Raw genomic sequence first — 72,089 nt, 5'->3', positions numbered from 1 at the left:
ACTGAAGAGGTGTCTAGCAGGGCGAAAGAGTTCGCCTTCTACCCCAGTTTTGCTAGCTCGTACCAAGCGGTTCCTGGATATCTAGATATGTCTGTGGTGCCCGGGATCAGCCACCCCGAACCCAGGCACGACGCGTTGATTCCTATGGAGGGCTACCAGCACTGGGCTCTGTCAAATGGCTGGGATGGGCAGGTGTACTGTTCCAAGGAGCAAACACAGTCCACTCATCTTTGGAAATCCCCATTTCCAGGTATGAAATGTGATATGCTTTGACATTTAAATGTCTAGATAATGTGTAGAATTGCAGCATTGTCCTTTGTTTTTATTTAGCGTTGAATTGTTATCCATTATTGAAGTAACCTATTCCCTCCGTCGAAATTTACGTCGATGTTATTGGATTTTGATTGCGGGGTTTCTATATGAAATGCAATGATTTCCTCATCGTAATGTAGCCGCATCATTTATCACGTGCCACACACCAAAGTCCATAACCTATATGTCAATGATCAAGTGTAGAGTGGTATACAAACGACAATGTATATAAATGTATAGCATCCCTTTAGTACATTATTGAGAGACAGCAGAATATTTGTAGAACATCTCACAGCGTAATGAAACTGACAGTCAGACATGGTAGGCTATTTTCATCCACTGGGTCCTTTACGGGGGAGTGTCTGTGTGGTTGTTTGGTTGGCTATGTCACTGATCGCTAAAATATGCCCAAAATCCTTCAATTCACGTCCTTCAATTCAACTCAGCACCGTGGATTGTGCTTTGGTTGAAACCATTTCTGGAAAAATGAATCGTAAGAGAGAGACACTCTACTCAATGTGATTGTATGTATCTGATAAATAAACAACATGCATGACATATTGTGCAGACTAGAAACTCTTCAGAAACAAAACAATTCGTTTCAGCTTTGTTGGTTTCCAAGTCACAATATGACTGCAATAGTGCTTAACCCGGGTAGTGATTCACACAGTGGCAGAATAGACAGGGGCATGAACACATACCCTTTCTCCTTGTATGATCCAATTTGCGAGCTAGGCTATAGGTTACTGTTTGGATTGTGCCAATAAATCTCTGCAGAGTCTGCAATGTTGCACGAGGGCGGGTTTGCATAGGCAGAATTCATTTTCCATTCGCCAACGACGTGTGCGCCTAATATCTGTCTCAAATACTGTGTTGCGTAACTATTGACAATCCAATGGCTTTTTGAAGAACAACGTTTCCTTTGTATTTGTCACATAGCCTATAGTCTGATATTTGATAAATGATACAGGGCCCATAACCGCCCAGTATGCTGTTTACATGGTGTTTACTAGACTGCTTCGTTTACAGCAAGGCTTTAACCTCTTGGTGAAATGTGTGTGTGCATTTCGGATACAGATGCGTTTAATTGTTGCCCTAGCTAGCTCTGTCCTCACGCCATTTTGCCTCATTTTCCAGGAGTTTCCTTTAAAACACACACGCGGATCACGAGCTCGTGAATTACACACACACACACACACACACACACACACACACACACACACACACACACACACACACACACACACACACACACACACACACACAGTTAATGTGTAGCCTATGGGCCTGGTGTATCTGTCAGTGCGTGGCTGTGTGTAGAACCGTAAGGTTAAACTTTGAGACTTTACATTTCCTCCGAAAATATTGAACATTTCCTCTGAAAACGCTTAAATACCAAACATTTTTGGGACAATGATGCCCACATTTCAATTGACTTGAGAAAACATGAGAACATGTGTGAGTGCAGAATTTCAACCATATTATTTTCCAAATAGCACTGGGTTTACCATGGAAAATTTTGACATAACATGGCGGACGTGTCGTGCACCGAATCATTTCTTTCCTCACGTTTCGTTTCACAACACACATTTTGACCAGGAAATGAACATGTTCTAGTTTTGTTAACAAATATTTTGATATCAAGACATACAGCGGGAATGAAGGGATGCGTACCTGTTATTTGCGTATTTCTAATTCCTTCTAGCTCACTTAGCACCATGACTCACTTAGCACCATGACTTAGCACCACGAAAATGATCTCATATGTAAAAATGTTAGTAGACCTATGGGGTATATTTCATCTTACTACCATGAACCAGGCTTCCCACCACCAAACCTAGTCTCGTCTTTAAAGCAAAGCCATACCTGTCCTTTCATGTCACTCAGACAGGCGGAACTGTTGGGATGTCAGGCAGCTTTTTGAGCAGCCAGACAGACCTAGTCGTAGCTTTAGGTAACTCAAATCCCAATTCCCAACATAAATCAAACGTTTAGCTATTTCCACTTTAATAGGCCTACTCAAAAGTTCGATCGTGTCAACGTGTTCTTGATAACTAGTCTACGCCTATATCAGGTTAATTGACCCGGTAGAGGTAAGTGCATTTGTAGAAGATGAGAACATTGCAGAAATATTAAAGAAATGCAATACTATTATCCAGAAGTGCTCATTTTATCATCACAGTACAATACCAAAAATATTCAGAGATCCATTGCAGGGCATATCATTTGTGTAATTACGCAGTGATATGTCTACTGTTGAAAAACCTATTGTTGATGTTTTTATATTTATATAAATTATATGAACAATAATAGATATTTGGGGTAGGATGGATGTTTCGGAGATTTGGTCCCTTATATAATCCTGATTTTATTGAACTAATTTACAACATTGTGTACATCAGCAAGGCCACGCATATGTTATTATCATAAAAACTCTGATACAAGGAAGTATAAACTCTGATACAAGGAAGTATAAACGATGCATGGACCCACAAGGACCATCTCTGTGTCTTTCATGTCTTTATCACGGATAAAGATGATCATATTTTGAAGAAATGCAACATTTCACAAATGTTTGCCTGTCACTCAAAAAAACATTCTCTCATACCTCATACACCTCAGGTGCCCGGATAAATATAACAACATGCTTATTATATTATTGTATGTGAACTTTAGCGATGAAAGTGTATAAGTAAACATGTAAATACCAATACAAGAGTAGACAGCCAATTGTGCATCCAAAAATCTCGTGCGTAATGTTTCAATTTAAATACGCACAATAGGCCCAGGTAATGTAATGCATTTAATGTCTATAAGGCCTTGTTGACATATTCGCATCTTCATAACAAACGTATTATTACATGAAATACATTTGAATTGATCAGAGGCAAAATTAGTGCTGGGAAATATCTTTGCGTAATACATCTCTCCTTTTTTTTCTCTCCAGACGTAGTCCCTTTGCAGCCTGAGATCAGTAGCTACCGTCGTGGACGTAAGAAACGGGTTCCCTACACCAAGCTCCAATTGAAGGAGCTGGAGAAAGAGTACGCTGCCAGCAAGTTCATCACCAAAGACAAAAGAAGACGCATCTCCGCCGGGACCAACCTCTCAGAGCGCCAAGTCACCATTTGGTTCCAGAACCGACGCGTGAAAGAGAAGAAATTTGTCTGTAAATCCAAGACTAGTAATCACACGCCTACTACTTGATAGATTTCCGGGCCTTTGTACACTACAGCTGATATCCATCCCACCGTCTTTCAATCCATAATTTACCTCTTAGAGACAACCAAGCCTGACGAATACTTCGGCAGTGTATTTTATTTAAGTACCAACAGTCCACACATCTATGCCATCACCAACCGCTCTTTTTTCGATATAGAGAAAGAAATGCTATAAAAACTGTGAAAATATTGAGAAATCAGTTAAACATTGTTTTATATGAATGTACATATATAAATATATAATATTTAAAACGATATCTGTATTTCAAAAAGACACAAGGATTGCGTGTTTTTTTTTTCCAAACCAATTGACATTTCCAGGACTTTTCGTCCAACAGACAGCCAAATCAAAACAGACATATTAGATATGTTCATCGCGCCATCAACAGAAAGAGAATTGCAATATGGACATAAACTGGTCAGGGAGAACGACAACGAATGAACTCGAAAGTCTACAGAAAAAAAACTACATGAGATGTATTCTCCTCAGCCAAGAACTCAAGAGGTGTTTTTGCAGGGGCTACGGATGATAAAATGGTTTTGTTCAAAACCGCCCCTGTCCCCGATTTCAGAAGCTATATACGTTTTCTTTCTGTAGGATATGTTTTGTTAATTAATAAGGTAAAAGCAAGGCTGCTATTGTTGTACATGTAGAGTGCAATGCCTTTATTATTTAATTCATATTCTCTCGTATCACAGGGTTGTCAATTGGAACGTCTCAAACCCATTGTGTGTTCCTTTATCAGTGAAGGATAATGTCTCTGTCATGCAACTGGAATGATTGTAAGCAATTAAAGTCAGTGAGTATTACACATAAATGCACAATCGATTTCTTTTGTTCTCTGTTTATAGTAGGCCTATGTATAGTAACAAAACAAAGCTTTTGAATCTGTTCACCCGCCTTCTAAGCAGGCAGACTGTCTTGTAACTTTCTTTCGTGCAGTATGTGAACTGTATTGTGGTGTTTAAAACGTACTGGTAAGGTGTTTCCTAAATAAATGATGATGAATAACATGATGTTGCTGAAATATGACGAATTAAATGACGTGTTTCTTTCCTGTCTCCTCTAAGTCACTTAGTGGAACTCTTTTTCAAATGTCATCTCACATCCGCATGAGCTTGTGGGCTTGTCACGTCGCCGTTGGTTTTGAGGGACGTTTGATATATGGCCTAGAGCAGGGATGGGCAACTTGCAGCTGCAGGAATTTGTTATACAATTGCAAAAAAAAAAAAAAAAAAACATCTCCACCCCATCGAAAAATGTGTAGAGTTGCATAGGACTTGATTTACAACTGCAACATTTTCTCTACGCTCCTTTTTTTGTGTGTGTAACTTGCACAAATAGATTGACTGCTCAAATCAGTAGTCTGGATGTGTGGGTATAGATGTGGGTGTGCAGACCTGCGAACCACTGCAGCCCCTCATGATGAGTTGATATTTTTTTGTGGCCTCCTTCCCAATAAAAGTTGCCCAACCCTGGCCTAAAGGAGTACTATATGCTTTTTGGATAGGCATGTTTTTGACATGTATGCTTGTATGTCTACGATATCCATAGGACAAAAAAATGACTGATATTGGATGGTTTGCCGAAGATCGGTTGCATGGATAGGCCTATATTATATGCCCACTTAACACAGGCCTGTATATTGGACCTATACTGCACTGTTTAAGAGAATGAACCTTTCGACAAAAGTTTAAAGTGGATGCTTGCAATATGAGATCACCATGTCTAACTCGTCTCGAGATATTAGAAATTACGTATTAGATGTGCCAGGACACAGCAACAGGATACCCATACGAAAATACATCCCCCCTGCCAATAATATGTTGTTATGTAATTCATGTGCCTTGTTTGTAAAAATCTCCCATGATGTTGCCACCAAACTAAAATAACCTACAGTATTCGCTTGCCTCATGTTCGATATTGAGCAGCAAACGATTACGATATCAGTATAGGTAATCACGGGGAGTAGTGAACTATGTAATTCGACTAGTAATTATATTACATTTTGCTGTAGCTTGGTGGTAGTTGGACTAAATTAAAATCTTGGTAGTGTTTTCATTAGTTAATTACATACTATAGCCATGTAGTGGTGTAGCTAACGTCTGGTACACACTACATTTTTTGCTAAAATTACACGATATGGGTCAAGTAGCCAAGATGTCCGTGCTTTTTCGACATCAGACCTGCTCAATTCTCACTTGAAACATAATGTCTTGTTTAATAGGCTAATTTACACATTACGTTAACCTCCAGAGCGATCTGTCTTGCAATTTGTAATCTATGACATTTCAGATTTAGATATGGTAATTATTTTAGCCAAGGTAGTTTGTAAATTTAGTTTATCTTCAGTGTAGTTTATCTTCTTCCAGTGTGAAATAATTAGTAGCTTGATGAACTACATTTTCATAATAGCTTCCCCAACACTGTGTATTGGCTATAATTGTGACTTTAGTTTCATGCTAACAGGCCTACATTTAGATAATAGCTAAGATGCTGGCTGCATAATTAGATGTTCATCCATGTTTCTCCATCAGCATTTGTCCAAGTTGTTCCAAACGTGTTTAAAGGTTATGTTTAGACATTAAAAAATAAAAAATATGTATATATGCCATTTAGCAGACGCTTTTATCCAAAGCGACTTACAGTCATGTGTGCATACATTCTACGTATGGGTGGTCCCGGGGATCGAACCCACGAAAGGTTAATGTTAGGCATTAACTCCGAAAGGTTGAGGTAAGGGTTAAGGATTGAGAGATAGGATTAAAACAAAAATCTCAAAAAACGACTTTCTTTAGTTGGATTTGAACATGCAAGGCACACCCAGAGGCATACCCGTAACCTACCAGAAGGTAACAGCGCTCACTGTTTCCCCTAGTGACCGGTTTCCACGTCATCTCCCGACGTTGTCAGACATGGATGGAGGTCGAAAACTGACTTGTAATCACTGGTGACCTGGCTGGACTATAGGCCTCCAAAATACATTTCGTATCCGTAGGTAATACCATATGTGATGTACTGTATGTTTTGTTGTATCTATCCGATCATGTCTCAGGGAATGTGGAGAAAGTATTTAAAGATGCACTTGTATTGATGTTAATTAGAGATCTGTGCGGGAAGCTGGCTCACACGTCAAGCTTTATAATTCGGCCCGAAGTCTTTCATCTATCCTCGTTTGTGTATCGTCAAATAAAGTCCTTACATTCTGTAAATGTATTGGAGTAGTTGTATTATACTCGTCGCCATCATTGTTATTATTTGATAAGACCAGTATAAATATTCTTAGATATTGTTTATTGTTATCAGGCCTTTTCCAGGGCCATCAGACTTGTTACATAGCCATCACTAGCCGGCTTCCACCCAGTACCCTGCCATGAACTTAGTCACTGTCACGAGCCGGCTACCACCCGGTTACTCATCTCTGCACCTTAGTGGCTGCTGCCCTATGCACATCGATTTGGAACTCTGGTCACTTTAATAATGGACACTGGTCAATTTAATCATGTTTACATACTGTTTTACAGATTTCAAATGTATATACTGTATTCTAGTCAAGGCCATCCTATTCAGCTATTGCTGTCGATGTAGTATAATATCCACGTATTCTTCAGATATACTACATATTCTATCCACATACTGTCCATAATGTCTATACATCCCATCTTCCTAATAGTTCTATATTTCTTAATTTCATTATTCGTCTTTTACATTTGTGCATATTGTTAGATATTACTGAACTGTTGGAGCTAGGAACACAAGCATTTCGCTACCACCGCAATATAATCTGCTAAATATGTGTATGCGACCAATAACATTTGAATTGATTTGTTGAAGGACACACACATACGCACACACGCATAGAATGAGCGAGCGACAGAGAGACAGACAGAGAGAGCGAGAGAGAGAATCTAATTCAAAACACTCGTCCTATTTCTCTGTTATTTGAAACATAACGCGTATGCACCGGACTACCGTGGCCAGAAGCATCATTGATCAACCTGATAATGCTTCGAAACTTTATGAAACAAATACAAAACATATAGACTCACTTTTTTTTTACTTTTTGGAATGTGGCTCCTCTGGTATTGTAATATACCTGGCCTGGACCTGGCGGTATTCTGACGTCTTTACCCTTGACCGTGACTATGCAGCCAGTCACTTTGACCTTGACATGAGATCAGCACGTAAATACTGAACAGGGGGCTGGGGGCTCGTCGCGAGGAAGGCCCGCAGTTTGTTTGCAGACAAACAAGGTGTTATTTTCCCTGTCTAGACAGCTAGACTTAATGACGTGCCATAAATACGTAAAATAAAGGGGGAAAGCACGGATATCCTACTGATCCATCTCTGACTGCTGATCAACTCTGAGTGAGCCCTGTCGTTAACATGTGGGTTTCTGTGTCTTCTTTTCAGTTTTACAGAGCATGCCTTTCTCTCAAAGTGGGTTCGTCTCTCCCCTATCTCGCACTATCAGCCCCCGCTACTCAAAACCAATGGTTTCGTTCACTCAACATGAGGTGTGTGCGTTCTTTTTTTTTTTTGACCACGAAGGACAGGTAGAACGTTGACGTCTCCGAACATCGACACCACCTATCTGACTGCAGCGAGCAGTTCGAGCAGCCATGTTGTGTCCTGAGCTCGAGGCACGGTTCACCTCACACGCAGCTTCTGTCTGAGAGGAAATTATATGCCGAAATTGAGACGTCGCCCCACAGTATAATGATTAAAGGTAATGGCCATTTTGCTTAATATATTTATGCATATTTGGTCAAATGACAGCATATTTTAACTGATGTCTGTTCTTTTTGTGTGCTAGAAAGTTCAACTTTGTTTGGTTCAGCTGCTATGGGCCCTTAACAAATATATGGTTTTGAGTTCATGTGTAATAACAATGTCAATTTTGAACAACTTTGGAAATGTAACGCTTAGTAGGCTTATAAAAACAGAATCTATTTTCGTTTTTGGTAATGACGGGTTTGCATTGTTATGTTCGGAAAATCCAGCTGTATTTGACAAGAAGGGCTTTGAACATGAAAATGAATTGGCTCACTCTGGAAATGTATTTTGTAAGATAAATTATGATAATACACGAATAGAGTTGATTGTGGGATCATTTAGCAATTGGTCACCTCAAATATAACATTTACAAAAGATAGTTGCAACCTCATGTTTTCACTCTGCACCCATTATTTGATTACGTGAGATGTCGTCACGTTTGGACGAGCAAATCACAGGGCTTTATTTAAGGATGTAATCAACGTGAGGCCTTTCTATCCTCTCCCTCATCGTGTAGCTGCACTAACTACACTATAAGTAAATGGACAATTGGAATCATGACAAATCCAGAACAATTATTCAGATGTTCACATGATTGAAACCAAGATATTATATTAGCCCATTTAATTATGTTACTCCACGCTCAAGCTGCAATATCTGAATAGAACGTTGATAATTCTGAAATTGGAATCATATTTATGATGTTACAAGCTTAGATATTGCGTGTCGGGTTAGACAATTTACTGAAAATGTAGCTATTGAAATCATGCAAGAGTTTGTCGACGTTCTTGAATCATTCACGCTCAGGCTTAAATTCTTTGATTTATATTTTTTTCACCGGATATTGTGAATCATTTGTGGCATTCTATCTAATTTATATATCTAATTTAATCCAATCAAATCGAAAACACAAGACAACCTTTCTCCTAATGAAATGTAATTATTTGTCCATTGAAAATAGCACACACTTCCTTTAGAACATAACAATTAGCTCAAAAATTCTACTTTGATATTTACGTATTAAATTAAATCATTGACTTATGTTTAGGCCTAGTCTGATTAAATATTAAATAAGGCTAGAGTGGTTAGCTCTGTCGTTGTTTTCAGGCCCAGGCCCAACCAAATAGAAGGCTCTGGCCCCAACCACCATGTTGCTGAGCAGCGTTCTGGAGGGCAAAGGCAGATCATTGAGAAGGGGGCTGATAACCTCTGGTGGTGACAAGATGAAAATATCCGGAAGTAGAAACGGGACCTAGATTTATTTCTGCATTCATCCAGTCAGTCACATACATCTAACGATGCTGCATATTGCATCTTGCAATTATAATTATTATTAGGCTATTAACACTTAATCCAATTACCATCAATATATAATAATATTACATTCATGCAGCTTTATTATCACCAAAATGCTGGTATTTTTATAATTGTTGGTGTATTTTTGTTGTTATATCTATTTTATAATGGTTGTATGTTATTATTGTTGTTGGTGATGTTTTAATTGTGTTGTTGCTATCATATATAAATATATCATACATCTATAAATATATACGCATATTGTTGGTTCGTTGTGGCGATGGTAGGCCTATTTGTGTTGCCTATTAGTAGTAGTTACTCAATGAGATGTGAATTTGCTCAGCAGAAATGCATTTTTCTGCTTATGAGTCCAAATAGCTTTTTGGTACATTTCTTAAATCCCAACATAACGAAGATGCCCCATAGGGTTTTTGAGAGTTTTAGCGACTTTTCCTACTTACATTTTCCACTCACAGCTATAAGAGAATATTTTATAAATGATTCAAATGAATGGTTTATGTTGTGTTAGTTGTGATATTGCGTTATTGGGTTATTTTTATTTTTATATAAATTATGAAATTATGTCGATGGCAGATTTTTTTTAACCTATTTTGTTACTAATCGCTGTTCCAACGGATTGGGAATAATATATTAGTACAATATGGCTATGCGTAAAATGCCTCAGTATGTCAAATGATTTAAAATATATAGATTGTGATCGATTTACCACTCAATTTATTGATCAATTCTCTCAGCTGTTTTTGAAGTAATTTGATCATTGCTTGGCGGAACCACACACACGCACATACACACATACAAGCCTATCTGTGTCTTGAACAATACCCGTAATTACGTATAGGATCACATTGGCCGAATTGTTCAATAACTTTATAATTTCTTCCATTTTAATTCAAAGGCATCACAAATATGATATGTCGCCATGATCTTTAGAAAAAAATGATGTACGCCAGCTTTGACTGTCGTTGACGGTCAAGTTCAACGCGTGTGCGTTAACCATTCGGCTGGTGTTTAAATTCCGACTATTGTAACGCAAGCCGCTTTATTATACCTGTAGCCTACATACATTTTAACATATGTATTGATATATAATCGTAATTATGAATCAAGTTTAATAGAACAACATTTTATAACAGAAGCCTATTTTCAACAGTAGCCCAAGGATTTTTGACAATTGGATCATGCATGTGAGTTCACAATTTTAGACCGAATTAAATACACTCAAAAATCTTGCAGTTCTTCCCGCGTTGTGCAAAGGGAGGTCTTGTTGGAGGGAATTTACACACACACACAAAAAAGATTCACTGCCAGGCCATAACCGTGGCAACCTGTCTGCAGAAAAGCTAAGAAAAAAAAGAACTTTGTTTACCCTATTGCCCTGTCTGGACAGGCCGAGAGATTCCAAGATAGCAATTCCAAACCCGGAGACTCCAGACAGTGCACTAGACAGTGACCTTGAACTGACAAGCACTATTTCCTAGCCTCCGTATTTCTTTTGTAAAATAACATATCAAAAATACTTCTTTTCTCAGAACGACAGTTGAGAATTGCTCACATTTGAATCCAGAAATCGTTTGGTAGGCAAGTCTGAATATGATATCAGCTTGTTGGAGAGCTGGTGTGGATCGAAGGCGTTGTGGTATTGGAGGATCTGGTTTGCTGTCTGCCGCACTATAATGACGCTGCGGCCTCTATTCTCTCTCTGAGGTAAAGTGGAACCATTATATAATGCAGATTGTTTTTAAAATATATATAGATATTTAAAGCTATACTTTGCAATTGGTCGTGGACTTATCATGACCTTGTTGCTTACTTGTTCTCGTCTTGTAATTTAGGTTTTTGTATTGGGAAACTTTTCTTAAAAGAGATTAATTCCTATTTATTAGTAATGAAGTTGTGAACTTAACCGACACCAAGTGATGTTCAATAATGCTCAGACAGACGTGTGTTTCTCATAACATATAACCTTTATGTGCACGCGATGTTGTACTGCGTTGTGAGGCTTACTAACTGTTACAGGGGTCCGCGATGATTGGAGATGCAATTCCGAAATTGCGCGAGATGCGATTAAACCTCCAATAATTCCAGGGAGCGTCTCCAACTCGACATGTTTTTTTTCTCGTTCTATTTAGGATCCGAGGCTCACTGGCCTCAGATTCTCTATGAAATCTGTCAATGCTGACGCTGGATCAAATAACGTCTGAGTTGCATCAAGTAACGGCTGAATGGCAAATTGTGCTGCGGCATTGTAGTATGTCATGCTAATTCGACTAGTATTCTCAGATAACACTCCCTTGGCAGGTTTGTAGCGCTTGTCTATGCAGGAAGACTCAACATGCAAGTACAAAATGCCACACACGTAACATTTAAATCTATTAAATGTTATATAACTGCAATGATGTTATCAATAGGCATTTTTGGGGGTATTATTTAGCCCTGCCGATGTTGTTATATAGTTAGGCTATGTTATAACGCATAGGCTAATATAAACATAATTTAATGTTCAACTTGATTTAGACAAAGAATGATATATTCACGCTATAGCAGACCATTAGTATCACTATTAGTATTATATGGGCTTACAAATAGGATGGCAACGAGTTATATTTGCTTTACCATACCCTTAATACACAGTTATATATGATGTAATGTCATTATAATGTGAAACCGTGCATGCTATTCAATTAACAATCATGAAATAATGTGAGTGGTTAACATGTTTTAAGATCAATAAATGGACATTTTGCGCACGCACTTGAGTTGCACTAAAATACTTAGAGGAATATGCATTTATTAATACATTTACGTATTTATTAAGTATTTATGCTTAGGAAGTCAGTCATAATATGATACTTTGTCGCCAGTGGTATAGACATCTGGGAACCTATAAGCAAATCGTCTAAACCTATAAGTATACACATATGCGCACTAAAGTCATTATATATTCAATTTAAAAGGGATACTAATATATGCTTACGAACTTGCAGATCTATAAATTCATTGGTTGGTCTTGCCCTGGTGCAAAATAGATAGGTGAAGCGTGACGTAACTTTGGAAGAATTTAAATGAGTGTCCGTATAACTAAGATTAGATGGATTTAAGTTGTCTAAGTAGTATTTCCAGATCCCTCCAATGCAATTGATGAAATGATCTATAGACCAGAGGGAGGAGAAGAAAGAACGAATACGGTATCATATCAACCATAGGCAGATTATAAAGACCGTATATGTTGAACAAGTTGACAGTCTTTACACCACACCTGAATTTATGCACTGTTGGCTGCATGCCATATTCATAGGAGGCGTTTTAAAAATAAGGGATTCGATTGTTTGCTGAGTTGGAGCATTCATTTTTTTCTGCAGTATTATATAAGAAAGTACCCCCCCCCCCTCCTCCAGGCTGTTAATCATATTAACCTTTTACTGCAGTGGGCAAAATCAGGGTCATGGAGTGTTTTTTGATCGTTTGAAAAATATCTACATTGAAACAAAAGTATACACCTCACATACATGGTTATGGGCTTACAAAAAATACACCTGTAATGTCAGATGTAGAGTTGAAATGAATTCAATTTTGTGTTAGCATCCTGAAATATGAAGACTGAAATATAAGAAAACTGTTTAACATTAGAAACATCGGATTTTCAGCATAAAAAAACTGATTAATTATGAAATTATGAAAAATAGTAATAACTTTCCATCCATGAGACCACAAGGTTAAAGGCTATGTTGTGCAACCTGGATTTGGGGGTAGAAATAACATAGTAAATGTACATCCGGGATACAATTAGTATGATATCTTATGTTTTGTATGGTATCTATTCATTTGTGGATGTCCATCATCCATTTTGTATGATATGTTATGAATTGCAATTTGTTCAACATGTTAATAATTTTCAAAACGTATGATATGTTACGAATTTCAATTTGTGTGGCTAACAAAATCTAGGTGGCTAGGGTTAGGGGATAAGGTTAAGGTTAGGGTTAGGAGTTAGGTTAGACATTTGCATTATACACCCACCCTCCACTCTGACCAACCACCCTACTTTTGTTTTTGTGAAGTAACCTTCTGTCTTATGTAACCATATCAAACGTAAAATATCATACTAATTTGAGTGTCCCGGATTTACATCTACTATGTTACGTCCAGTCTATGAGACCAGGCTGTGTTGTGATGCATAGTAGATACCTACATAGCATCTTCAAAATCACAAATCAACTAATTAATGGAATATGGTACATACTCTCCGCTGATTGAATCACTTAAGTGCCCTCTGCTACCTTGTAAAGTTAATATAAAAGAACAGTGAGAGGCATAACAATCCCCATCGAGTCTGCCTGCGAACGTTTATAGGGGGTATCTGTTAAAGTTGTTCATGTGAGAATATTATGTGAAATATATGCTCTTAAAGTAACCTTATTGAATATCGTCTGATTTTAACAGAGCCAATGGTTTCAACCCGCTGACCCCGATACTGTAAATATGAGTAGAGCGCAGCAATGAACATCAGTCTTTTCTTAAAACAAGCTTGTAAAAGAGGGACATCACAGCTTTATATGACATTGAATTCAACCGTAATTTGCTTGAAAATAAGATGTCCTATGCACCCTCTCCTTCTTGGAAAATAGTTTTAATAAGAAATAATATTTGAAAAGTTTTGCCAGCTAATAAAGATATTAAACGAGACTAGGGACAGTTTCACATGTTTGTACAGTATAGAGAAGTAGGTTTGGACTCTACTGGCTTCCAGAGAATAAAAAATAGATTCTACATATTTAATAAAATATTTATAGCACTTTTTAAAAAAGCATATAAACCCCCATAATACAGAAGTTAATGTTTTGTTTTGTCTGAGATGGACCAAGTGGGTGGTACCCTGGTGTAGAATAAATTAGCCTCAGACCACGTGACTTGGGGTTGACCAATCATTTGCACCCCCAGGTTTAACTACGTTAAATGTCAGATTGCAATAAACTAGAAGCTGTTGGTCGGGCCCGCGGAAATGGGCGAGCATAATCTTCTTAATCCCGGGTTTGTGGGACCTTTGGTAAACATCCACACTGGAGACACTTTTTACTTTCCGAATTTCAGAGCCTCGGGGGGACAACTGGCGGGGCTACCGTCTCTCCCCTACCCGAGAAGGGACAATGTTTGCTCCCTCCCGTGGAACCCATCGGAGCCGTGCAATGGATACTCTCAATCCTACTTTAGCAGCCCCGTATCTATTAACCCTTCTTTCAACCGGTCGTGTGAAATTACTCGACCGGAGGAGGGTAAATGTTATTATAGCAACGGCAGCGCAAGCAACAGAGAGAGCTGTTCCGGTGGTGGGGGGAGCAGCCTAAAACGAGAGGATAGGGCGAGGGACACATCATCATCCATAACATCTGATCACGGTATGCACACTGGCATGGGCAGCAACAACAGTGGTGCCTTTTCCAAGTATGATTATGGGACCGAGCAACTCACTCAAGACCCGCAGTCCTGCCTATCTCTGGAATCCGATTCCAACTCCTCGCTTCTAAACGAGGGCAGCAAACCGTCCTCCAGCGACCCTCAGACCCTGGTGTCACCAGGAAACCACACGGTCCACTCGGGCAACATGACTGCAGGCGGAGGTGGGTCCCATTTTCATTCATCCAGACACTGTTATATGATATTAGAAATCCCAAAGATGTGTGTTTATTATCAAATGACTCGTACTAGTTCAGCATAGCCAGGGATTTGTTGTAGACTAGGTATTCGTAATCATGATGCTCATCACATTGTTTTGATTTTTGCCTGCAGGCGACTTGACTTGCATGTTGGACAAACGCTGCTAGCTAGGGGTTAGGGGTTGCCATACAATGTTCCATCATTCTTCAAGTGTTTGTGTACTGTTACTGTGTACTGTTACTGAACCAACCAGAAGGCTATATATAGACTGCAGACCATTTTAGTCCACGGTCTTAGGTCTTTACTGTCCTGTCTCAAGAGTCAGAGACAAAAAAATCTGAATAACCTAATCGATGTGAATGTATCAGTTCGGTCTATTTGGATCATATACCTTGTTAGAACATGTATATTACGCACACACATGAGTGCAGTGATTTAAAGAGGTAATGCGCTGTGGATGACTGCATCGAATAGAGAGGGGTTTCGTTTTAATGACTCGTAAACTGAATTAATATCTGTCGCTGTGTACAATAAGGAGTCGTTTAATATGCCTGGAAACTGGTAAATAAGTAGGGGTATTTGCAAGGCAAGATTTAGGCCTAATTATCACGTTAATGTAGCTTTAACTGCGTCAGTAAAACTTCATGTGACACAAACTACTGTAAATTAGTGGTCCCTTTGACTTTATGTATAAACACGACAAGAAGGACACAGAGAATTCCAGCTGCTGCTTCTGGACAAACATGCCCCGTGTCATTGAATGAGATTCAGACATAGACTGCAAACCAAGACAAGTCAAGTGTAACACAGCAGGTTGTGTGTATGTGCTCAGCACATGAAGTCACATTTTAAGGAGAGTATAGACTCCCCTTGGAGGTGACCGTGAGCTTAATTTGTAGACCTAAAACTGTTGTGACTTATCCATTTGTTGTATGCCTCCTCCAGGTGCCCCGTGGTATCCGATGCACAGCCGGACCCGAAAGAAACGCAAGCCCTACTCCAAGCTCCAACTGGCCGAATTGGAGGGCGAGTTCATGCTGAATGAATTCATCACCAGACAGCGGCGGAGGGAGCTCTCTGACCGCCTTAACCTCAGCGACCAACAGGTTAAAATCTGGTTCCAGAACCGGCGTATGAAGAAGAAGAGACTGATGATGAGGGAGCAAGCTTTGTCCTTCTTTTAGAATTAGCAGAGATGCAGCAGTATACGGAGAATCGATTGATGGGCAGTATTTCTCCTGTCTGCAAGTGCTATAAATGCATGCAAGCACCTAGCCTACTCTCACTCCATCTCTATCACACAGGAGGTACACAAAGATCAGGAAGGTATTTGAGGTGTAGGCCCCAAACAAAAGGACCAAGTGAATCTGCTGCCATAACTTAGAATCTCTGCAGAGTTGTGCCAGATAGTACTTCCTGTATAGTGTTGTGGTAAACCACTTATACAGACGTTTATAAACTTGTGAGATGATAGTCTTGCGTCCCCCGCCGGATAGGCCTAAAGGATGGAATTAGTGCTTGGTGTCCTAGACTCTGGTAAATTCCCAAGCCCTTAAAAATGAATAATTGATTCTGATAAATTAATTATAACCGCGTAATATTCCTTATTAGTCATATGGCCAGTGAATGTGAATTTGAAAACTAAATGAACAAAATGAAAAGCAATGTAGCCTAATAAGCAAATGAGGCCAGAGTGAGAGATTAACCCGTAATCAAGCCAATTCTCCATTGTAGACCTAACTGAATCATCTTTAGGCGCATTCATTGTCACTGACAGTGTAGATTGGTTAAGATGGAGGACATTTCCAGTTGTTTAATATCTCCAAAGTTCACTTCTAAGTGATACGAAACACAATACCCTTATCTACTTTTCGTAGTCTCCGCCACGTGTTTGTGCACGTTCACTGTCACGGGCACGGAGTAAGACTCCAAAACGCACATCGGAGGATCTTAGAGATATCTAAAACTCTAAATCCATGCCAGCCTCTTTATGAATGCAGCGCATTGAACTATTATTTGCCATGAATTCGTTCAAGTGCTGACACCTTTTTCAAGATAGTTTCACTTTTTTAATCGCCTCTCTCGTCATCTCCCCCTCTGAACCAACCGCCTCTCATAACATTGGTGTTCGCTCTTAGAATAAAATGATCCAAAATGGTTATTTGGCTGTCCCCCATAGCATAGGGGACTGGAAAAGTCTCAACGGATCCGTGGGACGTCCCAACTCTGACGTCACCCCATTGAAGTTGACATTTATAACGGTTAAGGTAGGGTTTAAGGTTAGAGTTAGGGTTTAGGTAAGAGTTATTATTGAGGTAAGGGTTAACCTTTTACTGCAGTGGGCTAAATCGGGGTCACACACAGTGTTTCGTGGTAGTCTTAAACAAATCTACTTTGAAACAAAAGTATACACCACACACATGGTTATGTTTTGTTCTTAGAATGTAACCTTTATTTAAATAGGCAAGTCAGTTAAGAACAAATCCTAAGAACAAATTCTTAACTGTGATACAGCCAGGATTCGAACCAGGGTGTCTGTAGTAACGCCTCAAGCACTGATATGCAGTGCTGATATGCTGCGCCACTCGGGAGCCCTATGGGCTTACAAAAAAAGACGACACGTGTACCATGTCAGATAGAGTATTACATTTTGGGTTTCCTAATATAACACTTTATATAAATCACAGAAGACTGAAATATAAACGTAAAAACACCGGATGTTGGGCGTTTTTTTAATGAATAATGCTAATTAATTTTGAACTTATTAAAAATAATAAGAACATTCCACCCATGAGGCTACTAGGTCATTTGACTGCAGGAAAGCTTATGGTTAGTGTTTAGGGTAGGATTCCAGGTAGAACCATTTTTTGTTCCGCGTCGAACCCTTTTGGGCTCCATGTAGAACCATCTGTGGAATGGAACCCAGATGGAATTGAAAGTGTTGTACTTGGAACCAAAATTGTTTTTTTCAAATGGTTCTCCTATGGGGACAGGCGAATAACCCTTTTACCTTCTAGACGATACCTTTTTTGCTAATAGTGTTGGATAAGAACAGATGAAGTTGCTGTTTAAGCGAGGTTTTGTGCAGGCTGCTATCAAAGAAAGGTAGTCCTCATAGCTGTGCTGAAAATGATTATTAAATTAGTGTTCCACAAGTTGATGGATTTCCTTATGGCAATATCAAACTGTGGTGCATGTGTTCTTCCTATAAATGGAAATCCCATATACACTCAATAAGCGTTTTGTACCTGATAACGCTTACTGATAGAAAAGTGCACATTTGATATAGGCATAATTGAAAGTAGATATAAACTTGAGTGAAAAATAAGCATTGTGGAAAGAATGATCGTATTATAAACATACATGAGCTACACCATCTAAAATCAGTGTTCTCCTTTAACATCTGGACAGCACACTGTATTACATTGAATGTATATGGATTAAAACCTATAAATGGCACTGAAAGATACTTGCAGCATGTTAGTGATTATGTGAAATATAACAAATGGTTAATAGATAAACGATTTATCTGGCCCTAGGAACTTTCAAAGTAGAAACGGCTGAAAGATTTAAAGAAATGTCGTTGCATTTTAAGGCAAGTAAGTATGAAACCTTTATGATGAAAGTATTTATGCTTATTATTACTCTATTATTATTATTATTATTATTATTATAGTATTGGTCGGAGTCGCTGACTATTATTTGTACTGTGCTTGCTATTCGCTATGTTCTATGTCTCTTACCTCATAACGTGTATCAAATTGTAAAAGTATGGAAATAATGTGATATGTTGCTATTTACATCCTATTTGAGGATAACTTATCTCAATGTAATACTGTCTTCTGTTAACGTTCCCGTTATTTCGTCCTGTAGAACTCAATCTCGCATTCCATTATTTGCGTTTGTAACGGGGATATGAAATGACGTGGTTATATGAAGTGATATGATATGGTACTATTTACATGCTATTTCAGGATACCCTCTCCTTGGTGTAATAGTGTTTTATGTTATAGTTCTCTTGTACAATATCGCATTCCCTTATTTGTGCTTGTGAGGGCTGCTTAAAACATTTTATTGTATAAAAGTAATAATGACATGAATGTATCTATGTATGAGTAAGGTTTCTAATAAACAGAATCTTTAAAAAATATATATAATTGGTCTTACCATCATCATTATGCTGTGATTTTAAATACTGTATTATGATGTAATGGTACAACAATTGAGTCACATTTGAGCATTATTGCGTTGAATACACGAAATATGTCTACGATATACCTTTACTTTATTTCCCTTTTTCTTCTAGAAGAAACATTCTGAAGACCAGTAAGTTGAATATAGCTCACTCATCTAAATAGTAGCTAATAAACAAACCTTGCAGTACAAAATCCAGGTTGTCAATGTAGCTGAAACGCTAAACAGTACATACAGTTATAATATCCTGAAACGAATACTTGGCTGAGTATTTTTGATTGTAGTTAACCTACATGCTGTGTCCACAAACGTACGATTACTGTGGTCCGCAAAATCATTATTTAGGTCAAATTGATGGGGTATGAACAAGTGGCCTAAATAGCCCTCTTATTTGGGATTTTAAAACAATACGAGCACTCGCTATATGGGAAAAACACCAAAAAATAAAATATGGAGTTCGCATTGTAAATATCAACCAAATAACTCTCAAACATAATTATCTTTGCAAATAAAAACCTATTGGGAATTAAGGTCTTGTCACATTAAATTGTCGGCTTGTGTTTTTTCTGGGCTGAGATCAGTTGTTGGCATTTCAGTGAACTGTAGCAGACCGGCTCCAGCGACCGACTCGTGGCACCAGCCAAGCGGTCTGAGTTAGTCCCTGTATGATCAAAACACATCCATCATACGCTGCTGCCACTTATGCCTTTTTCCAATAGCTTACTAGCCTGTGTTGAACTAAGTATTTCACCAATAACCTGTGCGTAAACATGCATTCGTTGAGAATTTGGAAGACCGCACATTTTAATCATCATCACAATGAGATGTTCCTAGACGTCGCCATATTCGCTATCCCTTTCAGCTTCATTTCTTTCTTCTGTCGTATTCTTCTTGTGATTTTCCCCTTTCAACAAACCAATGTGTGTATGTATAGTTTCTACGGTCGAGATATTGAGAGGTGCGTTAAGTCATCAATGGAGAGATGCATTGCACCATAATGCCTTTACCCCACGCTCCAGCACCAGCCTCTGAACTTGTTTATAGATAAAGTGAATAAAGAGAAAGAGAGAGAGAGAGAGAGAGAGAGAGAGAGAGAGAGAGAGAGAGAGAGAGAGAGAGAGAGAGAGAGAGAGAGAGAGAGAGAGAGAGAGAGAGAGAGAGAGAGAGAGAGAGAGAGAGAGAGAGAGAGAGAGAGAGAGAGCATATATTGGGCACTACTGTCGCAACGAGCAATCATCTGAATAATTGTTCAGATGATACAAGTTGTCGAATATTTAATACAAAAGAATGTAAGTGTAAATGTATTCAACCTAAGACATTATGGAGTAGGCATGGTGGAAATATGTTAATTTTTATGCACAAGGCAAAGCAATATAGTGCTCCTGATTTGTGGTTGCACATGCAGTCTATAATAGTCTAAACATTTTAAATGTCTAATCGATTCGGGATACATTTTGTGTTTGTACTCACTGGAGTTCAATATCAAAGCGCCTTTGCGCAGAGATCAGGCAGAAAATATTCTTGCAGTTTCAATGTTGAACACTTCTTTGATGTGTTACAAAATACAATATTTTGTATTACTAATAATATTAGTAGTGTTACTGGACGAATATTAGCCTAGTACTGCGTAATATTTTTAATATATGTAATATGTATGTAATATATACATTTTGTCCGGATTTGTGTAGTATATGCCATCATTTCAAAACAATTGTTAGTTATTTGTATCTTAGCAAATAGAGTAGAGTAAATAGCCTTTTATTTTCTCTCCTTGTTATTTTCCGTCGTCCAAAACACATATTCGACGTTGGGTTAGGTTATAGGCCCTCTAGTACATTGCGTAATGGCTATTTCTAGTGTTATAAACGTGCTTTTACGCATATGCCTACACATGCAATGAAAGCCAAGAAAGGTTTATTGTGCCGAGCCAAGTAAGCCTTGCGATGAAAAAGAGGCACTCTTGAGGATTATAGAGCCTTCAAAATATTATTTCACCGAAGGACCCATTTCTAAAAGCACATTTAGTAGATCTTCGTGTGGGCCTACTATAGATATGTTGGCTGCATGCTCAGCGATCTTAACAATGGCCTTGTTTAATGCTCCTGGGCGCTTTTGACTTTGAGACTGTCTAAATCTGTTTATGGTGGCTTGACTCCCTTCCCGGCCCGTCTCAAAGGTCAGTGAGCTGCACCCGTGCATGCCCTTCACAGAGAACTTCACCACAGATAGCCATGTGGTCTAGTAGGCCCCCGGCCCGGCCACCTTTCTCTCTGTCTCTCTCATACCGTTTATGGCACCGAGCTTGTTAGGGAGATGGAAATGAGTGAGAAATGGGCAATAGTATTTCCATGCACCCAACTGTGTGTGTGTGTGTGTGTGTGTGTGTGTGTGTGTGTGTGTGTGTGTGTGTGTGTGTGCGTGTGCGTGTGCGTGTGCGTGTGTGTGTGTGTGTGTGTGTGTGTGTGTGTGTGTGTGTGTGTGTGTGTGTGTGTGTGTGTGTGTGTGTGTGTGTGTGTGTGTGTGTGTGTGTGTGTGTGTGTGTGTGTGTGTGTGTGTGTGTGCGTGCGTGTTCATGCGCGGTATGAGTGTACTAAAACAAGGTCTACTTATATTATCCATAATAATATGTTACATTGTTGATTGGTGAAAAGAGACGGCTCCGTCAGTGTGTATAACGACCACAGTAGCATGAACATCTTTATGCTTATTCTAATTCTAGCCTAATAGTAATGAGCTAATAATAAAAGCCTAATACTTATACTGCCAATGCAAATATACCACCACTGGGCCTACTAATAATCATACTAATAATAGTAAGATCATTTATAGAAGTAATTGTCACAAAATAAAAAACATTTGAGGACGAATCCGATGACGGCGCAGAAAAAGCTGTCCATTTAGACCCACATAAATGCTTTGCGTTTCAGCATGCGTACCAGTAGGCCCCCTATTAACGTTTCTTGAAAATACTTTTTCTTGTCTAAATCCTTTAGTCTAGACAAACCAAACGCTGTGATTACTAAACCAAAAACAGCGTATTTTGCAGCTAATTTTAAAATGTGTAACTGGATTACTTTTCAGCTTCTGTGGCATGGCATATACCACTCACTGTTCTGTGGCATGGCATATACCAGTCACTGTTCTGTGGCATGGCATATACCAGTCACTGTTCTGTGGCATGGCATATACCACTCACTGTTCTGTGGCATGGCATATACCACTCACTGTTCTGTGGCATGGCATATACCACTCACTGTTCTGTGGCATGGCATATACCACTCACTGTTCTGTGGCATGGCATATACCACTCACTGTTCTGTGGCATGGCATATACCACTCACTGTTCTGTGGCATGGCATATACCACTCACTGTTCTGTGGCATGGCATATACCACTCACTGTTCTGTGGCATGGCATGCATGGCATGTGTTACCTCGTTCAAACGAAAACAGGATTTCGATCGGCCAAAGCTCCACAGTGTGTAGGCCTATTCGTTATTTGTCTAAAAATACGCACGCACAACCTTATTAGAGGCCTATGCACAGTTGTGGGGAGGGTTCTATAGCTTCTCCTCAGCCCCAATCCCCTCACTGATACGTGTGGGCGGGAGCAGTGCACACATTGAAGGTCAAGTTAGTATGCACCTTATATGGATCCCTAGTGCACTAACAGACTGACTGACGGACTTACTGGGTGCAATAGAAAACTGAATTGTCTCAGACTGGGAAGACAACAAAAACAACCGTCTCGCTAGTTTCCGTCTTGTCTTTTGTTGTACTTGCCACTGGTAAAATGCATTGAACACCATGGATAATTTGCCTACTTTGAGCTCTTCTGAACTCTTCTCAGTTAAACCCTGTTAGCCTTGTAGATAGTTATGCAGCAGAAATTGGCACAGATTTATTCCGTGCTTAATATGTGACTCTGGTATATACAGACGATACGTTGTTTTGTATGTGAGACGATAAGGTCATGAAATAGGATTAGATTATACTGCCTCAGTGGAAAATACAGTATAGGGCTACTTTACAAAATAATCCTATGCCTTTCATTTGGGCAATATGCACCAAGCACCAAGCATCTGTTGCCTGGATGTTATTTAAGTGTTGTTTAAGTCAACATGCCTAGGAATGCACTTTAGTGCTGCAAGCCTAGATCATATCTGCGCTGTGCGTTGTTCAGTGCTCAGTGTTTAGAGTTCAATGCGCCGTTGCCTTTTGTTTCTAAAGGCGGGACACGGATACCCGTGCACAGACCTAGTTAGCTCACTGATCAACACAGCCGCCACCTCATTCTTTTGCTAAATTAAATCATTTGGCATGCCAATGTTACATTTGATATATGCGTCGTGCAACATAAAGATAAACACGTATATTGAAATCGTCGAGCTTTGCCATTGTGTCTGAACTCTTGCTGCATGGGAAATGACGTTGATGAAAGTAGTTTTGACTTGAAAGGTTAGGTGGAAAAACTCGGAAAGGGAAAGCCATATGGCAAATGGGATCCATCGTTATTAACAAATACATCATAAAAGGGGTTTGCTATGCTAACAATAAAGTCAAAAATAAAGTAGGCATAGAATACCTAAGGCAAATGTAATTATAGCAAGAATTTAAATTGAAAAACAGGCCTATACTGGCTACATGAAATTGTTTCATTTGAATAGGTTTTGGTATCGATTAGACCTGCAGATATGAACCTCTTTGGTAGTTGTTGTTTCTTTGTTGTAGTGTATTCCATTTCAGACATACATCTAAGGTAATCTAGACATGTTTGTTTGGTGAACATTGATGTTCTTGTGCAAGAAACACTATATATATATATATATATATATATATATATATATATATATATATATATATATATATATATATATATATATATATACAAAAGTAAGAAGAGCTCATTGACTTTCAACGTGCCACGGCCATAGGATGCCACCTTTCCAACAAGTCAGTTCGTCAAGTCAGTTCCTCATATTTCAGCCCTGCTAGAGCTGCCCCGGTCAACTGTAAGTGATGTTATTGTGAAGTGGAAACTGCCAAGCCGTGAAGTGGTAGGTCACACAAGCTCACAGAATGGGACCACCAAGTGTTAAAGTGCGTAGCGCGTAACATCGTATGTCCGCGGTTGCAACACTCACTACAGAGATCCAAACTGCCTCTGGAAGCAACGTCAGCAAAATAACTGTTCGTTGGGAGCTTCATGAAATGGGTTTCCATGGCTGAACAGCCGCACACAAGCCTAAGATCACCATGCGCAATGCCAAGCGTTGGCTGGAGAGGTGTAAAGCTAGCCGCCATTGCTGGCTGGAGAGGTGTAAAGCTAGCCACCATTGCACTCTGGCGCAGTGGAAACGTGTTTCTGAAGTGATGAATCACCCTTTACCATCTGGCATTACGACGAGCAAATTTGGGTTCTGCGGATGCCAGGAGAATTATACCTGCCCGAATGCATAGTGCCAACTGTAAATTTGGTGGAGGAGGAATAATGGTCTGGGGCTGTTTTACATGGTTCTGGCTTGGCCCCTTAGTTCCAGTGAAGGGACATCTTAATGCTACAGCATACAATGACATTCTAGACGACTCTGTGCGTCCAACTTTGTGGCATCAGTTTGGGGAAGGCCCTTTCCTGTTTCAGCATGACAATACCCCATTGCACAAAGCAAGGTCCATACAGAACTGGTTTGTCGAGATCGGTGTGGAAGAACTTAACTTGCCTGCACAGAGCTCTGACCTCAACTCCATCGAACACCTTTGGGATTAATTGGAACGCCGACTGCGAGCCAGGCCAAGTCGCCCAACATCAGTGCTCGACCTCAGCAATGCACGTGTGGCTGAAGTCCCAGCAGCAATTTTCCAACATCTAGTGGAAAACCTTCCCAGAGGAGTGGAGGCTGTTATATCAGCAAAGGGGGGACCAACTCCATATTAATGGCCATGTTTTTGGAATTAAATATTCGACGAGCAGGTGCCTACATACTTTTGGTCATGTACTGTATTAATCTGTACACATTTTGCAATCAGATTTTATTATTTATGCATTATAAAGCCACAATCATAGGATTCGTGCAAAAATTAAGCCTCAATCATAGGATACTTGTTGTTTATAATATAGCCTACAAACTAGTCAAAATGTTTGTTTCAGTGTGAATGATTTATGTATTTAGAACTGATGAAAAATATCGACTTTAAAAACATGCTCATTTAAAAAACACATTTCGACATATCCGCCATGGCAGTTTCTTCCCACAAATTGTGGGAATGAATGTTTTTTTATTTTTACAATGTAGGTGCAAAATAATATATGGAGGATTTATAACTGTTTACAGACAGTTATAAATATAGTCTGTTATTTGGTCTCATAATGAGCCGTAGTATAGGCCTGCTATTATTGTATTTGTATTGAATTTTAATGAATGTTCAAAAGTAGTTGGTTTTGTTTTGGGGATGCCGACTGCACTGTGCCTCGCTGCAGTAAAAAAAAAGTTGACCAGTCAATAACATTTACCATGAGCAGAAAAATACACAACAGGATAAATAGGATGGCCACCTGTGGTCACAAAATAACCAGCCAATATGTGTGAAATAATTTGACACTTTCACAGAATTGATGAAGACATTTTATTGAGCGCACTAATGTAAAATACTTTTGTCAAACCCACCAAATGATTGTGCGTAAAATATTATTTTGTGCGAAAAATAAAGCAAAGCTATTTCAATATCCAAGCAAATGAAATAATTTAACTTAAATTTATATATTCTATCTTTGTGATGAGAGGACTAATCAACGGCCTATTGTTTATCAATCTTTGAGCTCCTAAATTCCAGAAATAGACTCTGGGGAGTCCGTTTAACAGCGTTTATATCATCTGATCTTGTAACCTATACTGGTTCTCAGTGCAGATGCTTTCACGCTAGGTACGTTCACTGAGACCTCAGTAAAAACAAGGGCCTTTCTTGTTGCGCTTGAAACTGTTAGCAGCTTATACAACCACGTTTAACAGCCCGACTTACATCCAATTAAATGTATCTAGGCCATGAGGGGACAGTAACATGATTACACACGCTTCGAACATTTAGCCCTGGCTTCAGACCGCTTTAATTTGAGACGGGCCAGGGAGGCCGCGCGCGCTTCTCAACAGGAAAACGTTGCCTTCCTTCCGTTTTGGTGCTTAGCGACAAGACAATGTCTGCGTCTGGAGACGGTGCGTCTGTTTTTTTTCTTCTTCCGTTTGAAATAAAACAGGAGCAAAAATATGAATAATGAAGTCTGTCCCCGAATAGCAAAGGAATAGGGTTGTTTTTGAATTGCTGTGGCATTTGGGCCTGTATTTTGGAAATAAATCTACTTTATTTGTCTAGATTTTTATTTATTGAAATGTGTTTGGGTAGGCCTACATATTCCCATTCTAAAACAACTAACATGGTAGCGTAACTACATTTGAAACTATTTGTACCATTATGATAACATTGTGCCCTATGAGTAGTAACACCAATGATGGTACCACCGGCGAGACATTTTATGTACATTTGGATTTTCTGAAATGGAGGTCACAAATGTTAAAATCTAAGGTACTCAACCCTTTAAAAATAATTTACTAAATTTTGCTCGCAAAGTGATTTCCTTTCATTTAAAATGACGAACGCCAAGTGACACTTTGGATTAAGACACCAAATGATCAATGGAATCGCCAAATGTATAACATACTAAAAGGGCGTGATTAGGTAATAATTATATTTAGTAAGCCACTCCCCCGATAACAGTTTGCCACTGGAGAGAATGCTCAAGGTCCGTGTATATATTTGTAAACAACGATGTTCAAGGCAGTAACACACTGACATCAAACTGAGTAACACATTATAGGTCTACTAGTAAAATATATATATTTTTTAATAGCCTTCTTTTATTGATCTATATAATATGTTAAATACTTTTGTTCAATGTCTAGCATTCAAAATAATATATAGATATCTCTAAATCTCTAAAACATGTCACTACACCTCTACACATCCCCAGCGGGACAGGCTCATTTACTAGCCCGCAGTAGTTTCTACAATGCATACAAATACACGCTTTGCAGTAGAAAGGACTTGTTATTAAATAACAGTTTAATAAAACGGAACATATATTATTTGTCAAGTTTTTGTGCTTTTAAAGGGGTTTTACATGGTGCCAAAGTCAAGGTACAACATTTACCACCTCAATTCAAGAATGACTCAATTGGAATAGCCCATACTGCTATAGGCTTCAAGCCCAATCAAACAATAGTCATGCTATCGATTTAGGCTAAACAAATACGACTTGCGAATACAGCAACTTTATTTTTTTTATCGAGATAGTTCTCGTTCTTCTAAGCAACAGGCTGCACTTGGCTTTAGACAATGCATTGTAATTACTGTGCGAGGTAGCAATACATTGCTTAGATTCCTCAAACACAGTCGTAAAGCATGTGCTCTCCTGACAGTGATGTTTAAGCAGAGAATGGCACATATTTACAACACCTCTTTCTTCCAGGAAACTCGCAGGACTCGAAAAGGCCTGTGTGGCTATTACGTTAAAGGCTCTAAGCAGTACTTTTTAACATGTTGTAATTGTACTCGCTGCATGGTAGGCATACTCGGCAGGGGCTTTGGTTAGTCAAAAACATTTGTGAAGGAACCCCTTCTTATTTAGAGAAATGGCGCATCAGCCATCCGACTCCAGGGTCCTACTGCGGGTGGTATTTTATAGGCTAACTGTGACTTGAACTTAAATCCAAGAAGAATAAACACATGGTAAACCTTATCCCCTGAATGATGGCCTTATACCGCCTTAAGACATGTCTAGGATAGTTTGAGGCCTTTGAAGGAGGGTTACGCACGACTTTATTGCTCCTTGCAAGCTTGTGTCCAGATTTGAAAACGGAAGTGTGGTGGGCATGTCCTTTATGTAATACCCCAGGCAACGTTTTGGCATCTCCTTTTGTGATTGCACACCACTGGTGTATACCCGATCCTGCGATTGGGCCCTCCAGTACAGGCCTAACTGGTACAATTCTCAGAATCCTTAGAACATCTGACAATGTTATGGATAATTAGCCGAGGCTATTATGTAACCTACGCTGGTTGTTGTTGTCTTGCTGCAGATGATCATGCATTCCACAAAGGAACAAATACTTTGTTGTGTGTTAAAGGCTTCGTTTACAGTAAATGTTATTGTATTTGGAGAATCAGTGCCATTTAAAACCCATTCTCGAAATAACTCAACAGTAGGCCTACAACAGTAGTACAGTTTCTGCAACCAGTGAATACGAAGAGATTATAATTACATTTCGGAATGTTTTACTTTCTGGAATGCGAAGCCCCTTTGAGCAAAAACGTTCACCATTTTCTATTACAATGTAAGGCACTAAGCCCAAACCCGTGGGAGACGACGACACACTTCGCAGTATAGCCAGACTAATTTCTGGTAGCTAACATTTTTTTTCCCGCATCAGCTATTTTGTAAAAATAATGTTAACTTATTTTACCCGTCCCTTGTACTGTGACGTGGAATTCTCCATTTGTGTTTTCATAATTCAAGACCACAGTCGGCCTATGTCTGCATGGTTACATGCGTGGGTAGAACTTATTAGAGTGTATACCAATTTTAAACTCCTTTTTCCATCTTACTTTAATGTGTTCTGTAGAACAAAGGGATTTAGCTTTTTCTTACAGCCATTCGGCGTTTTATGGTTAGACGCGTAGAGGATTTTAGTGGTCAAATTCAAGTGCTGTGTCTTGGCAGCTGTCTGCTTTCTTTGTACTTGGATGAGGACATCGTGCACGTCAACTTTGTATCTGCTGGAAGGGGACTGTAAAACAAACTTATTCCATTGCCATATACCTCTCTCCAAAATATATACATCTACTCATGATAGTCATCTTTTTTTGATGTTTTACAAAAAAAAATGTGCTTTTAGGCGACAAAAAGTGGGCCGTCAAAAAATGTACATACATAATTCCATAATATTAATCCCATGATCATTTTAAACGTTTAAACTATTGGAACCATATAGTTTGTGTTATGTCATTTTATAATTTGCATACAGGTTAACCTTCAGAAGAAAAAAATGTTTTGGAACATAGGAAGCTATTGATAGTCTAGTGAGATTTATCAATACAATGATCCTACCTTTGTGTTGATGATTGGCAACTGTAGTTCACGTGATTCTGTATACGACAGTGAACGTTCACCACATAAGAGAAAGAGCACACAAGGGTATTTTAAATGTGTATATATATATACATTTATTACAGGATTGAAATATCATTCCTCTAGTTGATCGCATGGCCTAATCTACTTTAGAGCTTTGTGATGAGGATTTCAGCCGTGAGATATATTTTTCAACTGAAATGTCGTTTAAATTCCTTGAATGAAGGCGATAACTAATCTAGCCTACCTTGCCTCGGAGCACTCAGGCATATTAAAACAAATCAATAATGGTAGCCTAGAGTTTTCTTTTTCTTTCGTAAAGCAATGTGTATTTAATCGGGCAACTAGTCCTAAAGCTACACTGTAGTCCTAAAGACAGAGATATAGTGCCGGATTTCTTATTGCTATGCAGCTGTCAGTGAAGGTATTCTATGACAAATCGATTCATTTGTTGCCCAGTGAGACAGTAGAGACTACGCAGAAATAGCCCCTCTTGTACTTCAAAACAAAATAAATGGCCTCCTGGAGACTATTTGGGCGCATTAAGCTTTAATATAGCCACTCTCGTGTAGACTTTCTCGATTCAAAATTACGACGACTTGATATGTTATAGTTTGCAGTTGGTGGATTAGAGTTGTTTTGACAGCCTTTCGTCGTCAAAGGTTAAACTTAGCTGGTTTTATTCTCTCCTCCATGTTCAGCCTGGATGCTTGGTCTTGACTTTCCCGGCTATTCACTCGAGGGCCTATCATGATCCAAGAGAAATGGATTGAATTAGGAAAATGAGTGATGTAGTCAAACTAATGGAGTAGGCCACCCTAAACGTTATGCTCTGCATCCTTGTTCATTCTCATTTAGTTCACATTGATGTTGAAACTATAGCCACAACATGTCGGCTTCCGTTAAGGCCATGCCTTGATCAAATAAAATCCGAGATAAAAACTTAAATAGAAAGATGTCCCTGAAGCACGGGAATGAAGCCAACTAGCCTATGTATTCAAAAATGCCTATTTTGAATAGCTACTTTTTGTGGGGGGGTTTCATTATAGGGAAATGTTAGTCTGTTGGTGGCTGTTTCAAAATGTAAATATAGGCTATTACAGTGGTTTAGATGAAAAATGCCCAGGTTTCAAAATGGTAACATCTCAAGCAAGGCAACATCTAGTCATTGATTCACGATGGACATTAAGACTACCTACAAATAGCATAAAGCCTGCTAGACTGTATGAGAGTGAAAACAGCAGCGCTTCGAGTGTGGTCTTGAAATCTTGGTCTCATTATAAAGCATAGATTTGCCTTAACCTCGCAGTGATCTCGGATCACTTTGTCAGTAAGGCTGGTAGTGGTTAGTCATACATTACAATGTGTGAGAGTAAAATGTCTATATTCTGCTGTGTTCCAGTATAGGCTATTGTAAAATATGCGAATGTATTAATGTAGTAGCTATACTATAGTGATAGTTATAATAATAATCATAATCATAATAGGCCTAATAGTGAAGTCTTACCTGTAGAGTTCAAAAGCATGTTTAGTCTGCTATATCAAATACTAAACCTGTGCTAGCTTAGCCCACTCCCATACATAAATAGCCTCCTAAAGATTATCTTTATAATTGCCATAACATATGTAAACAAACAGGAATCTGTTACTGGTTTTCTTACTGCTCCTGCGGTGTTTTGAAAATGAATAGTTTGAACCTCCTAGATCTTGCCTAAGTGAACCACTCCTACACATCCAAGTGTTCCACGTTGATATATGACAATATCTACTTTCGATCACGTGTCTCCGGGCGACTTAGACGGATTGCGCGTCATCTCGCCTTCCTAAATTTCCCCCTTCTAACAGCTCGAATCCAAAACATCTATCTATCGTACGGAGTACGGGGGAAAGATGTTTAACTCAGTGAATCTGGGAAACTTCTGCTCCCAGACGCGCAAAGACCGGACATCCGAGTTTGGGGACAGAACGGGCTGCGCCTCTAACATCTACCTCCCCAGCTGCACCTACTACGTCCCCGAATTTTCTACCGTCTCTTCATTTCTTCCACAGGCCTCGTCGCGGCAGATAACCTACCCATATTCCACAAATCTGTCTCAAGTGCAGCCGGTACGGGAAGTTTCCTATGGATTGGACCCTTCTAGTAAATGGCACCATAGAAGCAATTATGCATCATGCTACTCTGGAGAGGATCTGGTGCACAGGGACTGTCTTCCGCAATCCACCATGACAGAAATGCTTATGAAAACGAACGAGAATGTGTACAGCCACCATAACCACCATCCCAGCTCCAACCATCCCTCCACAGGGTTCTACCCCGGAGTGGGGAAAAACAGCGTCCTCCCTCAAGGTTTCGACCGCTTTTTTGAGACCGCATACTGCGGCACGGACAATCAGTCAGCAGATACTTGTTTACAAAAGAGCGAGGCTAGAAAGCTGGAAACAAAGTTCCAGCAGCCAGCGGCTCTACCGGGCGTCCCAGACCAAGACAAGGACACAGAGGATGAGGAGGAACATACAAATTCGGGCTCGTGTTCTTCTTCAGCCACCAAGGACCCCAGCGCCAGCAAGAACAGCCACTCGAGTAGGTACCGAAGCTGTAAATGGGGAAAGGGACTAGCCCGGTGTTTTTTGTCGGTCAGATTTTATGTGGAGTTTTATAAGCATTCAAAGGATTTTATTATAACCTACAAAGCTCTTTCTTCCAATGAGAATACTTTTTACGATGGGAAAGCGCTTTGAAAAAAAAGGATGTTATACACAGACGCTTCTATCGTGGAGTCTGTGAAATTTTAAGAGCGCGCTATTGTGACAAATGCTAACTTTGATCATGAACTTGCATTGGGCATTTTAAGGGATTTTCGTGTTGGGCTGTCGTGAGTAAAAACCAATTGGGCAGAACATTGCTTTTGGCGTCCTGTGAATTTTATTTTAGCAGCTTGCACGCAAACTATAACACTAAAGGACGTGCTGTGAGATTATTAGCCTTGTACACTTAGAGGCAGGCTCCATAAGTATCCATCTATCTATATTTATCTGGGCAAATGTCGAAGATAGCAATATCATTGTGTTGTGGTGGTTTCCTTGCAACGAAAGAGAAAGGGATACAAGTGTCATCAGTCGTAGAGACTCCAGTGTGACTTTGTGTCAATATCTGGATTCAAGCATTGCACAGCAGTATTGAACCAAACACATTCTGTCCAAGTGACACACATTTCCATTCGGTTAGCCCTGATATATTTATGCCTGAATCTGCAGTGATTGATACACACACACACACACACACACACACACACACACACACACACACACACACACACACACACACACACACACACACACACACACACACACACACACACACACACACACACACACACACACACACACACACACACACACACACACACACACACACACACACACACACACACACACACACATACGATCTCTAACTCACACACACACAGGCCCACTGGCGTCTCTTTGTGTAGCCAAATGTATCCCAATCAGGAAATAACTCCAGAGATGTTTTGTGTCGTTGTACTTTATCTTTTTCATGACATTTTGACCACGACTGTGATGTAGTGTGTCTCAGATCCGAAATACATTTTAGATTCACATCGAATAGAAACATATACGCATTTCACAGAGACATGAAGGAGTCTGGAAATGGATAGCGAAGGTCTAGTTTTGTATATTTGTAAGAGACCAAAACACATACTTGGAGGCTGTAAATTTACATGATTGTGTCTGATGTGTTACGTGCAGTGCTGGATGTTGACATAATTGGTATAATCAAATTGATGCTTCTCGAAATTCCTGAATGGTGTATTCACATAGAGAGGCTATATACTTTGTGTTGATGTGAATATGTGTGAGCGGCTGATTTAACTTCATGTGAATATCTGTGCGTAAATGGAAAACAATCCCATTGAACTTTCACTGATCATGTCCTTTATGATTGATTGCCCCAGGTACTCCTCGCACAAGGAAGAAGAGGTGTCCATACTCCAAATTTCAGATCCGAGAATTGGAGCGGGAGTTCTTCTTTAACGTTTACATCAACAAAGAGAAACGGATGCAGCTTTCCCGGATGCTGAACCTCACCGACCGACAGGTTAAAATCTGGTTTCAGAATCGAAGAATGAAAGAAAAGAAATTAAGCAGAGATCGTTTGCAGTACTTTTCTGGAAACCCACTATTGTGAGCACTCTGGAGTGTAAAAGCATAATGATTATAGTCAAAAGGTCAATGACACACTTTTCTCAGTGAATTCTTATCACCAGTAATAAACACATTTCAAGTTACTTCAAAAAGACAGATCGGCAGCAATGTTGAGCAACTAAATGTTAAGATGAGGTTATTTCAATTTCTAACATTCGGGGTTGCTGTATGTATGCGTGATAAGGCACCATTTTCCTGTAGCCTTCATTCGCAGGATACTTTCTAGTTCATATATACAGGTGATTATACAGAATAATAATTTATATGCTGCTGTCGAGTTCATATGGTTTTCCGTGTATTGACCACGAATCTTAATTGTGTTTATTCAATTGTGCATTTCACAATTATTGTTTGTTGAATAGTATTACATGTTACAACGCAATTCGGAAGCCATGATAGGCCTATATTGGACATTTAAACGCTCCCTTTCCTCTGGTCGATGTATTTGTAGCCTACCATGTTTCTGTTTCCGACCAGAATATTCAACACACAATAATACATTTACAGGTGTCCATTTTGCCACCGAGAACTGTGACGTGTACAATCTGTAATGATGTTATCCTTGTACAGACTATGCAACTATGTGCATTCGTGACTGTAAATATGATTTTGTTTTTAATTGCGCTCCCCCCTTTTCCCTGCTGCTATCTTCTTTACACCGCCCAAGCTGTGTACTTTAAAAGCTTTAATGTTAACACTCCTTTAAATTATTTGCTTTATGCTTGGTGCTTCTTTATGAAAGAGGAGGAAAATATGGCGTTGTGCCTGTGTATCATTAATATAAAGATACCTATGAAATAAACAGGCGTATAGACAAAACTAACAGACTGGTGGATTTTTTTGTTGTCATAGATGTTATTATTGACCATGGTCATGCCTATGTGAATGTCGTTTTCAAGCGGATTGATTGAGAGTGGTAGGCAATGATTAAAAAATATTGGCAAAATAATCCGACTGCATTTATGCCTTCGATTTTCTTTTGGGCCATTGTTCGGTCTATCTGATGGTTATTTTCAAGGGATTTGAGTGGGGTGGGTAGCCTAAATGTTTGTGCCACTGTTTTGATAAAACCAAGTTAGAAGCATGTGGAGAGATTGCGAGTCTGTGTGTGGGGCTGTTGAGCGGTGCATGTATACCAGGCTTACATGCTTAGTGGATATAACTCTAGGACTGCATATTTGAGCTTTTGCAAGCACACACAGAAGTACACGGAAACGACAGCACAAAAACTAGGCTACACCTCAGAATCACAGAGAAAGAAAGAGGAACGGGATCCTCCTTTAGTGCCCACTAAATGGAATCGCCACTCTTGCAGTCCAGACAGTGTCATAAAGACAGAGGCACTAAATGACTATTTTTTTCTCTTAATTGCACCGTCTGTTCGGAGGGAATGGCGTTCACTTCCGATGTAAATAGTAAACAAGTAAGATTGGCTGTCCAAACAAAAAACTTAGCAACAAGACTGTTCAACGTGAACTCGGGCCGGTGCTGTGCACAGCGTCAATCCCCCTCCAACTGCACAACACACAAGCACAAGCACACACACACACACACACACACACACACACACACACACACACACACACACACACACACACACACACACACACACACACACACACACACACACACACACACACACACACACACACACACACACACACACACACACACACACACACACACACACACACACACACACACACACACACACACACACACACATCCTTTAGCATTTCAGCCTTCACCACTGCTTCATACCTCAGATATTTCTGAGAAAAACGGACCTCAAAAATTAGATCGTGGAACTCTAGGTCAGTCAGGTTATACATTGACATTGCCCAAACTATGTCTTTACTAATTGTTGACTACATTTGCCAGGTGGTAGGTGTGTGTGCACATCTATAAATATAGAGGACATTACTGGGGTGTGTTGGACAGATTTTACGGAGTGAGTGTATGAGTGTGTGGATAGCCTACGTGCGTGCGCCCGCGTGCACACAGAGCATATGTGCATGGAATATTGCACGTGTGTGTATTAACTACAATTTATAATTAAAAGTAGTCTTTGAACTTCAATAATGTCAAGGCCTTCACCTTTAACCCGCTGCAATAAAGTGGAATCAAGGAGCCCCTTTTGCCCGGAAATGTGTGCAGGCGAGGAATCGACCAATGGGAGTGAGTGGGAAAAGAAAAAGGAATGTGTAGAGAGTCCAACTTTGACCCCTCCCATTAAACTACAGCAGGTAACTTTGCCAGCTTTAGTACGCCCAGTAAATACACTTTATTATCCCAGTAAAATGTATACGTTTTCACGCATGATACGTTTTATAACATGTTGGCATGGGCTTTAACATGTAGTTATATTTTCACAGTTTCTTGTGGAAATGAATGTAGATAATGCCTTTGGGTTAAATTCTTCTTTAAGAATTATATTATAGAATTATATTATATTGTGTAATGTTCTATTCGATTCTCTCTCTATTTGTGTGTGTGTGTGTTTATTCCCTGCTACTCACTACAATCCCTTTAGACTAAAGCTGAAGGCGGAAGAGGGGGGTGTTAGTTGTGACAGGAGGGGAGGAGGAGGAGGGAGATGCTCGCAGGCAGAGATCAAGGCTGGAATACTTTTCTTGTCACACCCACCAACCTTGGCCCTGGGACGATGACGTAGGTCATTTGTTGGATATCTCTGCCACACATCGTCACCATTCTCTGTGGCTCGAGGCTCCTCAAACTCCTGCCCATCAACCACAGGGGGCCAGGATTCACCCCGGGGTGTGTTGATCGCACAATACGAGGGCAATGTTTTGTTTCCTTTCCTTCAATAGGCTTTATACAATTATAGGACAATGCATGGAAACATCATGTTCTTCTTTCGATGGATGATTTTATACATATGTCACTACAGTGTTCATATGGTGTTCGAGATTGAATGACATTGTATTTTGTTTTGGTTGTGCTATAGTTGTAATATGGTAGTCTTGATTTATCCTGAGAGATGAGAGAGGATACAATGCAGCCGGCGGTTGGTTCAGTCGAGCTGATCCCATTGCGCACTTGGCTGTTGGGAAGGAAAATGGCGGGTGTCACAGGCGAATGCAATCGGACGGCCTGAAGAATAACATTTCGTGATATCCGATGCATGGCGATTCATTAAGGTTGAAAATGAACTAACACAGAGCATAGCGAGATCTTTGTTGAACCTTTTCAATGTGATAAGAAATGTAGCTCACGCTTATTTGAATTAATTCTACGGCAGCGCTCAAATAATAATAATAATATATGCCATTTAGCAGACGCTTTTATCCAAAGCGACTTATTATGTAGGCCTATGTATTTTTGACTCCATGTATATGTTCTAACTTGATGTTATTGTTATGGTTTGTGTGTTTGGTGAGTACTGAGACCTAATTTCATTTCGTTCATGTTTTGAGCATTCCTGTATTTTGTCCTAGCATGTTTTTAGGTGGGATATTGTGAAGGACACATTGAAAAAGTGTCTAAATTACGCGTCATTGTAATTCAAGGTGTATTGCTTGAAATTACGTTTGTGCTTAACCCCTTGATCACACCGTACTACATCTACATTACTCAGGAACCTTGTCTTGATGGTTACTTTATGTATGATGCTGTTGTTTTCCACAGCAGATACACGTATTCGTGTTTGATAATAGGATCATAATTTGAAAGCTCAAGCCCGCGCTACCAAGTTCATTTTGAATAGAGATTAGCCTGTTACTATAGGCCTCGTTCTTGAGAATAATTCTGCAGTGAGTCCTCCGGCATAAGCAAATGCAACGGTGGATGCAATCAGAAATTGATCACATCAAAAATGAAAGAAGGGCAGCACTAATTTGGATAGAAATGGCAACTTAAGCTTTGTTTTGCAACGAGTTATTGCCATAATGAGTTCCAATGTATGCGCATTGTACAAGTGGCTTACCCTAGATGTGATGAAAGCTGAAGGCTGTCGATATACTTCGAAGAAACTAACCTGCGGTCCTTTGTGTGGTCGTCACCAATTGAATATCTATGTGTGCTTTCAGATTACCACTTCTCTGATTTATATTTGTCTTTAAGACGCTACATGCCTCAGCCATAAATTCCCACTTGCACAGGGGGTGGACATCTGCTTGCAAGGAGCTCAACCTCGTTACATCAAATTGGGAAGCTATTTCATGGTGGCCTGCAAATAGACAAACTAGTTTTGGCTTGCCTCCGTCTGCGTAAACGTAACATGACAAGGGGATGGGCGGCATACGCATAATGTGTATCTTGTCTATGTTTTCGCTACTCCGCATGATGGTAAATATATTCGATATGAAGCAAAACACTGTATAGCAGACTGAATAAAGTTTAAAGACGTAAAGCGCACATGTGTCTGTGCTTATTTCACACTAAACACAAATCAACAGCTATTTAGGCAATAAAAGGAATGGAAATATGTTATTTTACCCATGAGCAAATAAAACCTTTCCTATAAGCGCGCGTAAAACATCAATATGTGCACAAAACAACATTTAAAAGAACAAAATACACTAAAGAACATTCACACCTAGGCATTCATCGTTATTACCGTTTATTTCACTGACAAATACACATAATAGGCATACCAATCGACACACATCAGTCCCCCAAACACACATAGTCCTCCCATTACAAACAAGGGCAAGTACACAGGTATAGTGATTCACATGTAGTAAACAATATTTAGATCATGATAATTATTCAGATCACGTGTTATTATTGGGGCTTATCGCCTTTTAAATGGAGGTAAACTGAACAAAGACATTGCTTATTGACCAATTACTATTTTGTAAAAAGTTGTACTTGAATTCGGCCTAAAGTTCCCATTATTATGCTATGCAATGACCCATGTTGAACACGAGTTAGGTTATAACGGGTTATAACTTATCTATTGAAACCACGAAGGTATCTGTGTCTCCGGGAATGGTGTAATGGGTCAATTCCACAATTACTCCTTATTTAAATTGAGATACTACCAACCATTCCTAAGCGGGCAAACACACACACACACACACACACACACACACACACACACACACACACACACACACACACACACACACACACACACACACACACACACACACACACACACACACACACACACACACACACACACACACACACACACACACACACACACACACAGAGAGAGAGAGAGAAAGAGAGAGAGAGAGAGAGAGAGAGAGAGAGAGAGAGAGAGAGAGAGAGAGAGAGAGAGAGAGAGAGAGAGAGAGAGAGAGAGAGAGAGAGAGAGAGAGAGAGAGAGAGAGAGAGAATGTGCACACACACGCAGTCTGCATTTTCACTCAAGGTTATGACATGGGTATTAGTATACACATATCTGAGGATCTCGAATTCAGGATGCTGGTTTCATTTGCCAACTTGAATAGTCTTCTAAAGGTATCGTTACAGCAACATTTAACTCACAAAACACAACCCTTTGGAGAATACTTTTTCATTTTATAAAATATAATTGAATGCCATACCCCAGGTTCCATAATATAATAAATGCATTTATGCAAACGCCATGCAAACGCCAACATAAAACTACAATGGAGGGTTACAACTTCCATGTTTGTCAGTCTGAAAACAGGAATACATTTCATAATAGAAATGGTAAAATACTAAACATTATATCCCTTTTATTGCATCCATGTTTGGTACAATTAACCTATCAAGTCTCCGCACTGAACTTACTCTATACATTTAATATTGCTCTGTAGTAGGTTGCGTATGTGTGGGTGATGTTCAGAACGAAATCAACCCACAACAAAACTAACTTGAGCAAGCGCTTATTAGATAATGTTAACATATTCTGAGACATATTGAATAGGTACCTATAGGTTTACGAAACGTGTCCTCAAATTGATTAATTAGCGTTAGAATGAAAGACTGGATTATATTTCTAACAAGAGGGTGAAATGATGGACAGGCGAGGAAACCAATCAAAGCAGTCATTCCATTACCCTTGCTTTTAGTGGTTGGAAGAGAAACCACTGCATTCTCCACAGCCAATGTAGCCTAATGTACCTACTTGAAATAAGCTACAGCATTTAGCAAAGATTCAATATTGTAAGTGAAAATGGCCTTGACCTCACACCATTCAATACGCATCAACATTAATCATTTCAATGAATTGCTCTTAGGCTATTAGCTAGACTTTTAGTTATTTGCTCAGAAACGAATCAAAGGGTCTCCGTCTAATTGTCAATATGCAAAACGTTTAGTTTTTTTACCCTTTTGCTTACACTCTTTAAAAAAAATCGAGATAGAACCAAAAATGTTCTTCCTAACATTTAGAATATTCAGCCAATTTACCCTCTGAATGGCAAACAAACACGATCCATGTTTCAATTGTCTCAAGGCTTAAATATCCTTCTTTAACCTGTCTCCCCCCCTTCATCTACACTTATTGAAGTGGATTTAACAAGTGACACCAATAAGGGATCATGTCATGGAAAGAGGAGGTGTTCTTAATGTTTTGTACACTCAGTGTAGAACCAACATTGGTTCCATATAGAACCCGATTTTGGTTCAGTGAAGAAGAACCTCTGGGGTTCTGGTCAAAGAACCCTACAAAATGTTTATATATAGAACCTTAATGGGTGCCATATATAAAGCAAAGAAAGTAACCCATTTTGTTTCTATCCAGAACCTTTTTTTCTTAAGAGTGTATGCAACTCAAATTGCTCTGATATTGTTTGAATTCGACTCAAGGAACAGAATGCGTAAGTACCTGTGATTGTTTTCAATTAAAATTGTCAAAAATAAACAAAAATAGCTTCTATCAAGGAGCAATTTCTCAAGCAAGAATTTTGCTACAACTGCCTCGGAGTGGTATGAGTTGGGAGGGGAAAACTGAAAACTAGCTATTGGCAAAGAGGTTTGTAAACTTTCTTTCTGATTGGTTTATTGACTAATTATCGCCTGGTGATGTCACCAGGCAGGCCGAAACTTCATCGCACCAAAACAGGCAGAAATCTCCAGCTGTATTTTCAAACAGCTCTTACACTTAAAGGACATATCACACTCTAAAAATGCTGGGTTGTTTGGATGACCCATTTGCTGGGTTGAAGGCATTTGGTCACTTAGCTGGGTTGTTTTCTTTAATAGGAGCAACATTGGGTTGTTGATACTGGGTTATTGAGGTTGGGTTTTTGAGATTATGTTCCAGTGAGTGGGTTAAATTCTCCCACCAAAACCAGAAGATAAAGTGATCCGGCAAGCTTGTGAATGAGGACTGTTGCATCTGTAACAAGTCTACTGTTGCATCCGGCACTGAGGGGAATTCCTTTTCTTATGGACAAAAGGGGCATGCCGTTGTGGCTGACCAAAAAAAATGTTAGTACAAAGCTAACGTTTGTAATTATCCATTCAGGTTAAATAGACCTAGCTATCATAATTACATTCTGTATTATCTCAGTCATTGACATTTGTAGATCATGTTAGCTAGCAAACAACCCCATGCATGCTAGCCCGAGCCTGCTGACAAGCTATTGTCCTGTACTCTGTGTGGTAGCAAATGTAAGGTTTTTGTTTAAGTTCGGCTAGCTATGTCAGTGCCTGTAGAACGCTTGTCTTCTGTAGGCCTACTGTGTGGTGCATTGTTCCACCTCAGGTAGTTAACTAGCTTAAACTAGGATTCTCACTCTGTTTGGCTAGCTAGAACAGCTAGCTATATATTTTACTTAGCTAGGCCTATTCTCTGTTTCTGATTGAATTTAACATGGTTGGTAGCTAGTTGGCAAGCTTATAACTTTTGCTTTTATGGTGGTTCAGTTAGGCTCCTGTATGGCTTTTAGCCTAATTCTTTCTACGAGTTAGCTTGCTGGTCTCAGTGGTGATGCACACAGTTATTTTAGGTAGCTATACCTAGCTAGCTACATATTGAAATGAAAAGAGTGTCTTAATTGTTCATCGAAGTTTAGTCCATTTTCGAAGTTTATCCATTTTGACTCTACACTTAAACGTTGGTATGTCTTTGTCCAACCGATAGGTTACTAAAGGCCCTGAGAGTGCTCCTCCCACCATCAGTGTACCCAGTGCAGGTAGCTAGCTACATATTGAAATGAAATGTTCCTCCACCTTTAACCATTTGACTGTCCCCTAAAACCTCATGTCTTTGTACCCCATATACTACAGAATACATGGTCCTAAAAGGCTTTCCCCCAACACCAGTGTAAAAAGTTAGACAGAAGACTGCCCGCACAAGCACTGATGAGGCCCGAAACTCATATTGCAAGTATGGGGATTGTGGAATATTGAATACTATTTAATATGTAATACTGTAAACCACGCACAAAGTTTCTGGACTGAACTCAATGTAGATGAACCTCCTGCGCACAGCAATAGACTGTATATGAGTGTAGCATGTTCTGAATAATAGGAAGGGCCACAATCTGTGTGTGTTTGTGTGTGTGTCCGTGTTGGCTTGTGGAAAGTGTCATGTGTGTCTTATTGTTCCACATTTTATAGTCATATTCTCTAATCTCCCGGTTGGAACCAATATGACTGAATATCTCCACCAGGCGACCAAAAGAACAAGCGACCCGACACCCTTTGTTCTGAGTCTCGGGGACTATCGTCTCTCGTCCCTGGCATTCACCATCATGAATGGGCAGGTTCTTGGAGACATGATGTTTTGTTGTTTTTACAAAGAATGCACTTGAACATGTATACCTGGTAGGGCTTGGGGGAGTAGAGGGTAAAGTTGATACTTTTCTTCAGCCCCATTCCTTAGCTTAAATTGGTAGGGTTGCTGTGATTTTCAAATGATGGATTGTGCTTCTGAAATGTTTGCCTATTTGTGCTTTGACTTTTGCATGACTTCATTTTGTAGCTGAGACGAATAGCTGAGGATAAATGTGTTGTGTTCTATCTACAATTTGTCATGACTGGCCTCATGTCATTTTAAGAATTATTGTTAGAAGTATTCATACTTTAGGAAAATGAGCTGATTCTGTAATAGAGAAGAGGTAGAAAAATAGCCTAGAAATAAAGTAAGAAATAACCCACGGCTGGGTCAAAATAACAACCCCAACGTGTTGGGTCGTTCACATAACCCAACAGTGCTGGGTCAAAATAACCCAGTGCTATAGTGACCCAGTGCTGGGTTACAGCATTTTTTTTTATAGCGGATGATTTTCACAACTTCACAGTATTATTTCAACCTCATAGTGTGAAAATATATGTAAAACAAAGAATCACGTTTTTGACTCCACTGGGCCTCTAAACAACCTCAAAGTTCATGTGTCATTCTCTGTCCAAATTCAAGTGAGCTCGTAACCACTCGTACATTTTTGCCTCCGTTTGAAATAGACCTACAACTCGTGCAAGTCTGAGAATAATGATTTGTCATGTCTCGTGGTGAAATTGTATAAATAAAGAGGCTGGGTTGCCCCTTTGACTTTAAAACAGCATAGCCAACACACAGAAATAACAACACGCGCCATGAGAGGGGTCCTGCTTTGTTTAGGACCTAGTTGCTAAACCTGGTAGACTACTGTTTGTAGATGTACTTGTATTACCTTAGCAATTGGAATATCAAACGTGTTGACCACATAAATATTCGAGTAGAAAAATACTACACCTAAGCCTTATTGATAGACATTTTCATAGGACTTCTATGCGCATCTTTTGATATTGTGGTGTTGACTCAAAATATGGCAACATGTTAAACCCTCGCATCCATACCTTTTTTTGACTCGTGGCTCTTACATTTTAACCTTAAAATAAGATGCGAATAGGCATGCAAAAAATATAAATGTTCTGTTTCTGTTGAGACTGTCAATCTCAGAAAATGTGAACTACTGTCCTCGCTGGAAAACAGGATTGTCATTATGTAACGATTTACACGCCAGAACGTTATTGACATGATATATATTTTTGCAAGGGTTTTAAAAATGTCTTAGTCAATGCTTCAATTAGTAAGAAATGTAAAAACGCACACAGAAATGTCTGCTTAATTTGTTAATGACATGGAATTATCTACATTGAATTACACTCAATATTTTAAAGAAAATTGGGAATAATTGTATCTGCAATAACAATTTACACGAGGCGTAGACCCGTGTATATTTTTCTCCCTCAAGTTGAAGTCACGCCTGCATTGATATGAATGCAATTGCCTATTACGCACGAATTACGCACCAGTTAAAATGGGAAAAAAAGGACCCGAACTATAATAGCCTAATCCTTCTTATAATTTTGAACGTATGTTTTCCACCAACCATTCTGTATAGGCCCATGATAAATTGTAGACGCATCTTAGAAACCCCATTCAATTGAATCTTCTAACTTTTGGTGATTGTTTTATGTAACTAGGTCTAATATATATATATATATATATCCTGAAACGATCTGTTCACATCAACACTGGTGGAACTTAAAAACAAAACACTGAGTTGTAGCCTATAGGCCTTTATACAGTAAAACATATCAAATAAACTGTGTTACTGGAATATTAATCAAATGCGTTAAACGCTCTAGAAAAACAAATCATTGAAGTAAAACACTTTGGCATATTAAAACTGGTTAACCTTTTAAATAGATTGTAGGCAAGCAAATGTCCTTATGCAACTGCTGGTGCCACAGCAGCTACAGTGATTTGACAGAGGCCTGTCGGTTGGTCTATAGCAAATCGTCTAAAGTTTGACCTCTTATGAAAATCAGTTTGCCAATCAAACGTAGGCCTAACCGAGAGTGGTGCTGATATATTCTATGCGACCATTGGTTAATTCCCGAATCTGTTGACGAATACCTAGAAGTGGCTTTCCAAGTGGCATCGAGCGAGTTCCAAGAAATAATCATATTTATCGAACTATTTTCTCTGTCTTGTTTTAATGTTAGCCTGTCTTAACAATGCATTTTTAAAACTAGATTTCATTTCGGTTATACCCAGGTAAGTGATTGTAAAATATTTTTCTACCCGTTTGTTCACTCCTCCCATGGCTGTCTTTACACAAAGCTCTCCGCTAGAGAGCGCCCTTGCACCGTCTTAAAGCCCCTTTGCTTACCAACTTGACCACGCTGACGTCATCTCAGCCTGGCGCCTCAAGGCCACTTCCACACTGCTATTGGTCTGAAAATCACATGACATGGAGCTCCAAGAATCCATAATTATGTTGCTGATATTTTTGGCCCCCAAAATATGTCAGCTTCCAACTGTCCTTATTCTCCTCCAGAAAACCTTTACTACAGGAACAGAAACGGGGGAAAAAAACAACAACAATACAAATAATGTCATGCCAGGATAACATGGCTGCGGGTCATTTCCTTATGGATTCTTTGATGGGAGGATCATCTTCCTATAGAGGCGAAGGCTACTCCAACAGCAACCATGGAATGTACATCCACCCGGCTGCATCTGAGTATGGATGCTCAATGATGAGACATTTTGGAGTAGTTGGATCGAAAAAAGACGAGGTTCCTCTGAGCAGCCACCCTCTCGGCTCCTACCAAGATGCGCCTTACCTGTCATCCCAACTGGGCACATGGACCTCGGCTTCCAAAACTAACAGGGACGAGCAACCTGTTGCCCAGTCCAGTTTACAACCATGTTCGTTTCCAACCGACAACGTCAAAGAGGAGGCGTTCTGTTGTCTGTATCAGGGTGACAGTAGCAGCAGGGCTAATAAGGACGCTACAGAGTCGGCTACTTACATCCGGCTTGGGAACAATAGTAGCAGCCAGACCGACCAAACCGCTGTCTCGGCGACGTCCGAATGTTATGGAGGAGAGAAACAGGTATACCCCAGAGGGAGCAGGGGACAGCGAAAAGAGCAGGTCGGGACAGGCTTTGCTTCTTTGGACCAGGTGACGACATCTGTTGAATCACCCAGAGAATCAACGGTTAAAATGAGCAAATCTACCCAGGAGACAGTCAGCGAGGAAATGCGCAACGAAAAGGCAAAACAGGGAAAGAGCATGAAAGAGGAAAGCGCAAAGACTGACAGTTGTTCTGATAACTCCGACAGCGAATTGAAAGGTAACCCAAAAGGCCCCCCCCCCTCTCTCCTGTCTCTCTCTCTCTCACACACACACACACACACACACATACTTAAAAACGTACCATAAAACAGTTGTGAGATACAATGTGGCAATTTTTAAAATGGTGTACTAAAAATGGTGTACTAAAAATGGTCTCTGCATGCATCAGCTAAGCTTCAGTGGGCGTTTTGATATTCTGCAATCTACTGTACACTCTTAGAAAAAAGGTTCTGGATAAAAAACACGTTTTATGCTTATTTCATATATGGCACCCCTTAATGTTCTATATAGAATCGTAATTGGTTCCATATAGAACCCTATACCAATGATTCTATATGGAACCAATTTTGATTCAACGAAAATAACCCCTGGGGTTCTGATCAAAGCACCCTTCAAAAGGGTTCTGTACAGAACCTTAAGGGGTGCCATATATGAAGCAAGCAATAGAATCCTTTTTGGTTCTATCCAGAACATTTGGAGACATTCTGAACAAGCATTTAATGGTCTAGCCTAGCAGGGGTTACCGTGGCGACGGCATTTATCACCTTTCTATTAATGTGAGAATGTGAGATGGGCCGTTATCATTGAAATAAACACGTTCACACACACTCATAACACATAACGCGCGTGCAGATCAATCAGATTGACCAGACAAATACACACACACAGACACTACATGGGACATTTCAAATGTATAAAAAAGGCCTAACCATTTGCAACAACTTAATTTGACTCACCATAATGGTGTAATTATACGTTAGACTATATCCTACGTTATATAAAGCAGAATACAGCTTAGGCTATACATCACGTCTTAATTTCGATAATGACTGTTTTTTGGTAAAACAGTCTACGATAGACGCAGTCTGAAATAGCGTCCACGAAATTGTATTTCCTTGAATTTTAAACTATTATATCTAGTTTTATTTATATGAAAATCACCTTGCATATAAAATACATTTTCTTATAATAACAATGGGGTTTAGCTAGCGCAAACGTCATGCTAGGTTAATATATTCCCTTTTTATTTTTCTTGTTATAGAGGATAACGGGTGGATAACAGACAGTTTTTCCCCCGGACAATGTTGTGTGTATCCAAAATGATTCAAAGGAAAGGTAGAGGTTGAATACATATATTATTAACGAATCGTCCACGTGATATTGTTATGAATATTATTATTGTTATTATTATTAATAATACTAATAATACATTGCTTGGTTACGTTGTGTATTTGTACTATCTAACGCTATGTAATTCAGTTTAGTAGAGTTCAAGTTTGCCAAAAATGAATTTCTATTTGGGCCAACGTGCATGAAATAAATGTTGCTGCAAAATGTTAAACTATCTCTCGTTTGTCTTATAAAACCATTAGTCAGTCCAGTCTCGGCTACATATTTTGGGGTAGAGCTATATTTGTAATTGCCACACAAAATACTACTTTCAACCGCCACAATGTAGCCGCCTAACATTTCATATTTGGCCAGCCTTTGGGAAGAAAATAAAACCACCGATAATCGAGAGATGACACTATTATATTCTGCTCAAAGTTGAATTCATCAATCGTTTCAAAATGTTGGAAATATTTACTCCTAAGAAAATCGAAGCTGGGAAGTAAACGATGTATGTTATCCGTGTAACCTTGAATATACGTAATCAAGTACTGGCTATGCAGCTATTTCCAATCTCTCTCCAGTTTCCATGTAGGGTAGCCTCAAACCTCAAACCAGGGCTATAGGACAGTAAAACAAGTTGGTCGGATGTAGTATTGCTGCCAAACGAATAGGCCTATAGATTATGTTTCATCATTCATCAAGTATTTTTGTTGTTGTTGCATCTTCGTTCAAAGCGTTCGAAGAAAGTCGACAAATATAGATGATTTTTGAACCCATGTATTTGATAGAGCGCGTGGACATTTGATTCAAGATCAAGAACTTGAATGTGCATTTGAAATAAAGATAGTCAAAGACAGTCCAGACATTGCGGTGCGGCAGTGCCGACCGGACGCAGACCAATTGGGACGCAAAAGGCCTGGTATAGACTGTCTTGAACACGGAAGTAGTCCTTCAGAATGCTCACCTTTTCCATGTTTTATGTCTACAGATGATTTTACACTGGAAAATGCTCCAGGAAACTGGTTAAAAGCCACAAGTGGACGGAAGAAGAGATGCCCGTACACAAAGCACCAGACGCTCGAGCTGGAAAAGGAATTTTTGTATAACATGTACCTGTCTCGCGAGCGCCGCCTGGAGATCAGTAAGAGTATCGATCTGACCGATAGACAAGTCAAGATCTGGTTCCAGAACCGAAGGATGAAACTCAAGAAACTCAATAAGGAATGTCGTGGACGGGATCATATGGCAGTCCACAACTTCACTTAAAATGATTTGATCTATAAAACCATTCCACATACACATACACATACACATACACATACACATACACATACACATACACATACACATACACATACACACACACACACACACACACACACACACACACACACACACACACACACACACACACACACACACACACACACACACACACACACACACACACACACACACACACACACACACACACACACACATACACATACACATACACATACACATACACATACACATACACACACACACACACACATACACATACACATACACATACACATACACATACACATACACACATACACATACACATACACATACACATACACATACACATACACATACACACACAAAGTGTGCCTTCATACAAGGACAATATTTCAACGATGCCCAAGAGTACATTACTTTATCAAGGAGGGACATGGTTTCGGGTCAGCAGTTGAGTTTGCCTTTCAACACATTAACATTGAATAGAGGTGCCGGTTGCCCTGCCAATATAGAACTGCTAGAACTTCCGGAATGAAAACAGACATTGTTTGTTTTGGAATGTTTCCTCATTCCGTTGCTTCATCTTGTTGTCTTTAGTTTAGTTGCTTCTGCTATGTAGGCCATGATAGGCTATTCGCACTGTTTGCATGCACATTGTTGCTTGCGTCATATAAGACCCGTTGACGATTCCTAAAGGAAAACCGTGTCCAATAGAATAAAGGAGGGGATTTTAAATGAAATATATAACATATAGCTTGTTAGCACTCTGAGAAAGGAAAAGACAGAGGGGAAGAGCGAGAGAGAGAGAGGCTGCAGATGAGAGTGGGAAGATCATGGCCGTTTTAATAGAAGAGATTGGTTTAAATAGTATCCAGGTGACCACAGTAAGTCAAGGTCATAAAAGTATTATGTCAGGATCGTCTCGTGGTAGAAGCATGAGCTCGGGGTGGATTTTATGATCTGCAAATATAATGTGCTAGCTGGCTGCTGCAGTAAAGATGCATCGTTTAAACGTGTGTGGAGGAGAGGGCTAGGCTAGTCTACAGAGTGGAGAGTGTCTGCTTTGTGCTGGAGTCACCAACGCGCTCGACGGGCTCCCTCTGCTATGTAGCCTGCCGCCTACTTATTTTGACGATACAGGGCTGTTTGTTGTCTCGTCAAGAAACGAAGAGGATGGATGATAAACAACAACAACAGAAACATCAAAGACACCTTGAATAAATAAGGACCACCACGACAGAGTGTCTCCGGGGAAATTCAAGGTAGGACACAAATAGGTACGTATTATTAACTCAGCTGTGATTTTTGAGATGTCACGCCTGTCTGCCGGTTGGTCTGCCAGTGGAGCTGGTTTGACAGCGCTCTCGAGCATGCGAGATGGGATGGGTTGTCTGATTAAACCAATTGATTTGACGTTCTTCTTTTGGGAACATTTTGAGCATTTTGAACCAGACATTGGTTTTGTTATTGCTGTGTTGATATCGATTATGTATACTTTGTCTAAATAGTTTTCCCGTTATTAGTTGGGCATTTTCAGACACCATTTGTTATTATTCTGCGGTTTAACAGTAAGCTATTTCAATGTCCTAATTTGCTGTTGGTTCTCAATGTTGTACACACTTAGCCTATTTAGGATGACAGTGACAATGATATAATACATTCGGATGAACGATTACTTTTTGTTTCATTATGCTGGTAATAGTTATGTTATGGTTGACAGACAATAAAATCCTTACCTGGCTTTGAGTGTTCTGCTGTTGGTTTGTCTCCCTTCCCGATGGAACACCCCATCTTGCGCAGCTGAAGCGTGGTTTAGGTAGTTTCATGTTGTTGGGATTCGCTTCCTGGCTCCGCAACAAGAAACTGCCTTGATTACGTCAGTTCGTCTTCATCAAGGGCGACACTTTCCGTTCAATTACACCCTAGACTCTGACTGAAGTCCTCGCAAATGGCATTGTAAATGAACTGGAGCTGTAATAGCCGGGACGGAGACTTTTCTCCCCGGCTCTCATGTTTGTGACGGGCTGTAAAACGTACTTTCGATTCTCACAGAGAGAATGGGCTGTAAACAACATGGGGTAGACGTTAGACCTCTTTCGTTGCCTTTTAATTTCGTTACTGGTTTCTTCTTAGGTTTCCCTGATGATGCTTTTGTTTGTGTTTCATTTTTTCCATCATAATATGATGAGCATATCCTTTACATATGAAGAGTGAATCGAGCTGTAGGCCAGTTAGCAACATTGCCTAATATTAATTAAATGTATTTTTTATTTCCCCTCAAATGTGTACAATGTTATTGGCCTTAAAGTCAATATAAAATGTGGAAATAAGGTATGTTGTCGTCATGTAGGCTCCTCTGTATAGAAGTTGATCACAGACCAGTATATCTCTGATTGTGGCACGTGTGCGATTGGGCTCACTGAACGGACCTTTGAATATCCCTCTAGTTTTGTTGACATATAATGCATTTGCAACCTCTTCGGATCAAGGGGAAATGACTCCATCGTCAAATTATATTTCAGATGACACTTCTGATTGTTTCCGTTTCCTCAACGTTCTCAAATAAAAACGATCTGATCCATGAAACTAGGTTAACCTAGGTCCACATGACCCAAATGACAAGACGTGGCCAAGAAAAATCAACTGTTTGTTGTATTTATAATACACAACACAATTATTTCACGTTTGGTCAAGAACGTTTTTTAACATGGCACAGTCAAAGTCCCCTCTCTTCAATTGGACAGCATGTGTTTATATTTACTCGCCATTTTGCCTTGTTGTTATATCAACCCCCTTCTCACAACAGTCAGTGCCACTAACAGAGACAGTCTGGAATCCAAAGTCATTTTCATTCAGTTCAGTGAATAGATGTCTCGCTCTGGAATGCACCACTGACAAATAATTTACAGCACTCGAATTGACACCCAGAGGAAACACTCAAACACTCACACTGAGACTGTTCGAATTCGTACTAGTGCACAATTACGCACAGCAATTACGCACGAACACGTAACCAGGTATTTTTAATGAAGGTTCACATTTACTTGGCTAATTTTGCCTCTTTTGTAGACAGGTTATAATTTCTCGTATTATCTAATAGGAATTGCCATTGCAAATAGTATGTTGTCATAGAGTGAAGAATTGCATTTTAACAACGCATTTGACCATCTTAAATCAGGTGGGGCGCGGAAGAAGAAAAGAAAGGAATGGCTAAGCTATTGGATGAATTTGTCACTTTAACGCAAGGCTTCACAGTCCGGTATCTGTATATCTGCAGTGTAATTGGGCGGCTTCATTATCTTCATAAAGGCGAACTCATTGTCACCACCATCCGGGTGTTTAAGTATATGTATAATGCAGGCTAATATAAATAAGTCTGGTTCATCATGAAACTGTGTCGCGAGACCGCGCATAGACTACACCCATGTCCCATCCATCCCCGTCTAGAGCTGATAGCTGCGTCATGGTGAAACAAAATGTGTGCATGATCACTGCTATATCTAAAAAAAAAAAAGGCGTGCCGGGAGGTATCTGATACCGGATGCGAGCATTTGCAGAGGGCCTATATTATGACACAAAAATCAAATCAAATGTTATTGGTCGAGAACACATATTTTGCAGATATTATCCCAGGTGCAGCAAAATGATAGTTTCTAGCTCCAACAAGGCAGTAATATATAACAATAGAAAACAACACACACAAATCCCCCCCAAAAATGTAAAGAAAAAATGAAGAAATGTCAGAACGAGTCCGGAATATATATAGATACACTATATGAATAGAAAATGTGTCTACAGCAGTAGTTATATAGGATGAGCCTTGACTAGAATACAGGATATACACAAGAAATGGGTAAAAAAGTATGTAAACATAAATGGTGCAGCACAGTGGCAAGTATACCAGTCTTTGCGTGTGTGTGTCCGTGCATAAGCTATAACTTGTACCGTTGGCAGTTGTTCATTTTCTGAATTGTCGCATTGCATCAGCGTTATGAAGAGTTAACACACTATAATACACAATTAGGCCTACACTGTAACAAAAACTGTCATTTGTATTATCAACAGTAACAAAACAAACAACAAAACATTTTACTGCGGAAATACTCAAAATGTCGGTGCATTGTGGGAAAATTGCTGTATTTCATATGGTACTGTAATTCTAGCCCACAGAATACAGGATCATACCATATGCACCCACCACTGTCTATTTTTATGTGATCTGACACAGAGAGGGAAATTTGCCCAACGAAGCACTTGGCTGTTCTACAAGTGGTCGGGCTTTCTCGTTAATTAATGATTGAAGTGCTCCGCTGTAACCGCTTTATAAACCTTTAGTCATATAAACGGTTTTAGTAAAAGCTCTTAAACTAACGACGGATCATATGATGGACTTAACGATTACAGTGCTACGAAGCTTTTGGGGAGCTCATATGCCTACCTCATCCTTAATTTGCCTAAATTAGCTGTTGCCTGAACCATATAGATCGCTACCTACTAGCGATTTCTTTTAAAGGATTTGCGTTTCTGTTATTTAGCAGCATACCAATATATTGTTCACTGAATAGTTTTCAAATTGGCACCTTGGTGATTAAACATAAAGGTTTGAGGGTAAGATTTTAATCTGGACTGCATAGGCTAATTCATTTGACGATTCAAATTAGTTTTGGACTGTACAACAGAAAAAATATCCCTTGTTCAAATATGCATCATATATCAAAACAAGTACTTACTTGAAGTTCCTTCATGTAGGAGTGCACCTAAATACAGTGATCACTAGTTTGTAATGCGATATTTGCATAATTCGTTCGGGAATAATGTTAATTGTTATGCGAGGTGAGTGCAATTTTAAGCTAAAACGTCCATCTATCTAGAATTGACATGTTGAATGTAAATATTATGATTTAATATATTTATTTAAAAATCTAGTTTCCACGTTTACTGTTCTCCGGATTTTATTATATTATTTTAGCTCCACACATTTGCACCATAGTTTCCAACAATGACCTTTATCCATATAATCTTACATAAGATGTTTAAAACTTGCCAAATTATTTAGGAGTATATCGAATTAGATTTCAAATGAAACATGCTTCCACTATGTATGGCTTCTGATTATTTTGCTAAACATTTATACATCAGTACGTCTTAGGCCTACAGCGAGTCTAACACGAACATTTCTGAAATCTACTTTTTTTTGCTATTTCCCTTGGTATTTATTTGAAACTATATCATGAACTTACGATCTTTACTATGTAGTATAGCTAGTATGTTTTAGTATGTTTTGGATATACATGTTAAACATCATCTTCGGACAAGATGCTGATTGGCTGAAACATGCATGTGCAAAAAAAATCTGCATTTCTAAAACCCAGCTCTTGTAGCCCTTTTTAAATGAAGAATTTAATCTGACTGCTAACAATATATTGCAGTCTGACCCCTCCACTGAGAGGAGAGAATCTTTGGACGCCATTGTTGTCTACAGTGACAGTCTGCGCCCTTTTCGTCTCCTGCAGTCCTCTCCTTATAACCATGTTTGGTCAGTGAATTCCTCTGCCATTGCTCCAGCGAGATAAATATCAAAACCAGCAGTTGACAATCAGTGTGTAGACGCACCATTTTAGAGCATTTCCTTATATTGCATCCCAATACTGAGAGACATTATTAAAATGAATGGAATTTGATAGAATAGCGTTGTTAGAGACACGTATAACCCCACCCTAAAGTAGGATAGACATAACATTTTCAGATAATGTGTCAAATCAGTTAGACTCTCTTATGATTTTCGTCCGTGCACAGGTTGAATTAAACGATTCACCAATCCTAAGAACCAGATCAAATGATAATCAAATGAACGACTGACAATGATCAAGGTTCATGGTGAAATATGGAAGAGTGCATTTGGGTTGCACAACATACGCACAATAAAAGCATTGTGGTAAAATACACAGTAAAAACAATCATTTGAATGAATCAACATTATCGGCTCTTTAATCAGGAGTTAGGCGAGTCTATATCAGTAGGCCTACCTAATACATAGGCTACACTGGTATCATAACAATAGCTTCCGTGATATGGCTTACACGCCGATATACGATTGAAATGTTCAGAGGTTTGGAATCACGGCCAGGAGCAAAAACGTAAATAACCAACCACAATTTAAGAAACCAGGATACATAAATGTGATATTTTCTTTTTTATTATCAATAATCAACAGCACAATAAATAAATGCAAATAATACAGCAGAATAATGACAAAATAGGATTTTAAACATGCACACATTTGTCAACAATGACATAATACTGATATTTGTCCCCGGATGTAATCATATTTGTTGTTAAATAATGCATTGCCGTTCAATCAGCAATACCAATAGTAATATTTGAAGATTAATTTCATATCTGTGGGGGAAACAATACTAAACAAGACTCAAGCTACTCTGTCTTAGACATAAGTGCATATGTTAAGTACATTCATGTAATTTCTACCAATGAAATTGTGAACGACTAAACAATAGCCTATAACTTTTTCCTATGTTTTGACCATAATAAAGGCTATACACGAGGAAGACGTTTGGTAAAAACGCGTTGCAGTATGCCCGACCTGCTGTCATAAAACATGCTGATCTGCTCCTACCTGTGTATATGTTTATTCATATTATTGTGAATAGTTCCCTATAGTTTCTCTGCATCATACTGGCCTGCCTTTTTGACTTTTCTGGTCACTTATAAAGTCGCCATATTGCCGCATGGGTAAGGTTATAAAGCGTGTATTACGCATTTGTTTGAAATATAGTATTACGGATAGATATATGTGTGTCTGACTTTTAATGACGGATCACGTTGTCTATAATATTTATATTTAGGATTTATTGGGTTTAATATCAAGGGAAACCCCTAGGGGTAAAATAGGCTGGTGCCCTCATTGGGTCTGAATGGTAACTGCGTATCTACTGGGAAAAAGCCAACGTTAGCGAGCACAAGGTTTATCCTATTTTATTTGAGCAAAATACATTCTATTTGACTGTCTTGATATTCAGTTGCATCGTATTGATACGAATATATGGATAACAGTTTTGATGAATATTAACACTATTTTAAACATTAGCTATAACGCAACCAATGTTTTTGCCCAACTTTGCAAGTCAAACAACTCCCTTCGTCCCCACCATCCATAGTTATATTTTACTACGCAATCACTATAATTTAAACCTGCTACAAGTTCCAGGTGTTTACATTTCATTGTTCAAACGCTATGGATGCTATACAGACTACCGTACAAGGCCATGTTTTCATTGCAGGAAGTTCAAGTAATGCAATGAAATTAGATAAAGAAATGAAATAAATTATCACATTTTTATATGTCTCAGTTTCCATTCCATTATTCAATTTAACTCAAAAAACGAATGACCTCCCTTGATATTTTAGGTCACCAACGCAATGACTTCGAGACATCACACTACCAGCTCTTAAATGACAAAACAAGACAGTGTCGAAGATGCCATCTTTAACTAGTCAATAATAAGATTTGAGATAATAGGCTAAATCTATTTTTTATTTCTGACAACAACATTGTGGATTAGCGGTTTGTTTTACATTCGTATTGGACAATAAAAGCTCAAGTGTAATATTTTGAATATGAAAGTATGTGATCTTACCATGGCATGCATTCGACGAACCATCGTCGTTAAATGTGTTTGTGGGGTCAATAACTGCAGCAAATCGGAATCAGCCTTATACAGATACTTATACAGATGGGCCTGGCTGAGATGAGAAGTACACACTCTGAAATGCACATTTTGTAGGCTATTGTTAGCCGCAGAATATACACAGACTTCTGCTCTATAGGCATAAATGACAACAAAAGGTTTATGCTGGGATCAGAGATCAGCTAATACCATATTAGTCTTACAAAGAAGAACGTTTATTCGTCTTGCTTCAAGCCTGCATCTCTAGCCGGATTATTCCTTGAACCAATACCTCCTCTCCTCTGCAGCAGTCCCAGTCCCTGTCGTTGCTGTCCGTCCTCAGCGTTCCAGTTTGATGGGACTTGTCCCACATGGACAGTGTTGCTTTTATGTTAAGATAGGAACTCGACTGCAGTTTTATTAACGACAAGTTTATGAACAATCAAATGGTCCTCGTAAAAATTTATTGAAGGACATAAAAACATGCACCGCCGGCCACTTGCCGAATATACCGCTGTAGTGTGCAAAGTTTCAAGCATCGTAGTAGTTTCAAGCATCCTCCTCATATCTAAAGCATACGTACTCAATTTTGGGAAAACATATCCCCATAATGCCAATTTGTAGTCCGTGCAAACTTTTTTCTTGTTCATATATTACATTACCTAAATTACAATATCATAGACTATCCAATATTATCCATGTGGTTCATGGTAATATAAAAAAGTAGAGTAACTATCTTTTCCCGATAAAAAAAAGGAATAGCGTTATACAATGAAAAACGCAAAAGAATAAAACGCCTTATGTGTTAGAGAGTGAGTTTAATGATGTATTTTACTACTTAACTATGTCTATACGCGCATGAAACTGGACTACAGATATTGCGCACACTAGACAGAGATTGATTACATCAACAAATAGTGCCTGCGATTTCAAACCTAGCCAACCTTAGTCTGTTTTACGATATATTTGACTATTTGACTTATATTTTATCAACGTCAGGATAGAATACTGTTGAATTTACCTGTAATTCATCCAGGGGAAAACATCTGAATATGATTCTATAAGACATATATTGTGTAATGCTGTGATAACCCGCGCATTGATCCCCTGTGCAATTTTTGTGGGGCAAAATATAATCACGTGTTGCTAAGGCAGCCAATTGCAGCTGGGGAAGCTTTGAGAAATAATTACCTGCGTTGATTGTTCTATGGGTAGATCAAAAAAAGTACACACACTCCATATAATAATCGGATGCATGTAAAAGAGAACGGAACCATCGACATGTCGACCACGGGTCCCATAAGTAATTATTATGTGGATTCCTTGATACACCATGAAAGCGAGGATGTTCTTGCGGCTCGATTCTCGGCTCCTGGTTCGCACTCCACCGGCCCTCGTCCAACGTCCCTTATACCGGAGTGTGGTGACTATCCGTCCTGCAGCTTTTCCCCGAAACCACCCGTGTTTACTACCTCTTGGGCCCCTGTTCACTCCCAGTCCTCAGTGGTTTACCACCCATACAGCCACCAACCTCATTTAGGAACGGACTCAAGGTATGTGCGGTCATGGCTAGAGCCGATCTCGGGGACCATGTCCTTCCCTGGCTACCCAGCCAACGGCAGACACTATGGGCTGAAGCCCGAAGCCTTCCAGGAGCATCGAGCCGGTGACTGCCTCGCCTCCAACGGACGCAACTACACGGATTATCTCTACTGCACCTCCGCTGACATTCGAGAAAAGAACCAAACGAACATCCCTTCTCCCGAGACCGAGCTTTTGGCTTCCGGAAAGCATAAAGACGAGAAGCCAGAATTAGACCCAAGTAAGTTCAAGCCCCTTGTTTTACAACCGGGAATGGGGTGGGGGTTGGGGGGGGGTGTTTGGATGAGATTCTGTCTGTGTTAATTGCGTTTGGTTTAGAGCTGGTCTATAGTGTCTCTTTCCCATAATATGCTCTTTCATTCATCTTTTCTTTCCTCGACTGAATCTTCTCTGCTCGGGGGCTACGTTGAGGACTTATAAAGAGACAAACGCTAGTAGGATTGGGCTATAAAACGACGAGCAGGTTATAAAATAGGTCTCAAAAAACAAGTCGGATACAGCCAGTGTGGATGTTGTGAATGTATAGGGACACTGAAATGTAAAATGCTCGCGTCTAAATCAATTAGGTAGCCTATTGTATGTGCCAAATACTTCAACATTGATCGTCATTTGAATCCATTTTGGTGATCACCATTTTGGTGGTTTATGCTACTATTTTATGTTATGCTAGTATGCCACTAACTCCATAAATAAAATACAAAATACACTACCTTGAATGAACTTTTAAAGATAATCTCAATGGGATATTATGTTGCTATATCAAGCATCAAGTATATCCAGTAAAAGTGGATATTCTCAGAAAGAAACACCAAAGAGAAACCCTGATAAATAACTATCATGGCAACACGGGAACACGTGGTGCCTATGTGTTGGTTATATGTTGTCTGTTGTCATAGGCTAAACGTTTTCCATTTAAAGCCAAATTCAGGTATAACGCCAAAAACAACTTGAGGAATGTTTGTAACATATTCGAGGGACTTTCACTACTGACTTGTAAAGGCTTGAACCACAGGCCGTTTTATGGGCCTATAAAGTGAATAAGCCCATTGAGTATTTTACGACGGCATTTCACAGAAGTCCAAGAAAGAGAAAAGCTGGAAAAGCATCACTAAATGTTGTAGATAGGCCTACGTGCTTTGACGTTTGTTGCCTACAGCATTACATTTGCTGATACATACTTTATCTGGAGATACACTAGTTTTGTACTGGAGACCCACGGGACAAGGCTATAGTATAGGGCCATTGTATGATTGTTGTTTCATTTGTCATTGCTTCAAGTTTATTGCTGACTGATCATGTATTTGCAGATAACCCAGTGGCAAATTGGATTCACGCGCGTTCTACAAGGAAGAAGAGGTGCCCTTATTCAAAATACCAGACTCTCGAACTTGAAAAGGAGTTTTTGTTCAATATGTACCTTACCAGAGACCGTCGATACGAGGTGGCAAGAGTCCTCAACCTCACTGAGAGGCAGGTCAAAATCTGGTTCCAGAACCGGCGGATGAAGATGAAGAAAATGAACAAGGAAAAAACCGACGCCAACAAAGAACAATAATAAACGAGTTATTACAAAAACGTCATCAGACAAAAACAAGCATCAGACAACAGTAAAATAACCACTATTGCCATGGACAACAACAAAGATAAACCAAAATACATTTTTGCATTAACCCCACCTTCCATGTTTGTTGCGAAATATTTTTTGTTTTATACGCTCTCCTTTCTCTGTCCAGTTTTAAACGAGCCCCTTTCCAAGAAAATAAAACATTCTGCACTTACTTTGAAGATACATGTATGTGTTTGTTTGTTATAAGGGACATTTGAATTCATGATATTTTGGACAAATTAAAAACTGCCCCGAAGTAGGCCTATAAGAAAGAGAATACTTGAATTGTTTTAATTTCTTCACTATATAATTTATGATGTCCCTGTGAATGTTTCTTCCATGTTTGTTCATTTTCTATGCTATCTACCGTCATAACAAAATGTCTGTCTTGCGTCTATGTGGTAACGTAACCGTTTGGTGTACCTATTTGTGCATTTCATATTCAGTCGATTGTATAGGCACGTTTCATTCATTATATACGTGTAGATATAGGCCTACTCAAATATAAACATTACCACGAGGCTCTTGTATTTTCTGTGTTTCTTTTCAGACATGTCTCAAAGTAAAACAAACGTAAATATTGCATGCAATCTTACGACCAATTTAGATCCATATGTAGAACTACATTTTGGAACTTAAAGCGCACATTTGTGGCGCGTAAAATAGCCAATGTATCGATAATGATGTCAACACAAAGGCAACACGAACCGCATTTGTGTTAATCAGGAGAGAAAGACCTGTAAAAATGAAATATCCCAATTTCCCTGCACGTTGTGTGGAATATTGGAAGCAGATGGAACGTTTCCTAATCCTCTTTCTAGTATTTGCAAGCAAATCAGAATCTTTAGACTACCACTCTTTAGAGTGTGCCCATAAATGGGTTATTTTTTCTCTCTCGAATAGATTGATGTAAATTCGCCGACACATCAAGGTTGTTACTAAATATGATTTCACAAAACGTTTGTTTTATATTGTGCTGTTTTGATACAAATTATATTTGAATGCATGAATTTAAGGTTACCACTTGGTATGCAGAGGCCACCACATCTGTCCACAAACTACCACAGCTAGTTCGCATTGCACTGCGTAAACATCAAAGACATAGCCTATAAATCAAAATGTAGCAGTAAAATGTGTTATAGAACAAATAGGAAACAGTCATTACTCATATTTTGGAAAGGAAATAGACATTTATTTCGTGACAAAAACCACAGAAGACAACTTCATATAAACATTTGGCCAATGAGCCTGTGTCGTCACAGGCCTAGCCATATGTGTCACGTGTAATAATTTATTTTCCTAAGCAAAAATACTAGCAGCTGCTTATGAAGATATTATTATATTTTTAACCTTTAACCATGTGTTGAGGCTCCTTTGCGTGTGCGTGAAGCTAAGGAAAAAGTAGTTAGGCTCGCAAGAATTCTGAACAAATCTTGTAGCAAACGCTATAGGCATAGTTTAAACCAACTTCTTCATATGCGAGAGAGTAATTATAATTAATGAATTGTAAGAAACATATTTCGATCCATTCGTCTTGTTTGAAATGTAACGAAATTAAAGTTTCCTAATGTGAAAATAAATTCACGTCTGGCATTTGTTTCCTGGGCTCTTGGCCTAAATTGCCTTTTTGTGATGTTGAACAATATGGACAGGATGTTGTAATTTCAAAGCCCAATCCAGTGTATTTCCGCACAGGACAAAAACGCTGAGTTTACAGCCCTGTTGGAGCTCGGTTGTTTGTCTCAAATTCAGACGAACAAAGCAAACCCGACTAACTGGCTAGACGTCTGGGCTAAATTACTTTATGGTTTTAATGGTGGGACGGTGGGCGATGGTGGACTCGTTCAAAGGGGACTTGCTACAGCTAGTTTGTCTGTTGGGCCCACCGCAAACAAGCCTACTGCCTTCCCCCTGGGCAGGTCTCTCTGAGCACGGGAGAGTGGGCTATATGGCCGCAAGAAGAGAGAAAAGCCTGTTCGTTATCTTAAGACAATCCATATGAAGAGAATGTCAAAAACTATTCTGAGGGGGTCTACTTAAATAAAAGCAAATGCAAAATATTGGAGGCCCTATAAGGATATAGTTTATTTGACAGGTCGTAAAATACATTTTCAACACATATTTGTGGCCCTATATTGATTATGTATACGACTTCATTTATTTCTCCCTCATGTAAGCTACGTCGATTTGATGATAGCATGCGTGGTGCAGATGAATGTTGGTGATCGAACTCAACACTAGATGACACTGTTGACCGACTGTACTGCTATGTGCTGCTGTGCTATGGTCTTGCGTGGTGCACGAATAGGGAGTTGGCTCGGCCAATGTCTATAGGTGGAATAAATGCAGTTTTCGTTATTCATCACATTTCTAAGAAAAAGGGTTGAAAGATGTGATATCACTTGTGTAGGTATGGGTACAGAAGACAGATTATGACTTCGTTGAACCTTTTTATGCGCGTGTGGGGAGCCTATTGTAGGATGGGTCACACCAAAATAAACCTACATTTCCCACTCACACGTGTTATGTTATGACCTTTCACGTTAGTATAACGTATACGCCTAATATGTGTAGTTGACTAAGATCTGGTTTGTATACATGTTAATCAAATATCATTCATTATGCGTGGTTATTAGCTATTAGCAACGCATCAAGCTTTATGTATAGGAGCTAACGTTAGCCGAATCGATTAGGTTGGTTCTGCATATTTGCGTCAACATTGAAGGCCAATTAACATTTGGACTGACATTTGAAAACATACAATTTTTCACCTTAAGCGCAATTGAAATCAGTTCCTAGCCACGTTTTTTATGGCAGTTGTGTGGTCTAGTTTTTCTCTGGAGAGGCGTGGACCTTGTACCATAAACCTTGTATCAAACACCCCATACTTAAGAGAACAGCAGACATTTCCGTATAAAAACAATGTAGGCCTATCTGAAAAGATCTTCAAACAAGTAAAATGAACAAACAGAGAAAGTTTTTACTTCTACAATTGATTGACAAATAACACTGAATATTTGAATAAGCATTACCCCTAATAACGAACTATCACTAACATCAGATCCTAATAATAACTCATGATAATAATATATGCTATTGCTATTGTAGTAATAATGTTGTATAGCATACTATTATAGTCTAATTGTTTCTTAGTCCCTTTCAGTGCTTTTGTTGTTGAAACAGCAATCAGCATATTTATAGACTGTTACAAGTCTGTAAATGTTCTCTGTGGGCCTTTCATATTTTACGATGACGTGTAAAAATCGTCAGTAACACCACAAAACCAACACGAGCGCGCATTCAGGGAGAGGCCAAGCTACAACTAAGCTATACACAACTGAAATAAACACCGCGCTATCGATATCTCCGCTGAAATAATGAGACATCTAATGTAGTCTAATGTAACATTTTATTAACTGAACGTGGCAGATTTACTACTTTTGCTCATAGGTTTAACAGGGTCAGTAGAGTGAGTCGGGTATACAAGCCTCATTTATGTTTGCTCATGCCGGGGTTCCATGGCCTTCTGTAGTTTAAGTGCGCAAGGGACTGGTAAAGCGCTTATAGTTAGTAGGCGTATAGCTCAAGTATGAAAACTCAGCGCTAATGTTGAGCTACAAGGGTTAGACATTTGAATGGGTTTGTGATTTTGTTAAAGATGCCATTATCATTATTATTTCCGTTATCATTATTAAAGCATTACGCATTTGTAGTTAGTTATATGTGCTAGGCCTGGCCTGGCCGTTTATGGTTATATAGGCCTTTATTTTGTGTTACCCTGTCATAAATAGCAGGCAGTATAGTGGGCCCTCATGCAGTGCTATTGTGTATTTATGGTAGGCTAAGCTAACAGCTAACAGCCTCCCTTTTTAAACCATTATTTGATATAGGAATGGCTCTCAAACTATATACACTGGTTACATATGATGACTTTATTAAGAACAAGGCTTTTTAAAATGTATTTGTTATATATGTGTAGCTTTACAGGGGTGGACTGGACCAAAAATCGGCCCTAGCATTTCTAACAAACTGGCCTATTATTTTCCCTTGAGCCCCCCCCACATGTCAAATTTTTTCTACCAGGCCCCCACACTGGCCATATTATCTTCCTTGAGGCCCCCATTATTAGCCAGATTTTTAAAAAAAATCCAAGTTAGACAGGCCCACTGGGCAAAACATGGTCCAGCCCATCTGGCATTTGCCTGAAATGCCAGATGGCCATTCCGCTCCAGTAGCTCTATGTGTCATAGTAATTTGGCCACAAAGACAACTTGAGAGTTCAGCTTTTTCACATGGTGATCATAGGTATCATATTGAGCTCATTTTTCTTGTTGTAGTAGAATGGTTAGTGCAGGTTGTCTATCATGGTGTATGTACACGCTGACCGCTTGGGTAAAAGATGAGTTGGGGGGGTTGTTGGGAGGGAGGATTATGGTGGGGGTGGTTGGGTGGGAAGCTAAAAAAAAGAGGAGAAAAAAAGAGAAGCGATTGTGACTGTGTCGGCGGAGCAAGCCAGCTATAACCTTAACACATATCCAAAGCACACGCCATGAGCCGGATTTGAGGCTGAAAAAAGGAAAACTACTGGAGATAGTGAGAAAAACTCGATGAGAAGAGTGTTGGAGCGCGAGAGAGCTGCCTGAGACTGTTTGTCCAAACGGGCAGCGTTTCTCCATCTAGTTCCGGTTTGTCTGTGTTCTGTGTGCGACTGGGAACCTAAACAAAAGGCTGCCACAATCCAGAACGGGGATATTCTACAACGAAGAAACCTTCCCTTGTTTAATGAAAACTAAACAATGAGCTCATATTTTGTTAACCCTCTTTTCTCCAAATACAAAGGAGGCGAATCACTGGAGCCAACTTACTACGACTGCAGATTCCCACAAAGCGTTGCCCGTAGCCACACGCTGGTCTACGGACCCGGGGCAGCTGCTTCGGGCTTTCAGCACCCTTCCCATCATGTCCAGGACTTTTTTCACCATGGGACCACGGGGATCTCCAATCCTGGATACCAACAGAACCCCTGCGCGCTGGCTTGCCATGGAGACGCAACGAAATTTTATGGATATGAAGCTCTACCGAGGCAACCGCTTTATGGTACCCAGCAAGAGGCAAGCCTCGCGCAATACCCAGACTCTAAATCCTCTAACGGCTCTAACCCCGGAGAAGGACAAGGCCACTTAAATCAGAACTCGTCTCCCAGTATTATGTTTCCTTGGATGAGACCTCACGGTTAGAATTATTTTGTGTACTTTATTTCCCATATGTGCGAGTAACTATGTGTGTTTGTGCGCGGTGTGTGTTTGTGTGCGTGTTTGTGCGTATGACTGCGTGCGTAAAAGCAAAAGTAATAATAAGGAATTGAGAATGTCTTTATTTATTGCGTTTTAGTGCAGCAGAATATACAGGTCAATTGATTACATAGCTCTAGCGGGTATACACTATAAACATGAGTTATGTAATCTCAGATCTTATATAAGGTAGCCTGTAATATTAACGTATAAGCTTCTAACAAACAACTTAGGTTACCATGTAAAGAAAAAAAGGTATCGATGACACGGATAGTGTTTTTCTTGAGAATATCTGTAATGACAAAAAAACTGAAACCCAGAAACACAGAGTTATTTGAAGAACCTGAAGTACAACTTGTCCCCATCCCCTGCCATCCTAAATGAAATAGAGACCTACTAAACGGAATGCCCAAACATTGTATGACCAAATTGTTACTGAAACAATAAACGATTTGTAATGCAAATATCCTACTTTGCTTCTAAATGTCAGTATTCCACCTGCTATTCATTTCTTCACATGTCCTTGCTCTAAACCAAGTAAATAAGGCGTGAGTGTGATAGAATTGATCATTTAACACATCATGGACTATCGTTTCAAGTGTATTTATTGTTATCTTAGAAAAATATTTTAGGCCTAAAATACTTCCTCCGCAATCTGCAGAAGAACGTGTATTTATTGTGTGCGCGCGCGCGTGTGTGTGTGTGAGAGAAAGTGTGTGTGTGGTTGTGAATGTGTGTGTTTGTGTGAGTGTGTGTAGTCCAGTTACATAATTGAAAACGTTACTAAACAGATCATATTTAATTTATACTACAAAATAATAGACATGTGGGAATATATTAGATGTAGCTTTTTTTCCTTGATTTAAAAATATGAATTCCACCATCAAATTAACTCAGGAAAGGCCAGTCTGTGTTTTTCATGAAGATGATCAAATTACTCTAGTCCTACTGATAATGTGTTAAAGACAATATCTAATACATATAAGCTAACCTTATTTACTATTTCATTTAAGCACCAGGGAGGCGGAATGGAAGGCAAACCTACAGTCGTTACCAAACACTTGAACTGGAGAAGGAGTTTCTCTTCAATCCGTACCTTACACGCAAGCGGCGGATCGAGGTGTCCCATGCCCTGAGTCTCACCGAAAGGCAGGTCAAGATATGGTTTCAAAATCGGCGAATGAAGTGGAAAAAAGAAAACAACAAAGACAAGTTTCCGGGCCAGAGAGGAGAGGCGGATGCTGATGCCGAGGCTGAGGCTGAGGAGGAGGGCAACGAGGACGGTGAAGGGGAAGAGGGGGAAGAGAAAGAAGCGGAAGAGAAAGAGAAAGAGGAGACCAAGGAGTGATTTAATGGTCTTTTTATGGTTATATGGCAGAAAAAGTGGAAAAAAAGAGGAACCATATTGACGATGAAAGGAGGGAAGGAGGCAGAGAGCGTCAACTTTATGGCCACTGTTTTATTAGTCAACAAGAGAAAGGAAAAAAAGATCCCTGGCATACTTATGTATGTGTTTCTCCCTCTTCACGATGAGTTATATGGATGCAAATTAGTTATTTTGTAGTTTTTTTACTTTTCCTTACAACATTTACATTCGGCAATATTGCATTTAGAAAATGTATCTTATACGTGATCTCTGTATGCGTGATCTCTGTTTAAACGCATGTTTAATGGAGTAGGCTATAGGCCACTTTAGATAATTTATTTGATTAAAAAAACGGATTTGATGTAATCTCCTAACAAAAGCATAGACAAACAAATACACATAGGCAGACAGGGCAAGGTACCACAACACTTAACCAATGCCAACTAATCCTGTAAATAGAATTCAAATTCACAATGGACAAATAGTTGCCATTTAAAATCGTAAGCAAAATGTAACTCAACAATATGTTCAATGTTTAATGTCATGACAGCAGTGTGACTTCCGAGGAAATAACATTGACTAGCAGGCCCACATGTAAAACACATTTTATTGTTCTTTTCAGTTTTTTTGTATTATACTTCATTGTCATTTGTGGTGAAGAGCCAAGACAAGGATATTTAGTTCTTACTTCAGATATGATTTTGGTAGGATTACTAGGGACATGCAATCGTTTTAAATCCTTAATAAAGATGCTACCTAAACCTGGGGAAATTGCAATAGAGATTTCTAAATAGAGATTTCATATGATATTGTTTTTATAGTGTTATATTAACGTTATATTATTAAGTTATGTATTATTTACCCAATATATACCTATGCTTGTTTAAGACAATTTGTGAGTCTTAGGAAGACAAAGTTAGCTAAAAGCCAAGTAACCGATTTGGCAAGATTGTACCAGGGCACTACCTACTAAAACAGATATTTGCCTTTTACTGAATTTGTATTCCATAATAACGGCACTGCTATGTTTAGACTAAAACCTATATTTCCCCCAACAACTAAAACTGCCTATAGAAAACTTACATGACTGTATGATAATAATACCTGCTACAATTAGCCTACAACGATTTTAAAAAGTAAGGCGTGTTATTTTAATGTGCTGGTGATAATACCGTAGTTTTTTTTGCACTGAATATAATCTTAATGTACGTCTTGTTATATTATTGATGTGAACAGTATGCTCGTTTGCTGGTGTTTCTCACGTGAAAGACGGAATTGTGTATCTCCGCCATTGTTGTTAACGTAAAAATACGAATAAACAAGATGGCTCACCATCGTACCTCTTCTTTTATGGCCGTAAGAACTTGTGGACTGAATGACTGAGCATGTCTAGGCTACTGTTTCTATGCTGTCTGTCTACGCTACAGGGAGCAACCCACCATATACATACAGTATCGATGCCCTACAAAAGCATTTTAGATCAATGAGACAAGGTCGATTGTTAGAGTGCCGATAGCCATTAGACATTAGATCTGATGCAACTATTGACACTCATGGTAACATTTGACTTGAAGTTGCACTTGCAGCCTAGCATATTATTCCATAGTGTGCCTCGTCGACGACCAGAAGCTTCTGTCACAGGGCGACTGCAGAAGTTAGGCTATATGGAATGCAATAGAATACCACAGTTGACTTCTTTCACAGTGTAATGGTGGAAACAGACAAGTCTGCACCCCATTAGTCACTGATATAATTACAACGTTGTTACATATAGTTACAATGTTATCACCACAGCAATTGAAATTATCAGTTGCTATGCCGTTTGTGGCTACTCAATGTGACCAAAGTAATACAACGATCTGATGGATTCTCAAATGACTTAGAAATATGTCACTCCTATTACAAATCGTTTTAAGAGATAGTTATCCAGTATCATGTACAATCAGATTTGTTGTTTTGTAGGTCTGTTGGAGACAGTCAACAATCTCAAAACAATTGTCTAATGTTATTGATATCAGTTGAAGCTGTATCAATGAGTAACTATGTCCTGTTCAAAAGCAATCATACTATTTAATGACAAGTTGACATTTAGTCTTTGACGTGACCTTATATGAAGTACATCCCTGAAATTAATTATGAGGCACAATACTAGCTTTTTTAGGATAAGGATAATGTAATGTAAATGTAATGTAAATGAGAGCCTTTCCTATGATTTATATAAATTCTTGTAATGAGTAAATGGTGAAGTTTGCTTCAGGGGGGATTATAATGGACAAAGGTATGGGCCTGTTTCCCAGCACACCCTCTCTTCCCAGCCATGTTGTAGCTGCAGCAGAACATGTCATATAGTGGTTGACCATTAGGCGGTGCAAGCCAGTAGTTTGGCCAATGATGCCTATGTGTGTACATTAGTACAAAACTTAAAAGAAACAAAGAACACTTATGCTCACTGCACTTACTGAGGTTAAATATTGTCTATGGCCTCAAAGCCTTCATCAGAGATTTCAAATAGATAAACATTAGACACACTCACACATTCCTACATACACTGTCTATACAAAAGTATGTGGACACCACTTCAAATGAGTGGATTTGACTATTTCAGCCACACATGTTGCTGACAGGTGCCTAAAATCGAGTGCACAGCCATGCAATATCCATAGACAAACATTGGCAGTAGAATGGCCAACTGAAGAGCTCAGTGACTTTCAACGTGGCCCTGTCATAGGATGCCACCTTTCCAACAAGTCAGTTCGTCAAATTCCTGCCCTGCTAGAGCTGTCCGGTCAACTGTAAGTGCAGTTATTGTGATGTGGAAACGTCTTGCAGAAACAACGTGGTAGGCCACACAAGCTCACGGAACGGGACCAGCGAGTGCTGAAGCGAGTAGCTCGTAGAAAATCGTCTGTTCTTGTTTGCAACACGAGTTCTTAACTGCCCCTGGAAGCAATGTCAGTACAAAAACTGTTAGTCAGGAGCTTCACAAAAGGGGTTTCCATGGCAGAGCAGCCGCACACAATCCTAAGGTCCCCATGTGCAATGCCAAGCATTCGCAGTAGTGGTGTAAAGTTCACCACCATTAGACTCTAGAGCAGTGGAAACGTGTTCTCTGGAGGGATGAATCCAGTGTGGTCGGTGCCATTGAGGGAGGACAAAAACAAATTATTGAGCATGTTTTACAGTATATTACAGTTTTTAATAGGACCGATGGTAAAGGCAAATTACCCACTCCCTGCCGGATCCTTACAAGGCACCCGACCTTCGTCCTCGATATCTCCGTCTCTTTCTCTTGCGAATGACAGGGATGAGGGCCTTGTCGGTTGTCTGGAGTAAATCCCTCATGTCCGACTCGTTAAAGAAATAATTTTCTTTCAATACGAGGTGAGTAATCGCTGTCCTCATTTCTAGAAGCTCTTTTCGGTCATAAGTGACTGTGGCAGAAACATTATGTACGAAATAAGTTACAAATAACACAAAAAGACACACACAATAGCACAATTGGTTAGGTGACAGTAAAACGGTAGCCTTTCTCTCCCGCTCCATCATTATTATTTTGTACATAATGTTACTGCCAACATCTCTTATGACCGAAAAGAGTTCTAGAAATCATGACAGCGATTACTCCAGTAGAATGGAGGGCCAGACGGATTACCAGGACGTGTACTCTGAGCATGCGCTGACCAACTGGCATGTGTCTTTACTGACATTTTCAACAGCTCCCTGTCTGAGTCTGTAATACCAACATGTTTCAGGCAGACCACCATAGTCCCTGTGTCCAAGAACACTAAGGTAACCTGACTAAATGACCACCGACCCATAGCACTCACGGCTGTAGCCATGAAGTGCTTTGAAAGGCACCATTATCCCAGAAACCATAGACCCATATCAATTTGCATACAGCACCAACAGATCCACAGATGATGCAATCTCTATTGCACTCCACACTGCCCTTTTACACCTGGACATAAAGAACACCTCTGTGAGAATGCTATTCATTGACTAGAGCTCAGTGTTCAATACCATGGTGCCCTCAAAGCTCATCACTAAGCTAAGGACCCTGGGACTAAACACCTCCCCCTGCAACTGGATCCTGGACTTCCTGACGGGCCGCCCCCAGGTGGTAAGGGTAGGTAACAACACATCCACCACGCTGATCCTCAAAACAGGGCCCCTCAGGGGTGCGTGCTCAGTCCCCTCCTGTACTCCCTGTTCACTCATGATTGCATGGCCAGGCACATCTCCAACACCATCATTACGTTTTCTGATGACCCAACAGTGGTAGGCCTGATCACCGACAATGATGAGACAGCCTAGAGGGAGGAGGTCAGTGACTTTGTCGTGTGGTGCCAGGACAACAACCTCTCCCTCAATGTGATCAAGACAAAGGAGGTGATTGTGGACTACAGGAAAAGGAGCACCGAGCACGCCCCCATTTTCATCGACGGGGCTGTAGTGTAGCAAGTTGAGAGCTTCAAGTTCCTTGGTGCCCACATCAACAACAAACTATCATGGTCCAAGCACACCAAGACAATTGTGAAGAGGGCACAACAAAATCTATTCCCCCTCAGGGGACTGAAATGATTTGGCATGGGTCCTCAAAACGTTCTACAGCTGCACCATCGAGAGCATCACTGTCTCTCAAACATCTCAAGGATGATCAATGGAAGCAAGATGCACCTGGACTCAATTTCGAGTGTCATAGCAAAGGGCCTGAATACTTATGTAAATGTGATATTTAATTTTTTCATGTTTAATACATTTGCAAAAATGTCTAAAAACAGTTTTTGCTTTTTCATTATGGGGTATTGTGTGCAGATTGCTGAGGATTTGTTTTATTTAATCAGCTTTAGAATATGGCTGTAATGTAACAAAATGTGGAAAAAGGAATGTGGCCTGAATACTTTCCGAAGGCACTGTACATAAACAAACAATTGAGTTACAGGAGATGTATCGCCACTCACTACCCTCAGAAGAGGTCAGGTTTACAGACTGCTTCTCACCTTATGGTTATACAGACTGGTTTCTCAGAGACAGCAGTGACTTACTTCAGATTTATGTGTGACCACGTGTGGAACATTGGAATTTAGATATTAACTCTGCGTTTGGACCATTGGGTTATGGACAGGGCTGTACTGGCCTTCTGGCATTTCAGGCCAGTGGGCCTGTCAAACTGTATTTGTTCTTGTGCAAAATTATCATTAACTGGATAATAATGGGGGCCTCAAGGAAATAAATTGGCCAGTTTCAGGGCCTTGAGGAAGAATGGGCCGGGTTTTAGATTTTTGGTCCCAGTCCGCACCTGGTTTTGGATGAAGGTCTACATGGTTCTATGAATACAGCGACTGAAGGTCCAACAGTAGGAAAGCAGTCATCTTTGTTCATCAGTGGTTCAGTACATAGAATCATAGAAAATAATAGTACTGGTTCATTAGAAACGGAAATTCTTATTTTTCTCTGCCCCCCCCCCCCCCCCCCACAAGCACACTCTCTGCCCCCCCCCACAAGCACACTACAAATTGAGAAGAGCACAGGGTCAGCCACAGTGTAGCATGCCAGGAGCTAGGTAGGCGCAGGACTCAAACCTTTGGCCTACCATCATTGTGTATGCATGGGGTGAATGGGTCATAAACTCAGCAACAACAAAAAAATCCTCTCGCTGTCAACTGTGTTTATTTTCAGCAAACTTAACATAAATAAACATAAATATTTCTATGAACACAAGATTCAACAACTGAGATATAAACTGAACAAGTTCCACAGACATGTGACAAACAGAAATGGAATAATGTGTCCCTGAACAAAGGGGGTCAAATCAAAAGTAACAGTAAGTATCTGGTGTGGCCACCAGCTAGGTATTGCAGTGCATATCCTCCTCATGGACTGCACCAGATTTGCCAGCCCACTCTTTCACCATGGCACCTGCAAGTTCCCGGATATTTCTGGGGGGAATGGCCCTAGCCCTCCCCCTCTGATCCAAGAGGTCCCAGACATACTCAATGGGATTGAGATCCCGGCTCTTCGCTGGCCATGGCAGAACACTGACATTCCTTTCTTGCAGGAAATCACGCACAGAACGAGCAGTATGGTTGGTGGCATTGTCATGCTGCAGGGTCATGTCAGGATGAGCCTGCAGGAAGGGTACCACATGAGGGAGGAGGATGTCTTCCCTGTAACGCACAACATTGAGATTGCTTGTAATGACAACAAGCTCAGTCCGATGATGTTGTGACACACCGCCCCAGACCATGACGGACCCTCCACCT

At 39.6% G+C, this 72,089-nt stretch overlaps 6 protein-coding genes across 7 annotated transcripts in view; all 6 read left to right on the top strand.

The window, feature by feature from the left end:
- Positions 1-4,595, top strand: part of LOC124046076 (homeobox protein Hox-C13a) — a 5,241-nt gene extending 646 nt beyond the window's left edge. Inside the window, exons 1-2 of the mRNA XM_046366053.1 lie at positions 1-250; positions 3,260-4,595. The exon at positions 1-250 is cut by the window's left edge and continues 646 nt beyond it. Coding sequence (XP_046222009.1) covers positions 1-250; positions 3,260-3,519 — 510 coding nt within the window. The 3' untranslated portion in view covers positions 3,520-4,595. The remainder of the gene's footprint in view (positions 251-3,259) is intronic.
- A 10,014-nt stretch (positions 4,596-14,609) lies between these two features.
- LOC124046075 (homeobox protein Hox-C12a) lies at positions 14,610-19,416 on the top strand. Its single transcript, XM_046366051.1, has 2 exons — positions 14,610-15,242; positions 16,225-19,416. The coding sequence occupies exons 1-2, from the start codon at positions 14,627-14,629 to the stop codon at positions 16,461-16,463; spliced, it is 855 nt and encodes a 284-aa protein (XP_046222007.1). The 5' UTR covers positions 14,610-14,626; the 3' UTR covers positions 16,464-19,416.
- An 11,765-nt stretch (positions 19,417-31,181) lies between these two features.
- On the top strand, positions 31,182-34,698 carry LOC124046074 (homeobox protein Hox-C11a-like). Its single transcript, XM_046366050.1, has 2 exons — positions 31,182-32,230; positions 33,624-34,698. The coding sequence occupies exons 1-2, from the start codon at positions 31,540-31,542 to the stop codon at positions 33,854-33,856; spliced, it is 924 nt and encodes a 307-aa protein (XP_046222006.1). The 5' UTR covers positions 31,182-31,539; the 3' UTR covers positions 33,857-34,698.
- Positions 34,699-45,037: 10,339 nt separating this feature from the next.
- On the top strand, positions 45,038-48,360 carry LOC124046067 (homeobox protein Hox-C10a-like). Its single transcript, XM_046366042.1, has 2 exons — positions 45,038-45,892; positions 47,996-48,360. Exons 1-2 carry the CDS (start codon positions 45,145-45,147, stop codon positions 48,271-48,273), a joined length of 1,026 nt encoding a protein of 341 aa, XP_046221998.1. The 5' UTR covers positions 45,038-45,144; the 3' UTR covers positions 48,274-48,360.
- An 8,598-nt stretch (positions 48,361-56,958) lies between these two features.
- Positions 56,959-60,809, top strand: LOC124046068 (homeobox protein Hox-C9). Its single transcript, XM_046366043.1, has 2 exons — positions 56,959-57,783; positions 58,871-60,809. The coding sequence occupies exons 1-2, from the start codon at positions 57,213-57,215 to the stop codon at positions 59,116-59,118; spliced, it is 819 nt and encodes a 272-aa protein (XP_046221999.1). The 5' UTR covers positions 56,959-57,212; the 3' UTR covers positions 59,119-60,809.
- A 2,836-nt stretch (positions 60,810-63,645) lies between these two features.
- Positions 63,646-65,948, top strand: LOC124046069 (homeobox protein Hox-C8a). Of its 2 annotated transcripts, none has more exons than XM_046366045.1 (2): positions 63,646-64,401; positions 65,480-65,948. In XM_046366045.1, exons 1-2 carry the CDS (start codon positions 63,966-63,968, stop codon positions 65,806-65,808), a joined length of 765 nt encoding a protein of 254 aa, XP_046222001.1. In that variant the 5' UTR covers positions 63,646-63,965; the 3' UTR covers positions 65,809-65,948. The 2 variants fall into 2 exon arrangements, with proteins under 2 accessions (XP_046222001.1, XP_046222000.1); XM_046366044.1 differs by having other exon boundaries at positions 65,474-65,948.
- Positions 65,949-72,089: the final 6,141 nt, after the last annotated feature.

The sequence above is a fragment of the Oncorhynchus gorbuscha genome, linkage group LG10 (genome assembly GCF_021184085.1).
Source record: "Oncorhynchus gorbuscha isolate QuinsamMale2020 ecotype Even-year linkage group LG10, OgorEven_v1.0, whole genome shotgun sequence".
NCBI lineage: Eukaryota > Metazoa > Chordata > Actinopteri > Salmoniformes > Salmonidae > Oncorhynchus > Oncorhynchus gorbuscha.
Note: the sequence above shows the minus strand (reverse complement) of the source record. Positions and strands in the feature narration are given on the sequence as shown.

Excerpts from the sequence above, each read along its gene's own strand:
- LOC124046075 (XM_046366051.1), top strand. The coding sequence starts at position 14,627 with ATGGGCGAGCATAATCTTCTTAATCCCGGGTTTGTGGGACCTTTGGTA. Across the intron at positions 15,243-16,224 it reads CAACATGACTGCAGGCGGAG|GTGCCCCGTGGTATCCGATG; the intron begins GTGGGTCCCATT and ends TGCCTCCTCCAG.
- LOC124046074 (XM_046366050.1), top strand. The coding sequence starts at position 31,540 with ATGTTTAACTCAGTGAATCTGGGAAACTTCTGCTCCCAGACGCGCAAA. Across the intron at positions 32,231-33,623 it reads CAGCAAGAACAGCCACTCGA|GTACTCCTCGCACAAGGAAG; the intron begins GTAGGTACCGAA and ends TGATTGCCCCAG.
- LOC124046067 (XM_046366042.1), top strand. The coding sequence starts at position 45,145 with ATGTCATGCCAGGATAACATGGCTGCGGGTCATTTCCTTATGGATTCT. Across the intron at positions 45,893-47,995 it reads CTCCGACAGCGAATTGAAAG|ATGATTTTACACTGGAAAAT; the intron begins GTAACCCAAAAG and ends TTATGTCTACAG.
- LOC124046068 (XM_046366043.1), top strand. The coding sequence starts at position 57,213 with ATGCATGTAAAAGAGAACGGAACCATCGACATGTCGACCACGGGTCCC. Across the intron at positions 57,784-58,870 it reads GAAGCCAGAATTAGACCCAA|ATAACCCAGTGGCAAATTGG; the intron begins GTAAGTTCAAGC and ends ATGTATTTGCAG.
- LOC124046069 (XM_046366044.1), top strand. The coding sequence starts at position 63,966 with ATGAGCTCATATTTTGTTAACCCTCTTTTCTCCAAATACAAAGGAGGC. Across the intron at positions 64,402-65,473 it reads TCCTTGGATGAGACCTCACG|CACCAGGGAGGCGGAATGGA; the intron begins GTTAGAATTATT and ends ATTTCATTTAAG.